The sequence below is a fragment of the Cololabis saira genome, chromosome 23 (assembly GCF_033807715.1).
Source record: "Cololabis saira isolate AMF1-May2022 chromosome 23, fColSai1.1, whole genome shotgun sequence".
NCBI classification, from domain to species: domain Eukaryota; kingdom Metazoa; phylum Chordata; class Actinopteri; order Beloniformes; family Belonidae; genus Cololabis; species Cololabis saira.
The window spans coordinates 9904967-9975885 of record NC_084609.1 but is presented as its reverse complement, the minus strand read 5'-3'; the positions used below and the strand labels follow the sequence as shown (position 1 = coordinate 9975885).

The 70919-nt window shown below is 39.4% G+C and overlaps 5 protein-coding genes across 5 annotated transcripts in view; 3 read left to right on the top strand and 2 right to left on the bottom strand.

The window, feature by feature from the left end:
- Nucleotides 1-411: 411 nt before the first annotated feature.
- LOC133424544 (LHFPL tetraspan subfamily member 3 protein-like) lies at nt 412-4346 on the bottom strand. The gene is made up of 3 exons (XM_061715218.1): nt 4044-4346; nt 2912-3412; nt 412-419 (listed from the first exon to the last, which is right to left on the bottom strand). Exons 2-3 carry the CDS (start codon nt 3351-3353, stop codon nt 412-414), a joined length of 450 nt encoding a protein of 149 aa, XP_061571202.1. The 5' UTR covers nt 3354-3412; nt 4044-4346.
- A 5074-nt stretch (nt 4347-9420) lies between these two features.
- On the top strand, nt 9421-22810 carry LOC133424088 (origin recognition complex subunit 5-like). Its single transcript, XM_061714502.1, has 14 exons — nt 9421-9746; nt 13044-13136; nt 14866-15051; nt 15368-15442; nt 17173-17284; nt 17526-17656; nt 17740-17788; nt 18515-18605; nt 18709-18764; nt 18880-18992; nt 19885-19932; nt 20042-20152; nt 22280-22392; nt 22523-22810. Exons 1-14 carry the CDS (start codon nt 9633-9635, stop codon nt 22566-22568), a joined length of 1338 nt encoding a protein of 445 aa, XP_061570486.1. The 5' UTR covers nt 9421-9632; the 3' UTR covers nt 22569-22810.
- Nucleotides 22811-23643: 833 nt separating this feature from the next.
- On the bottom strand, nt 23644-27616 carry LOC133423951 (guanylyl cyclase-activating protein 1-like). The gene is made up of 4 exons (XM_061714302.1): nt 27334-27616; nt 25396-25545; nt 25229-25322; nt 23644-24320 (listed from the first exon to the last, which is right to left on the bottom strand). The coding sequence occupies exons 1-4, from the start codon at nt 27529-27531 to the stop codon at nt 24193-24195; spliced, it is 570 nt and encodes a 189-aa protein (XP_061570286.1). The 5' UTR covers nt 27532-27616; the 3' UTR covers nt 23644-24192.
- Nucleotides 27617-31554: 3938 nt separating this feature from the next.
- LOC133424312 (golgin subfamily B member 1-like) lies at nt 31555-62923 on the top strand. Its single transcript, XM_061714824.1, has 20 exons — nt 31555-31728; nt 34392-34470; nt 35693-35884; nt 35978-36091; nt 37678-37842; nt 37959-38081; nt 40010-40123; nt 43138-43843; nt 43933-44009; nt 45518-45575; nt 47485-52399; nt 53813-54224; nt 55095-55328; nt 57168-57992; nt 58811-59004; nt 59114-59273; nt 61059-61159; nt 61241-61312; nt 61417-61504; nt 62720-62923. Exons 2-20 carry the CDS (start codon nt 34402-34404, stop codon nt 62855-62857), a joined length of 8757 nt encoding a protein of 2918 aa, XP_061570808.1. The 5' UTR covers nt 31555-31728; nt 34392-34401; the 3' UTR covers nt 62858-62923.
- Nucleotides 62924-66773: 3850 nt separating this feature from the next.
- LOC133423918 (src substrate cortactin-like) overlaps nt 66774-70919 on the top strand; it is an 8414-nt gene continuing 4268 nt past the window's right edge. Inside the window, exons 1-5 of the mRNA XM_061714246.1 lie at nt 66774-66943; nt 67021-67094; nt 69935-70058; nt 70146-70256; nt 70413-70467. Of these exons, the coding sequence (XP_061570230.1) occupies nt 66860-66943; nt 67021-67094; nt 69935-70058; nt 70146-70256; nt 70413-70467 (448 nt within the window). The 5' untranslated portion in view covers nt 66774-66859. The remainder of the gene's footprint in view (nt 66944-67020; nt 67095-69934; nt 70059-70145; nt 70257-70412; nt 70468-70919) is intronic.

Sequence of the window (70919 nt, the reverse complement as noted above, 5' to 3'; positions counted from 1 at the left end):
AACTGATGTTCTGTCGTGAATAAAGCATCGGTTCTGTTTGTTTATCATTTTTCTGTGCAGGAATAGCATCCTAACAGCCAAACAATGCAGCAAGTGATAAACTTTATCAAAGTTGGCATTGATTTGGGAGGGGGTCAATGGAGATTGACTCAAGTTTGGACCCAGCCCCAAGTGGTCAGTCGAGGAATTGCAATGAAACCCATTATAGCCCATTGGACATGAGTCATCGAGAGAGTCTTAAAAGTACAGGGAGATGCCCCTCCTTTGATAACATGTGGTATTTGGCATTTGGATTGATTTATCAATTACGTCTCTTAAGTGAATTTGCAGCTCCTCTCTAATGCGTATTATCGTCTATATAAACCCAAGCCTGTGGTGCCCGTGACCGACTGATTACAGCTCCCCTCATGACTACAACTCTGAACAACAAAGGCTTTCACAAGTTAATATTCAGAGATCTACAGCCCAGGGATGAAAAGTTTTATCAATGAACTGCAAGTTACATAACTCATTACATTTTACCATTCAGCTAATTATCACATTACAGTTCAAAAGAAACTTTCACAGAGCAACAGCTTTGCATGTGCCTGTGTGTGTTTGCTCTTTTATTTGTATTCATTTGCTGTGGAAATGTTTGAAAATGATTTATTGCTATTTCAAATATTCTTGGGAGACTTATCTTGTGTAAAATGTTTGCAAATGAAAAAGAATTGAGGAGTTAAATTGTTAAAAGCATAATGAAAAAGCATATCACTTACCTTCTGAGTGAGAGTATAGTGAGATATTAGAACTGACTCCCCTTTTTTTGGCTTATATGTAAAATCAAATAGAGGGAAGCCGAGAGGATATCAGCTTTTGGTGTTAAACTGTCTTTGTTTAAACCAATGTGAGCTGATACTGATCCGCTCTTATAGGATTTTCACATTTTATGAAATGAAAATCCCTGAGTAGCCCCTCTGATTCGAGGGATTTAGTGGCATTCTGATGGCGAGACGTCCACAATCAAAGTTAAAATGTGTACTATTTAATATTAATCCCCCCTCTCTTTCTGAAGGCTGTTGACACAGTGGGAATAAGTCTTGTAAGGATATCAGCTGCTGCAGAAATGCTTTGCAACAGCATTTCAACAGACATAACATTGAGCTCAGTGTGCCATGAATAGTTGCAGAAATGTCAAAAAACGTTTACTGCAATTAATAATCTGATTGGAGAAATTAAAATATTAGCTTTCACAATGAAAAAAAAGTAAATAAAAGCAGAGTTAAGATATTAATCCTCTAAAACTCAACTAAACTTTCACACATCTTCTGGAAGATATACTGTCAAAATGTAAATTTAGTAGTAAAAAATATTCTGGGATATGAAATCCCAAATACTTGCCCAGTGATGTATCTTGGGAATATTGGAAAGGTTGTAACGAGAGAAGATCTGTACTTGACTAAAGTGTTACTCGCAGCAAGTAAAAAAGCAGTCACAAGAAACTGGCTCAAATGTCCCGAAACAGGAACAGTGGTTGGAAATTGTCCAGGAAATTTGTGTTATGGAAAAATTGACATATCTTTTAAGGATCAAAGAGAATGTATTTGAAAAGAACTGGGAAAATGCATGAGACATGACACCAACTGAACAAATGCCGAATGGAACAGTGGACTGAATAGAGGATCATCTCCAGACAGTTTGTTAATGTTACTATTATTGTTATTCTAATCTGTAACTTGTTTGCAGTAGTGTTTTGTTTATTTATTATTTATTTTAAAAGGAGACTGAAGCAGGCTGTGGTTCAGAAGGAAGTTATGATCGGTCCTAGGTATACATTGTGAATATGTTGCAAATTGTAAGTATATTATAAATTGAATAGTAATATGGAGTGCAACTGCTGATTTGAAAGAGCTGCAACTATAAGCTATTGTTGAAAAGCTGCTGGATGTTGGGATGGTTCCTATGTAAAACCTTGTGGTTTTGTTGTTGCAACTATTTTTGTTCATAAGTGGATACAGATCTGGTGATATAGCAAATATTGTTACTTAAGATATTGATGTTTTTGGTTGGTGATTTAATCTTTTCTTTTGTTTTTCTTTTAACTTATTTTAGGAATTCTGGTGAATGTTTTCACCCTTTTTGATTTGTGATTATTGTAATCTTTTGTATGTCTTTGTGTGGACCCCAGGAAGAATAGTCTCCACTTGGTGAAGACTAATGGGGATCCTTCAGAGCGCTGGAGAGCTCCTTCAGCGACAGGCTCCTTCACCCTAGGTGTGTGAAGGAACGCTACAGAAGGTCCTTCCTCCCTGCAGCTGTGAGACTACACAACCAGCACTGCTCACAGTAGACCACATACAACCTGACAATAAATGTACATAAGGGAAATAATGTGCAATATCTTTCACTCACTGCAACGTGCAATTATGTAAATATCCATCTGTAAATATCCGTCTGTTATCTTTTTATATTTCTTATTATTTATCTTTCTTATTATTATTATTATTATTGTATACCAGTTTACTGTTTATAGTGTGTTATTATTATTACTGTGTTATTACTTTTCTATTGATGCCTCTTGTTTTTGCACTATCACCTTTGCTGCTGTAAACTGCAAATTTCCCCTCTGTGGGACTATTAAAGGTTTATCTTATCTTATCTTATCAAATAAAAAATGTACATGTGAAAACATAATAAAAATTTAAGTTATAAAAAAAAAAACTCCAATTAACTTTAGTTTTGGGAGTTTATGAGATGAAAATTTGCAGATTTTTAGAGTGCATATCCTGTTGGTTGTTTTTTTTTTTTTTTTACACCAAATGTCATATATGTCCATAATCTAATGGTTTCAGATCCAATGCATCCTACAGCACTCATTTAAAGTGAAGTTCCCCAGCCCTGCATGGATGAACTTCCACCTGTAGTCTCCTACCTGCAGCCAGCTGCATCCATCCGCAGATCTTGTACACGGTGCCGGTGCTGCAGAAGAAGAAGAGCGCGAAGCATCCGATGCAGGTGAGCACCAGCAGCATGGACATGCCGATGAAGAAGGACGCAGCCTTGAAGGCTCCGGAGGGGATGCTGCTGAACTCGGTGAAGCTGCCCTTGCAGGTCAGGTCCCGGGACAGCCCGTTGCCGATGCAGTAGTGGAAGAGCCCGAAGTAGCCCGCCTGCGGGCTGTCCACGCCGTCCCCGATCCAATAGGGCTGGATGAAGCACACCACGTTGACGATGGCGAAGAGGATGGTGAAGATCGCCCACAGGACGCCGATGGCGCGGGAGTTGCGCACGTAGTTGGTCTGGTAGATCTTGGCCGCCTCGGAGGCTGGCAGCATGGTGGTGGTGGTCGTGGTGGTGGGGGCCCCGGGGACCATATCCTCCGGTCAGGGCCGTCAAGTGGGTATGGCAAGGTATGGCAGCCGCCACACTTTGGCTTCAGGGGGAAATGTAAATGTTTGTTTTTTTAAATACATTTATGGAATTACTCTGTGTCCATTTGTATTGATTATTCTATTACATAATACTTATAGAATAACTAAAAATGCAAATCAGAACAACATGATCGATTTCTCTAGTTATTATACACTTCAAAAACTCAAAATCTTAACAAGAATATTTGTCTTAGGTTTCTAGTTAAAATGTCTAATTTTTAGTAAAAAGAAAAATCTCATTACATTTAAGACAAGACTCAAAAAACAACCATTTTCACCTGTTTCAAGTAGATTTTCACTTAAAATAAGTGGAAAAATCTGCCAGTGGAACAAGATTTTTTTGCTTGTAATGAGAAGATAAATCTTGTCCCACTGGCAGATTTTTCTACTTATTTCAAGTGAAAATGGTCAAATAACAAGTTATTTTTCTGGTGATGAATCTTGTTTTAAGTGTAATGAGATTTTTTGACTAAAAATGAGACATTTTAACTAGAAAGAAGACAAATATTCCTGGTAAGATCTTGAGTTTTTGCAGTGAGCGAGACTGCATTTGAAAAAATTCCAATTTTCTTAACCACACAGATAAACTACTGTACATAGCAGACTTCTGTGATGAATATTTGCTGGCCATACCTTAGCTTCGACTGAATTGACGCCACTGCCTCCGGTGCTGGCTCCAAAGGGATGCGTTTTCCTGCCTCTCAAGTCACAGTTGTGGACGCAGCATCACTTACACGCTCGCATCCGCCGCGGCGAGGTCGCTTTCATTCATTAGAATAAAAAAGGAGCGTCTGCAGATCCTCTTATTATGCTGGACATTTTTTTATTCCCCGTTTGCATTCACATTCAGCCATCTGAAATGTCTCAGCATCGATCTGTCCCCGGCTCTGGGGAGGAGGTGTGTGAGAGAGAGATCCTGCTGCTGAAATGCCCCGACCGTCGCCGACAGAGCCGCATCCGCAGCTCAGATCCGATTGAATTAAGCCTGGTTTATGGTTCTGCGTTAGATCGACGGCGTAGGGTACGGCGGCGACGCTCAGCGTACGGTGCGCAGGTCTGCGCTGGTGTAACGCGGGACCATAAATCAGCCTTTAGAAGTGGAGGGAGCCGCGGATATTACAGGGCCAGCCCACATCCCTTAATCCCATCCTGACGTATCATTCCAGCAGCACCGCGCCAAATCCCCAGCACACGCATGGATTTGAAATAAAGCAAATGCCCAGGGGTGCAGATCCGATGTCAGGATTGGGGGGGACACCAACGTGATTTTAATTTTTAATTTTTTGCCAATATGTACGACGGAGTATTAGGGCCAAACTAAGACAAAAAAAAATGGAAATGACGAGAATAAAGTCATGATAATATGAGAATAAAGTCGTAAAATTACGAGAATAAAGTCGTAATATTTTGAGAATAAAGTCGTAATATTTTGAGAATAAAGTCGTAATATTTTGAGAATAAAGTCGTAATATTACGAGAATAAAGTCGTAATATTACGAGAATAAAGTCGTAATATTAGATATATTATAAATATATAAATATAACTTCACAAGATGCTCAATATTCCTCATTTTTAACACAGGGAGAAGACCTTCCTGTTAGAGTTGTCATAAATTATATTCTCATAATATTACGACTTTATTCTCGTAATATTACGACTTTATTCTCGTAATATTACGACTTTATTCTCGTAATATTACGACTTTATTCTCATAATATTACGACTTTATTCTCGTAATATTATGACTTTATTCTCATAATTGTACGACTTTATTCTCATTATATTATGACTTTATTCTCGTAATTTCCTACGTTTTTTTTTTGTCTTAGGTTGGCCCTAATACTCCGTCGTAAATATGCAACTCATACCATGCCATAAATTGGTAAAGGCTCGCCAAAAAATACTGCACAGGGAATCATTTATTGTGCTTACCTTTCTTGTTTATTTGTCCTAAACAGCCAACAGTGTGTGTCACTGCTTACTTAACTGTTATATTCGTAAATCATAATTTTAAGGGTTTTGGGCATGTAGTGTCTACTCATCTCAAATTCTTCTCCCCATCTTCCTTTTATCCTATGGGACTACTTTATGCACGATCAATTGATATATGGATGAAATATGGAGCGCTAAACAAGTTGTTTAAACTAACTGATCATGTTTTAACACAGTTATGGTGGTAAACAGTTCTAAAAAAAAAAAGGACCCATTGCTTTCATTCTGTACACCTCAAAACGCACCGTGGATGTATTATTGTTTTAGAAATATATTTTTAATAAATATTCTACATATTCAACCTTTAAGTCTGAAAATACATTTTTAAAATTTTGAATAAATTAGGGTATTTTTATTGGGGGGGACAATTCATGTTTTTCAGAAATTGGGGGGGACATCTCCCCCCTGTTCCCCCTGGGATCTGCACCCATGCAAATGCCTCTTAATTTAATTGTGTGTTTGTTCGTTTGTTTGTTTATTTCGGTCATTTCCAAAATAAGAATTAAAATACAAAAGAAATCAGAATCATGTTTACTTGGCCAAGTCAGGTCAGACAAGACAGGGAATTTAACTCGGTTATTTTTTGCTCACTGTACAGTAAAGAGGCAAATGACAGCTCTTATTAACATATATAGGCTACAGTTGTTTTTTTTTTAAGTGAAAGGTGCAACAGTATGAGGTAGACATGGTTATTGAAAGGTGCATCGTTGCAGCTTATGATTGTGCTTATTGTTATTGAACAGTGATTGATTACTCTGAGACTCTATGAGTGATGAGAGTTCATCAGACCAACAGCTTGGCGGAAGATACTGTCTGAGTCTGGAGGTTTTGGTGTAATGCTTCTGTTGTCATGCAGCAGTTGCAACAATTTTTGAGTGATGCTTGTTTGAACTTTTGCTTTTTACAGTTTTTTTTTTATATTTTTCAGTGGCTCACCAGAGGAATTAGGGGAATTATGTAGAAAGGATGTTAAAATTTGCACTGTAATGGCACTGAAACGCTCCAGTTTTGTCATTTGATTGCAGTGGTATGGAATTGTTACCATGTGCGAGTAATCAGAATCAGGTTTATTGGCCAAGTCAGGTCAAACAAGACAGGGAATTTGACTTGATTATTTTCGCTCACTGTACAGTAAATTGACCAATGACAGCTCTTATATACTGTACAATTTTAAAAAGAAGTGAAAGGTGCAGCAGTATGAAGTAGACATGGTTATTGAAAGGTGCATTGTTACAGCATATGATTGTGGTTATTATTATTATTATTATTATTATAATTGCACAGTGATTGATTACTCTGAGACTATAAGTGATGAGAGTTCATCAGAGCAACAGCTTGGGGGAAGAAACGGTCTCTGTGTCTGGAGGTTTTGGCGTACAGTGCTCTGTAGCTATATATATATATATAATTTACACAAAACTACATTTTGGGAAGTATTGTCTAAAATGAGGCAGCATAAATGTGACAAAAAATATATAGTGTATGAATGTGATGCTTTTGTTACAATTAATCTGACTTATATGTGAATTTCTCTAAGTTAACTTCACCTTGACAATGTGCCACAGAGGATAAAGCAGGTATGGATGGATGGATGGATCAGAATCAGAATCAGGCTTATTGGCCAAGTGGTCAAACAAGACAGGGAATTTGACTGACAGTAAATAGACAAATGTAGGATTTTCTCACCGCCAACAAATAAACATGAAGTTAGTGCTAATATGGCATCAGACCAAAATATATAAACAAAACAAGACCGAAAGGGAAAAAAAAAAAAGCTTAGTTTATTACCCTTTTAGAATCAATTTCTGTCAGCTCCTACATATACCGATACAAAGCAGTAAATCAATTAAAAGAAAAATTTCATATACTTTTTGTATATTGAACACATTCAATATACTGCTTAGACCTTGTAGCAGTGTGAGTGCCACGGGGCCTGACCGACAGGATGGAGAGACACAGAGTTTTGTGCAGACCCCTTTTTATTAATCCAAATCACCCAGGACACAGTGCACAAGCACCTCACACCAGCAGCACCTCACGATCAGCAGCTCCAGTCTGAACACCCGTCTCAGCAGCAGCTTCTCCTCTTATAAGGCTGGCAGGGTGGAGAGGCTGACGGGCCACACCTGTGTCCCGTCAGCCTGAGTGGCTGCAGCTCCTCCACTCTGCCACAGACCTATTATCTAAGTTCTGACACTTACATAAACACTCATACAATATGATCATACTTAATGAGCATCTTGTTCTTCAATATTTTTTTGAATATTTGGTTTGTACTGCACTCTTTAATTTCCTTTTCCAAAACATTCCATAACCCCATAAACTCAAACACATCTATGTTTGACATCCGTTCTGTTCGTTGTTTTTGTGAACATACAGCTTCTTCTCAGTTCATATACCCTTTGTCTTTGCTGAAACAGCTTCTGGATACAGTGTGGCAACAGATTATTATAAGCCTTGTACATCAACAGTGATATGTTGAAATCAACTAGTTCATTAAATTAGAGCATCTGACAATTAATAAATAATGTATTTGTTGGTTCCCTATAATCAGCTCTGTTGATAATTGTCAGGAGATCTCCGATTTCTCTTTGGGCTCTGTGAGGAAATGAACCTCCTCAACTGTCACATCTGCAGGACTATAAAGTGTGTTGTTTAGAGTTGTAGGATACAACACATTGTAAAGATGCGGGATCCTTGTTTCACCAGTGAGCCCCCTCAACAACTTTCTTTTTCTGTTTTTTGTGCTCATACAGCACAACAAAGAGTCTGAGATGTTTTTGAGGTTTCTAAACTCTCCAAGTATCAATCTGATTGGAACAGATTGAAAACAATCCCAACCTCAGACTCCAACCTGCAGCTTGCAGGACCTAAAAGGATGTTCTTTGTCCAGAACCTGCTTAAGATAATGAATATGCCATCAAAAGATAATTACATTTTGTAGACTCGATTATTATGGGGAAAAATTAAGACACACTTGTATTTGATACATAGTTTAATTGGTTTTAGGGGAGTTATTTACAGACACTTCAAGCTATCTCAAAGTTTGTATGGTATATTTTTTTATCTTTACTATTTATTATTACAAGCTCAAGTTTTTTGTTCTCAGACTATCTGAGTTTATATGCTTGGTGTGTTTTTATGTGATCTCCTTTGCTGCAAAACCACCTCTGGGCACACTAATAATAAATAAAGTTGAAATTTAAGCTGAAGTAAAGTTAATAAAAGGCATCTCATAAGAAGCAGAATAGCATCATGAGCACTATGAGAAAATAACAGTGGTATAATCACACTGGTTTTGATAGTAATTAAGATACTCGTTCATGCCAGGGATTGTATTTTGCTTCTAAAATAACCCAGCAGGCACTATACAGGACTGTCTCAGAAAATTATAATATTGTGATAAAGTTCTTTATTTTCTGTAATGCAATAAAAAAAAAAAAAAATGTCATACATTCTGGATTCATTACAAATCAACTGAAATATTGCAAGCCTTTATTATTTTAATATTGCTGATTATGGTTTACAGTTTAAGATTAAGATTCCCAGAATATTAAAAATTTTTGAGATAGGATATTTGAGTTTTCTTAAACTGTAAGCCATGATCAGCAATATTAAAATAATAAAAGGCTTGCAATATTTCAGTTGATTTGTAATGAATCCAGAATGTATGTCATTTTTGCATTACAGAAAATAAAGGACTTTATCACAATATTCTAATTTTCTGAGACAGTCCTGTATTTGGACGTGTGCTAAAGTTTATATGTATGAGATTTGGAAATGCTCATAAACATAGCATTTATCAACCACAAGATACGTTTTGATTTACATCTAGTAGGAAATGGGGCACATTTATAACCCTAATCCAAAATATAAACGCGATCTAATCATATTTCACGTCTCCTGCAGTCTTTTGGTGTTCTGGCTAACTAAACTACATTACCCACAAAGCCCCGCTCAACTGTGATTGGCTGGCACAGAACGAGAGTTTATGACGTAGCCGACGGGGCGCGGGAAACTCCAGTCCAGTCTTGTTGGCTCCTCGCGTTTCTAACTTTCTCCTTTTTCGCCGCATTTGAACACTTTTACTCATATTTTCAACCATGGATTTCTCCACAACAGAACGCCGTCTTCAAATTGGATAGTTTTTTGCGATTATCGGTAGTTTAGCTCGCTTTTTTATCTCAATAGTCAGTGTTTCCAGCGTGTTTGGGATTGAGAAGATCAGCATGGCAGGGACGTTACAGCACCCGGGATACGAGCAGGAGAGTCTGCAGAGAGCCTGCGAGCAGCTGCCCTGCAGGGAGCTGCAGGCCGGGTCACTGCTGGCGCTCATGGGGCAGGTAGGAACACGTGGAGCCCTTTAACAATAATAACAGAGGTGTCAAAAGTATTCACATTCATTACTCAGGTAGAAGTATAGATACTAGAGTTTAAAAATACTCCTGTAGAAGTTGAAGTATCAACTCAAGTTTTTTACTCAAGTATAAAAGCACTGGTTTCAAAACTACTTAAAGTATAAAAGTAAAAGTAATCTAAGGGGGGAAAAAGCCATTAAGGACAAAAGCCATTGAAAATGAATGCATCTTAGTATAATGCAAATATATTAAAGAACCATATATGTGTACTATTGAGCATTAACATGTGTTTCAGAGAGCAGCAGATATGATGACTAGTTGCCTATAAGTATTGTAATGGTGCAAAAAAGTCAAACTTCAGAGGCATGTTATCATTTATCCTAACCTTTATTGGAATGTACATCCAAGTTTAGTTGCAGGAATCTGAGGGAACGGATGTAAGAACAAAACTGGACAAGAACATCTGAAACAACCACAACCAAATTCACTCTATCCGGATGGAGCAATTTAACTGGATAGTTGTTTTTAAAAGGCAGAAATGAAATAGAGTAACGAGGCTGTTTTTAAAATGTGAGGAGTAAAAAGTACAGATAATTGCGTGAAAATGTAAGGAGTAAAAGTAAAAAGTCGTTTGAAAAATAATTACTCCAGTGAAGTATAGATAACCAAAATTTCTACTTAAGTAAGGTAACGAAGTATTTGTACTTCGTTACTTGACACCTCTGATAATAATCAGTACTCGAGTTGTAAAAAAAAAAATCAGGGGGAATGGTGGATTTTATCATATGGGGACAGATAATTTGTGCTGATTACAAATAATATAATACATTACAAATAATAGCACTGACCAAAACACCTGCAGAAATACTGCAGGAATGACATAGCAGCAGTTAAATGCAGCTTTCTGTAAGCTTTAAATATCCACTGGGCTTACATCAAATACATCAAAACATAACAATAAAAAACAGTTTTCTGAACTTATCAATATGACTCTGTCCTTCACAGGATAAGTAAAATGGATCACTGCAAAAACTCAAAATCTTAACAAGAATATTTGTCTTATTTCTAGTTAAAATGTCTAATTTTAGTAAAGAAATCTCGTTACACTTAAAACAAGACTCATCACTGTAAAAAAACAACAATTTTCACCTGTTTCAAGTAGATTTTGACTTGAAATAAGTAGAAAAATCTGCCAGTGGAACAAGATTTTTATTGCTTGTAATAAGAAGCTGGCAGATTTTTCTACTTATTTCAAGTGAAAATTTACTTGAAACAGGTGAAAATTCTCAAATAAGTTATTTTTCTGGTGATGACTAAATGTTGAAATAGCAGTAAAACCACATTCATTGATGAAATGACATAAGAGATGGAAAGGGGGGATGGCAGTTTTACAGGGGGGATGATTTGGACCGTTTTTATTTCAGGGGGGATGCCATTCCCCCTCAACTCCAGTACTGATACTAATAATAATAATAATAATAATAATAATAATAATAATAATCCATTTTAATTATAGAGCGCTTTTTTCAAATCTGTTAAAGACACTTAAAGAGTTTAGTTGTTAGTTTAAGGTCTTAGTTTGGTTTCCAGAAGACTGTGAACACTTTCCAACACCCACCTCACATATATGCAACAATCTTTAAAAGGACCCAGGTTAATAGTATTAGTCCATGTTCCAGACCAGATATCAGCACCACTCAAGGTGACAAAACTTACTTATGATTTTTGAAAATATCCATGTCTGTAGATAATATTTTGGTATGATAACCCTTCCTAAGTGGCAGCTGTATCATAGTTATCAGCTCATGAAGTTCAGAAAATTACATTTTAGATGCTGGTGCATATCCTGGTTTAGACTCTTTGGTATCATTTTAAAGGGGACCTTTTAAGCATTCATTCAAGCTGAGATGTGAATCTTTCTGACCAACATAGAGGTCACTGCAGCTCTTTAAACTATAAACAACACACATTTTTACACAAATCTTTTATCCCTGTGTCATCTTTGAACAACAGAGACACAAAATACAAAAACTGGAATACTCAGAGGACCATAAGGATTCAGGAAATGTATAATAAAACCCCATAATATATCATTGTTGCAGATCATTGTGAGCCTTAAACTAGAAGAGCATCATTAGGCTCCTATGAAACTATAACAGCCACTAGGCTGATGTCACAAACTGGTCTTTATCTGCAAATACAGGACATAAAGGACACCACAATGACATAAAGAACCAGCTTAGTTTTATAAACATAACAATATTGTAAACAAAATTAACATCGTTATTAATGGGAATATGTCAAGATCTGATTATAGTTGGGCTACCAAGTTCTGTGTGTACTTAAGATAGTGTTAAGAAGGTTAACCAAGTACAGAGTCATCACATAATGTCACTCAAATTATGATACAGCTGCCACTCAGGAAGGGTTATCATACCGAAATATAATCTACAAACATAGATATTTTCAAAAATCATAAGTAAGTTTTTTTCACCTTGAGTGGTACTGACAAGTGAAATTTTGGGCTCTGGCCCCTGGACTATATGTGATTAAAGTTGCTTTCCAGTTGAATAGCCTGCCTACAAATTAATCAGATTCAAAGTAATATTAAAATTAACATTAAATTGGTAAATTATTTAAAAAAAAAAGTTTTGTTACTGGATAGACAATCCTTTCACAGATGCCTAGAAACCAGTGAAGTTCATCTGGAAGCACAAATAATTGCATTTTCATGGCTGAGAATCATGGATTTGCTCCCGAAGCAAGTTCTTATAATGTAGTGAAAATTCAATCTTACTCTCTGGTGTGAAATTGATGACATTATTTTCCTGTTTCAGTAGAAATGACTGATATTCTTTTGCATGTAACTGTTCAACTCTTCACTGTGGGGGGTCAGTCAGTACAATAACTGTGAAATATTACACAACACTTTTTCTATTCACATCATTCTTTTTATGGCACTGCACTTTTTATTTTTATATTTGTTTTTAGCTTTTATTTCTATTTTTATCTTTATTTTTACTTTTTTTTATCTTATCTTTATATGGGTGTTTGATTTGTAAATGACAGTGCTGTGTGAGTGAGATGGAGATGTCAGTTTCCCAGAGGGAACCTCCCAAAGGGATTAATAAAGTCATCTGAATATCTCAAGATGATCACTTATTGCTTAAACGTACTGATTTAAAATAAGATTTAAGCCATCAATGTTCATGTTGAGGTATATCCACCGGGAACTTCTCTGGTGGTCCTGTTGACACAAATATATTTGTTTTGTTTCTGCAGCCAGAGCAGTGCTGCTACCCGTCAATCTTCATATACGGTCACCGCGCCTCGGGGAAGAGCCATGTGATAAATGTATTAATGAAGGGGCTGGAGGTGAGACATTACGTGTGCAGTACATTGAAGTGTTTTTTAGTTGTGTTCATGTTTTCTTTGCAGGTTATAAGGTCCAGGATTTATCAACAAAAAATTTGAATTCATTTCCTTTATTTCTCAGCAGCCAGTATGACAGTAGATCGTTCACAGGACTTAAAGCTGTGTGTGTGCACAGGTGATTCATGTCATTAAACTTAACTGACTGATTGTTTTTTTTAAAGCTTATATAAACCTTATACAAAGTATAAAGAAATACTGCTATTTAATTCACACAGTTTAGTTTTTAATTTTAATTATTATTCTGAAAGTATAACTGAAAGCGACTTAGTCCTTGAAAATGTTCATTTTTATCAAACGTACAAAATCATGGTAGCACACAAAGCTTTGACTGCATTGTTTCTTAACTTATATTCAATATAATAATTCCTTTCCATATAAGTTTCAGTTTAAAAAAAAGTGTGTACTGTAAAGTGTGTACTTGTACTGTACTGAGACTTCAACTGCAGAAATGTACTGGGAAAAATGAATTATTTATGCACACTAATGAAAATATAACACTGTGTAGTATGATGTATAGAAAAAATGGTTTAGCCTTGACTTTGTAGTACCCATGATGCCCTCGTGGTAAAAAAAAAAAAAAAAGGTTTGTACTAGGGCTGGGCGATATGGACCAAAAGTCATATCTCGATATTTTCTAGCTGAATGGCGATACTCGATATATATCGATATTTTTTCTGTGCCATAATTGGGGTTTCCCCCAAAGCATTATAGCATAGCATCTCTGTTAGCTTCATTTTTTTCTGAGGCAAACCCTTAAAAAAACTGTCAGTTTTAAGTCAAAGCCTCGTGCCAAATGTCACACAGGTTCCTTTTATTAACAGAGGTCTGCACAATATCAAAATGTATAAAACAAATGAAATAAAAATAAACTGCCTGCATATATAGAATAAAAATGCTTCTTGAATAAAATAAAACAAATATCCCTTTCCTGCATAACAATTAAATTAAAATACACTGTGCAATTAATACAATGTAGACAGTAACAGGCAGACTTTTCCACTGAGGTTGACAGTTGTGCAAATAACAAAACATTTGTGCAAATCTCAAATAAAACATTCAAGTCAATTTGTCACAAAATAAGCTATATCAAAATCATAAAAAAAAAAAAAAAATTTAAATATATCGATATATATTAAAATATTATATATTAAAATCTCGATATATCGCCCAGCCCTAGTTTGTACCCAGTTGATTAATGATAGTTTTCCAGGAAATTATTATAAAAGTACACTTTAAGTGAAGTAGCATCCATCAAAACAAAGCTTTTTTTTCTAAACCCAAATTGTACCCTGTGAGGATTTTCCCACCTTTTGTTGTTGTTTCTGTACGTTTGTTGTCTTATTTGATGTGCTGAAACTCTCTTGTACAGTTTCTCACAATGTGTTCAATATAATTATCAATCATGAGCTAAAACTCCCAGAATAAACATTTAGTAAATACTCAGCTTGCTAATGTAATTAATGGAATATTGTATTAGAATATATATCTTAAACTGTTAATCAGTTTTGACAAGTTATTTAAATAGTTTTTATAATGTAAATGAACTGGTTTGTAAATCACCCGACTTCAAACTTGCACAATCGTCTTTGTTTCATTTAACACGGATACACAATATGACAAACGCAGATTTCCCATCAGCCTGACGGTCTCTTCTCCGCTCTCCCTGCAGCTGCCTCACACCACAGTCAGCTGCGTGGAGAGTGTGTCCGTTGCCCTGCTGTTTGAACAAGTCCTGCTGTCGTTCTTCGGCTGCGACGCCGTCTCGCAGCTGCCCCGCGCCCCGTCCTTGTCCGACTTCGTGCGCGTTTACCGACAGCAGGCGTCTCAGTCTCCTGCCAGCCAGACCCGATACATCGTGAGTGCACTGAACTTTACGCTCAATCAGAAAGTCAGATCCAAATCCAAATCACTTGGCGCAATCAAGGATCATTATCCATGACACATCAAGTCACTTAATCTTTGTACTTGTCAATACATTCACTACATTTGCAAATATATACTTGGCAAAGTTCCACATGTGTTAGTTTGCAGAGTAAATTTGATTTAATACTTTGGCTGAAAATGTTTGTTTGCATTAAAAAAAAAACACAAAAAAACCTGTCTCACGGCTTTGATTTTACTGAGCATGAAATATTAAAAAGTCAATAGAGTCACGCATTTATGTTTTTCAGGTAATGGAAAAGGCTGAGCTTCTGAGAGAAACCGATGCCCATCTCCTCCCCGCTCTGCTTCGTCTACAGGAACTGGTGAGGCAGTGCAGCGGGCTTTCTGTGTTATCTATCAAGCGAAGCACTTTATCGTCGTTACACCGTGCGCACGATGAAGGGGATGGATGGATGACCTTGAGCAGAGTGCGCGGAGCTCTTTCATAATGCTGTGAGGAAGAAAGGATGGCACCCACTCGCTGCATTTCAATGAAAGGCTCAAGTGATAGTTTGTCTTTTATTCTGGTGAAAAACTAGCCGCTTTGTGGCGTGAGCTTTAAGAGAAATCTGTCTCCTCACCGCTGTGTCGCTGCAGTCCTGCTACATGGACTTTTTATCAGATAATTACGATGTAGATTTATACGTCTGTTAAGGATGACAGAATATTGTAGAGTTGTCATGTCTCAAATGAATATTATTTTAGCGAAGGTTGCGCAGATAATCGGGTAATACTGATGCACCTCACAGTTCCCAGTGATACTTTACATGTTGGGGTTTAAATACGACAATTTTGATGATGGCTTCTCATTGCTGTTCTAAAAACCTCGAAATACCTTTTCAGTATTGATGTCTGGTTTCCAGATGTTCAGACTGCTGTTTCCAGAGGCACTAGTGCACGTTCCTACTGTCAGAGATGTAAACTGATGGAGTGGGGAGGAGAGTTGGTAACACTCCTGCTTTAGTCTGGAGGACGCACTGTCCATGGTCTCCGAAGAAGAGTTTCAAATGTTCCTCCTTTTGTTACTTCTGTCACTTTTGAGACATGTTGCTACCTTTCTAAATTGAAAATTTGCAATAAAAAAAAAGTTTTAATCCAATGGTAAAAAGTGTTGCTTTCAACACTTTTTATATTTTTATATGTATTTATGAGACATGAAAATTGTTGTTTTTGTGTTTTATAAATTGTCAGTTTTCAAATTTAAACCTAAAAATGTTTTTAATTACAGTGTGTTGTTGCCGTTTACTCTTCTACAAGCTGACGTTTTAAATTATTCTGCCAGATTCACTATTTTTAAGTCAAAGACAAATAATATTTGATTTGTGTTTATCCAATGTAAATTAAATAGCTGTTTTTTTGTAATATTAAAAATTCAAACAACTTTTTATTTTAAAAGTTGAAACTTAGGTTAGACATAAAAATGCTGCTTTCTTTTCCTGTCGGTTGATTTAGTCCCGGAAAATGCACAAGACTTCATGTTTTATATGAATAGGGCTGTTCGATTAATCGATTTTAAATCGTAATCGCGATTATGTAATTAGAACTATGTTAAAACGTGAAAATCGTAAAATCGATTTTTCACTTTCGATTTCACTTTGGAACATTGGAACTGTGGAACATGCCACCGGGTAGACCGGCTCGTGTTCCTTGATTTTTTTTTCAGAGATAAAACTTTATATTTTATTATATTTTTTAAAACTTTTTTTCAACTTATTTTACAGAGTTTTGCACTTTATTCATTCCTTTTTGGTTTAATAAGAGCAAAGTTTGCACTTAAAGTCCAATGGGGCAAATGTTCAATAAAAAAACAGCATATTTGAAATCATTTCTTTGCCTTTTGTCAATTAACAAAATAATCGTAATCGAAAATCGGATTTTGAGAGAAAAAAATCGAGATTTTATTTTTGGGCAAAATCGAACAGCCCTATATATGAATAAGTCAAACCTGGAGGAGGAGAGATGGCTGCAGCCAATGCAAGTAGAGTTGGGCATCTTTGTTCAAGGAGACCATTAAGATTTCACACGTTTGTCACCGCGCACATGTACTCTTCAGGTCGAGGACAACGTCACCGTCATCCTGCTGAGTGAAATCGTTTGGGACCAATTCCGACCAAACACCGGCTGTTTCGAGCCACTTCTGCTCCATTTCCCTGACTACAGTAAAGGTATTTTCATTCTGGCGCTGAATAACGATGATGCACACGAGGCGGATGTGAGAGGTGTGAAATGTGAGATTTGTACCTGTAATTTAGTTCTCACACCTCAGGCAGGAGTATTTTATTATAAACCATCGCTGCATAAATTCATCACTTCGGTGTGAGAATACTTGGCTGGTTTGTTGAGGCAACACTTTTAAAATGTCAGTTTCTCTGTTAACACGAGGTCAGATTTATTTTTTGTTTGCAGGTGAGCTGCAGCAGATTTTATGTCAGGACAGACATCCTTCATATTCAGCTGAGTTTTACTCCTCCTACATCAACATCCTGCTGGGAGTCTTTTACTCGGTCTGTCGAGATCTCAGGGAGCTGCGACATCTGGTCAGAAACGCACAACTCACATTTCAGCGCCGAGTTCACACGCTTTCATTTGTCATTAATTTCTTTCTCTTTCGCCCAACTAGGCTGCCCTCAACTTTTCAAAGTTTTGTGAGCCTTTGGCAGCAGGGAAAGGTAAAGCCTGGAGAGATGTTTACGTTCATCTTTAATACAAATAAAACATACTTTACCTAGTCTTGAACTGAACATGACTTGAGTTAAGCTTCACTTTAGAAAGCTGACGTGATTTTGATGGTTTGGAAAAGCCAGAAACTCGACTGTATCTGTAGATTTCTGGCTATAGTTTTGTTGCATTAGATTGGAAATGTGCACTCGGAGTAGGAATTGAAAGAGGCTATTCTAATTTCCTCAATTACCTCCATCTAATTAGCTTTTTTATGAGGATGTGAGGGTAGGTGTTTAAATGAGAGGCCCCTTTTAATAAGAATACATCTTTTATCTGGAGCTCTCACCGATTCTGTCTGGTTAGTCTTTGGTTTTTCAGGCTAAAAAGTTGGTCACATTTGGAGGACAAGGGGAGAAAGGGATGATGCTGGAGGTCACAGACTGATACGGTTTCATTTACAACCACTTTTGAAAAACCTTTTAGGAACTAAAGCAGTTCCCGCTGGTAGAGTGATTTTTAAAAGACAGTGTATAAAAAAAAACACTTATTCAAAAAGTTATCCAGTGCGGCGTGACATCCACTTCACATTATCGTCACATTACGTCTGACTTACATCTGATATTCAAGAAGAGCAACGTTTCCACCCTGTAAATACGTCAAAATTTGCTAAAACATGTGACTGTTGATGATATAAATTATAACTCAACAGGTGTTTTTCTTGTTTTTCTGCTCAGCGAAGGAGACGGACACCCACAAGCTGTGGAAAAACATTGAGCCTCATTTGAAGAAAGCAATGCAGACAGTTTACCTGCGCGAGGTGTCCAGGTCGGAGCTCCTCGTGTTCCTTTACTGAGTGAACTGATGTCTAGGCTGCTGACTTTATGAAGGGAATCTGAACTCGTGCGTGTTGTTTTTGTCTTCTGTTCAGTCTTCGGTGGGAGCAGATGCAGCAAACGGAGGACAACGAGACGGGGGCCTTGAGAGGTGCCAACGCACAAAACACTCAACCCACAACATTCGTGCTGAAGTTCCATTTATTCCAGAGCAGAAAACCGTAGTTGAGTTTGCTGACTTCTTGTATTTATTTCTTCCTTCAAAGGTTTATCAGCTCACACGCACGTTGAACTGCCGTTCTACTCCAAGTTCCTGCTGATCGCTGCGTATCTGGCTTCCTACAACCCTGCACGCACAGATAAACGCTTCTTTGTAAAGGTAGAACAACAAATATCATATGGTTATTAGGGCTGGGGATCGATTCAAATGTCAAGAATCGATTTGATTCGGATTCTTAAGATTCAGAATCGATTATCAAGATTTGATTAGATCCGATTCGATTTCCGATATTGATTTGGGTTAGTGTTATTAAAACTGTTTTTTGAGCTGTTGCATGAATGATATGACTGTAGTTATGCAACATATTACTACTAGTATTATATTGAGATTCAACAGCAAGTATTGGCTGCTAATGATGCTGTAAGGACCAATCAGCTCCCAGAATGCTGATAGAACTGCTTTCAGAAACATCACGTGGGTCAGAATTACCAAACAGATCCAAGGAGGAAACAGAGACGGATGAAATCGGTTTTATTTTTTCCTACATTCCGTTTTTATTTGTTCCATTTTCGGTCTATTTTGGTTTTTAATTTTTGAGCATTTGGTTTTTAGCATTTTTTGCAAATGTAACCCCAAGAAAGTATATAAAGTAATGAAATATAGACAATTTATGCAATTATAACTGAAAACTTTAATGTTTTCATACCTTTTAAACATATTTAAAGGCAAAAACATGGCACCAGTTATTCGTGTCCAACAAAACATTCCTTTTTTGGGGATAAACAAAAAAATAACCAAAAGTTGTAATGTAATGATGAAAAAAACAAAACATAAATAAATAAATAAATAAAAAAATCGATCTTTAGACATATTAATCGATTTTTAGGAATTAATATGAGAATCGATTTAGAATTGGGAAATCGATTTTTTCAACACAGGCCTAATTGTTATATCTTTGTAGGGTTGGTATTATTTTTGTTTCTCATTTCAGTGAAAGACGATGACCTGGATACATTTGTTAAATCTTGATTTTCCTCATTCTGCCCAACAGCACCACGGTAAAATTAAGAAAACAAACTTCTTGAAGAAAAATGAAAAGGTGACTTCCCCTTTCTCAACCTTGCTTTAAATCTCTGTTTTTACTCACAACTTTCACATTTAATCAAACAAATTTATCCTTTTAATCCATCTTTTTTTTTCCCATTTAGACAAGTAACCACCTGCTGGGACCAAAGCCGTTCCCTCTGGACCGCCTGCTGGCCGTTTTCTACAGCGTGGTGGACAGCAGAGTCGCTCCCACCGCCAGCATCTTCTCCCAGGTCAGACTCCCGTCGGCTCCACGCTAGGGCTGGGCGATATGGACCAAAAGTCATATCTCGATATTTTCTAGCTGAATGGCGATACTCTATATGTATCGATATTTTTTCTGTGCCATAATTGGGGTTTCCCTCAAAGCATTATAGCATAGCATCTCTGTTAGCATCTCTGTTAGCTTCATTTTTTCTGAGGCAAACCCTTAAAAAAACAGTCAGTTTTAATACAAAGCCTCGTGCCAAATGTCACACAGGTTCCTTTATTAACAGAGGTCTGCACAATATCAAAATGTATAAAACAAATCAAATAAAAATAAACTGCCTGCATATATAGAATAAAAATGCTTCTTGAATAAAATAAAACAAATATCCCTTTCCTGCATAACAATTAAATTAAAATAAACAATTACCGGTAATACAATGTAGACGGTAACAGGCAGACTTTTCCACTGAGGTTGACAGTTGTGCAAATAACAAAACATTTGTGCAAATCTCAAATAAAACATTCAAGTCAATTTGTCACAAAATAAGCTATATCAAAATCATAGAAAAAAAGAAATTCTCGATGTAAGCGATATTGTCTCGTACCGTATCGCCTTTGAAAATATATCGATATATATTAAAATCTCGATATATCGCCCAGCCCTACTCCACGCCACAGACACGTTTAACCGTTTCTAGTTATGCTTCATTTTTCTGAGCGGACAGTGCAGTTGAAGTTCCTCCTGGGACTTGGTTCAGTGCGACTCGACGCCCTCCTGACAAGATAAACGGGAAAATAGCTTCTGCTGGCAAAAATGTGCAGATGATGGTCGAATGTCCAAATATTCTCTCTGTCAGGCTGTTTCTGTAAATGATTATTATTATTTTTCAAGTTCATTGGATTTAGCTCTTCTCCCCCTAACTAGGTCTTTATCTAATGGTTTTCATGACCCTTCATATAATCCTTGATATGGTTGATGAGTCCAACTAAGAAAAGTAAAAATAAACATGTACTTAAAATGCTGAAAATGGTGAAACTTATGCACAATGGCAAATTAAAGTAGGATAAATAAATGGTTGAAAAAGAGAAGAGTAAGTTGGAAAAGCTGAGGGAGTAAAAAAATACCAGGTCTTATTTTTTTTTATTTAAATTTTGTGTGAAGAATATATGCCCAAGTTTCAGCACCCTGAATAATCCTTACTTAAGTATGTAGAACAACTTTATTAATAATAAATAACCCGTGCATTGGTAAGTTATTAATGTGTTTAACAACCAAACTGAAACGTGTTGGATATTAAAGATGTTGTAAATATTACAAGTGCTGCTCGGGGCTTTTTCTGCTGCATGCACCTTGGAAGTGGGTCAGGCCAGAAAACCTTTCCTCTGCTGTTAGTCGGTATTTATTGTTACGTCCTTCAACGAATTACCAAAACATTTGTGGTGGTGTAAGATTTTTGCTTTTTGCAAATACGCAGATTCTTGTATAAATTAATTCTGGCTCATTGTGGATTTTGAGACGCTCAACTTTTTGGAGACTGCATCATCTTTTCATTCTCAGCTTCTTCTTGTTTTTTTTAAATTGCTTTCAGGATTTTCCCACTTTGTGTGAAATGTTAGCAACGCAGAGCATCATGAACCACCCCCCCCCCTCAGCTTCACCAGCTGTTATAATCTGTTTTTAAAATTCACCAGGCTTGTGTAGATGTTTGCATGCAGAGGTCTCATGTTGCCCGTGACTGATTTCTTCTCTTACTGCAAGTTCTACTCTTGCCCAAAGCCTTTGGATGTCACAGAAAATATAAAATAATTTCACACTTTTATCCCCTAAGTGCTACTTATGCAAATAAAAGAGGTCAGTCGGTACAACGGTCAGCAGATTTCACCTGTTAGGTTTCCATATTTCTTGGTGTAAAAGGTTTATAATTTCATGTTAAATCTAATGTGATAAACAGTGTTCCGGTTGAAAGTTTTATGCCCATCTGGTCTGGAGTTTTGGGATCTGAGGCCAAACGCAGATCTATTTAGGGCTCTGAGCATGAAATGGTTTTAGGAAACTAGACTCGACCCATATCTGCCACTGGCTTTCATGGTTTGGGGTCTCTGCATCAAAGCTGGAGTACAGGAGAGTGATTTCCTCTGTCGCCTTTTAGATCTCCTCCCTGGTGACCCTGCAGCTGCTGGCTCAGGTCAGTCACAACGACCAGCTCGATGCCCCCAAGTACAAATGTGCCGTTTCTCTGGATTTCATTTGTGCAATATCCAGGTGAGTGTGTGTGTGTGTGTGTGTACTTTTATATTTATCACACATGACTGACCGTGACTGAATTATTCAAGGGAACTGACCTTTTACAGTATTTCATAGAGAACATGCTCGTCGTGCTTTATTTCTACAGAACGGTGAACTTTGATATCATGAAGTATCTGTACGACTTCCTGTGAGCCGGCAGCACGCGAGCGAGAGATGACATGCAGTGACAGTAAGATAAAGATGGATCTCTGTCTGCAAGAATGTACTAAAGGACAAGCATTTGACTGAAAAAGGAGTCAAAATTACTGCTTTGATCAAAGAAATTAATCGGTTTATGTTGCTGCCCCCTTGTGTCTGATCAATGAACTTGTTGCTGCGCTTGTTAAGTTTTAATCATGTTAAATATTAGCACTTGTACAAAATAAATACTATGTTGGCAAAATTTACTTTGTCTTGCTTCAGTTTTGCTAAAAGATGAGATCAGAGTTTCAGTATCCAAGAAGAGATTTATCATATCATATAACAAAAGAGGATGGATGGCAGTGCAGCAGAGGGCCACATGCAAAACGGAAATTATGTAAATGAAGATGAGTCGGTAGTAGCCTGGTTGCATTTCTTTGTGACGGAGTGATCCTGGCACGGTGCGGGTGAATCACTGTCCTTGCTCAGAGGCAGGATTTTGTTTCCCTGTCAGGTATTTACCGCGTCCTTACCACATACGTAAATCAACTAGATTGCTTCTATTCAGATGGTTTCTGAAGATAACTTTATCCCTTATCTTATAACCTAAATGTTTATTTTTTCTGTATTTTTCTCACTGGCTGTTCTATTTTTCTCACTGCCTGTTCTCCATCAAAGCTATAAATTATGAAACACACGCAGGAGGATGTTGGATCCAGTAAATATAAATGATGCAGTCCATTCTTCAGTGTTTTAAACATCGTTTTTATTGTTTATTTTCATGGTATAAATGGGAATTACCGGAAATTAAACACATTCTGCACTCTTCCAACAGAAGGCACCAGAGGAGCACAGTGAAAAAAACAAAACAAAAGTAGAATAGAACTAAAACTGCATTCATGCCGATTCAGGAGCAAATCGTTTGGCTGAAAAAGCTGCGTGCACAAAAAAATGCTGCAAAACAACAAGCCTGTATTTTGCTTTATGCTTCTTCTGAAATCATTTCAAGATATAAAAGAAGAGTTGAAACATTTTTTATTTTTTTTTAAAAAAGGTTAACGATTGGAAAATTGTCTTCTTTTTTTTTTTTTTTCTCCTCCACTAAATATCTCCGGAGGCTTTCACCTTTTCCTGTTTTATAGCCTGATTTTAATCAGATTAGCATGGATATTAAACACAGTGCAGTCACGGCTCACCTCACAGGCAAGAGGGAAACAAAAAAAAGAAAACAAAAGTAGTTTGAGTAATTTAATGGCGAGAGACTCCGACCCAGAAAATCAAACGGGTCAGAAAGAGCAGTTGAGTTCATGTAATCGCCGCTCTGCTCCACCGTCTCCCCGCCGTGTCCCCCGGAGCGTCTGAAGGATCATCCCTCACACCGGCGGGGCCTTGGCAGAGCTCATCATCTCTCAACAAGGACGATGACCGGCCCGCAAGGGTCGCCTGAGTCATCCCATTTAAAGTGCGTACGTGTCACTCCTTTAGAGATTAAACATAGGACAAGTCGGTATTTGCAGCACTCTGGCATCACGTTGAAGTGGATTCAATCTTAATGGAAATCTCACTTCCTAAAAGACCTTTCAACCAGAGGATGCGTACTGAAACACTGAATGAGCTGGATGGAAAGACGGATCCTTAAACGCTGTGCCGTCTGTTGTGGATCATGGCCACGATGTGGCGAAGGTCCAGACTTTTCATCATCACCTCCATGAAGTCGTCGTCGCTGCGAGCGCCGGCCACAAACTCCTCCAGGGAGAGCTCGCCTGTTCAGAGAGGAGACAAAGATTGAACAAGCATGAGTGAAAAACTATTATGAATGGATAATAGTGAATATTTCATAAAAAGAGGTGCAGATGGTTCGTGTACCAGACTGAGAGATTGGATTATCAGTCATTTATCAGACAATATTGCAGTAATTCATATATGGAGATAGGAAACTATACAGGACTGTCTCAGAAAATTAGAATATTGTGATTTTCTGTAATGCAATTACAAAAACAAAAATGTCATACATTCTGGATTCATTACAAATCAACTGAAATATTGCAAGCCTTTTATTATTTTAATATTGCTGATCATGGTTTACATCTTAAGAAAACTCAAATATCCTATTTCAAAAAAATAGCATATTCTGGGAATCTTAATCTTAAGCTTTAAGCCATAATCAGCAATATTAAAATAATAAAAGGCTTGCAATATTTCAGTTGATTTGTAATGAATCCAGAATGTATGACATTTTAGTTTTTTTTAATTGCATTACAGAAAATAAAGAACTTTATCACAATATTCTAATTTTCTGAGACGGTCTTGTAATACAGAGTCAAGTGAGCAGAGGGATGGATCAAGGGACAAACCTTTTTCAGTATGCCAAGCATTTTCATTGATCTTTTGCAAACTTGATTAATATGATTATTCCAATTTAGACCATCATCCCAGAAACAACAACAACACTCAGAAATATTTTATAAATATTATAGCTTCTTCTTTTGCACAAGGTTTATTTTTGTTGCAGAAGATCATAAAGTTAGATTTCTTTAGATTTAGAGTTAGATTATTGATCTGGAACCAATTAGAAACGGTTGATAATTCATGATTTACACATGTGATAAGAGATTCAAAGTCATTATGGACAGCTAGAAGACTGGTGTCATCAGCAAATAACCAAACTCACCATCTCCATTGACATCAATCCTGTCGAAGACGCCGTTTGTGAATTCCTCCGCCGTCGTTTCCTGGTTTTCACTGCCGTTGATGGCTCGGATAGCCTGGGGGAGGAGAGTGAGATCAGAATCCTGCTCTGGAAAACGCTGTGTTAGTGGCTGCGTGGAGGACTGTTACCTTAATGATGTTCAGCAGTTCGTGGCGGTCGATGCAGCCGTTTCCATCCACATCATAGAGTTTGAAATACCAGCGCAGCTTGTGCTCCATCTTCCCCCGCATGACCAGACTCAGAGCGGCCACGTACTCCATGAAGTCTATGTACCCGTCCTGCAGAAACCACATGATCCACATCAAACCTGTTCACATTTGTCAGCTGCCTGCATATTATTTAACTATTTTCAGCCATTACAAAGTTACGACACGCAAACAAATACTTTCACAGCGGTTCACTGATCCAGGACAAAGGATTATCTCCAGCAACTGTCTGCGTCTCAACAATCTCAGCATCAAAGCGTCGTCTCACAGATAATCTTCAAATAAATCAAATAAAGCGTAGAGATTACCGTGACCTTTTTTTTTGGCAGAGGGAGACTAAATATAACTTCTGTGAACGACATCCTACAATCTTTCCATTTCAGTAAAACGCATCAGAGGGTCAAAGTGGGAAAAGTGAGGTTGTTGAGCAGCAAAGTTTGAGGACAAAAATTTTATTTGAGCAAGTTTTCTTGCTACTCTTGTGCAGCATTGAACATTTGAAAGCCGCGGATCAGACACTTAAACGGCCATTAACGGATTAATGGAGCATCAATAGAGATTATTTCACACAACCTGGATTATCAATCATTTTCTAGGAAAAACATCCCAGATCTGACTGATCGGGGAACCCTCAGTCTTTCAAATATTACAGTAGCTTCAGCTTTAAACTTAACTGACCCCTTCTTGTGTTTTGACGGATTATATTACTGCTATTACGGTGTCCTAAATGATTTATTCAACATGGACTGTGGAAATAATCCTTGTTTGTTGCCCACGGTAACGCTAATCTTCATCTTTCAGATTCCAAGATAAATCACTCAGAAATTCTAATATAACAAATTTGGAAAAAATTAAAATGCCAATAACATGGCAATAAAAAGATGATTTAGAAAGAGCCTTTTAAAACCTATTTTTAAGGTAATGGACGGAAATGCAAAAGGTCTGTAAGAATTTTTATAGTTTTTCTGTTTCAAATATTTGCAGCTTCAGTATATTTTAACAGTACAGGACTGTCTCAGAAAATTAGAATAAAGTCCTTTATTTTCTGTAATGCAAAAATGTCCTACATTCTGGATTCATTACAAATCAACTGAAATATTGCAAGCCTTTTATTATTTTAATATTGCTGATCATGGCTTACAGCTTAAGAAAACTCAAATATCCTATCTCAAAAAATTAGAATATTCTGGGAATCTTAAACTGTAAGCCATAATCAGCAATATTAAAATAATAAAAGGCTTGCAATATTTCAGTTCATTTGTAATGAATCCAGAATGTATGACATTTTTGTTTTTTTAATTTCATTACAGAAAATAAAGAACTTTATCACAATATTCTAATTTTCTGAGACAGTCCTGTATATTGTAACTCAAAGACTTTTATATCTTATATTAAGCATTTTATCACAAGTTGAAATTTTATTTGAATTTACAAATTTCTATTTTTAAACGCTTGTAAAAACAAAAAAACTTGTCAATAATAATAATTAAAAAAAATGTTTAAATGAATTTGCCATACTTTTGTTCAATTCAATTCAAAATACTTAATCCCTGGAGGGAAATTAATTAATTAATAAAGAAATGAGAGAAAAGTAAAAGGTAAGTCTCTGAAATGTTTGTGATACTTTAGTTTTTGAGACAACTTGAAGATGTAAGTGTTCTGTCAAAACGCAGCAACAAGCGAGAATTGATTTTAAATGCAATGTTTTATTATAAATCTTTTATTACGCCCTAAACGAGCACTGAGAGCTGGATTGTTATTTGTGTTTATCCTTATTGAGCAGAATATATAATGTCCATCATACAGATGTTTTTCCGTTGCCTTTGGTTCTCCAGAGTTGAATCATCCGTCTGATCTTACCTTGTTCATGTCAAAGGTTCGAAACATCTGCTCGATGTAAGCGTTGGCCTCCGGGTCCAGACTCCTCAGCCCAAAGAACTGCTTGAACTCGTGCAGGGTGAGCTGCCCGGAGGGACACTCCGTCATGAACTTCTTGTACCAGAGGTGCATCTCCACGGCCTGCAGGTCGTCCACGGTGCTTCCTGTCGAGTTTCCCATGTCTTTTTGCTGGATGCAGCCTTCTACGCAAACTTCCCAATTGGTCTACTGTGAAGCGGATTTTATCCCTGTTCACAGTCACGCAATGCTGGGATCGTTAGGGTGAGAGTGGCAGCTCTCCTGGGCCTTTATAGTGTGCTGTTTCACCCCCCCCCCCCCCCCCCCCCCCCCCTCCACCTCCACGTTCTCCTTGGGTCTTATCACAGGCTGTAATCCAGACATGTACATTGCAGATGATCAGCTTAATCGCCCCGTTAAAAGGGCAGGTAAACATTAAAGCATTTACCCTGAGATGTGCTGACAAGCACAATGCAGCGTTCATCCTCACGTGCAGACAGGACACCAGACATAGAACATACCTGATCACGATGCCTCATGTTCTGCACAAGAGTTTGAGTGATGGAGTTTAAATAAAGGCCAAAACACAACACTTTCATTCTGCCGCCCCCACGAGCAATGCACACGCTCCTCTTATACCTCCATGAAAACCAAAGCTGCACATTTATGTCATTACATCACCCCCCAAAAAAGGCATTAAACTAAATCAACACAGTACATCTCTTAGAAAATACTCCCTAAAAACATTGAGGCATGTCATGTGCAAACTAAAGTAGTTTGGCAAAGTGAAAACGCACGTCTCTGCATCTAGTTGTTAAATTTAGACTGGTTTGATAGTGACTGTGCACTCACATTTATCTTGCATTCCGGCTTAATAACCTATTACCAACTTATTGATTTGTTTTTGTATAAGGTAGTTTTATAGTTTGTTCAATTAATGTGTTTTGGGTTAATTTACCCCCTCCCCCTCCCCACATACAGGACTGTCTCAGAAAATTTGAATATTGTGATAAAGTTCTTTATTTTCTGTAATGCAATTTTAAAAAAAAAAAAAAAAAAAAAAAAAAAAAAAAAAAAAAATATATATATATATATATATATATATATATATATATATATATATATATATACACATTCTGGATTCATTACAAATCAACTGAAATATTGCAAGCCTTTTATTATTTTAATATTGCTGATTATGGCTAAGCTGTAAGACATGATCAGCAATATTAAAATAATAAAAGGCTTGCAATATTTCAGTTGATTTGTAATGAATCCAGAATGTATGACGTGTTTGTAATTGCATTACAGAAAATCACAATATTCTAATTTTCTGAGACAGTCCTGTATATATTAATGGTTAAAACCAAGTTTGGTAAAAAAAAAAAAAACAACCTAAAGCATATATAAGCATTTTAATCTTCAAACAAAGGTTTTTAATTTAATTTCTGAAGTTAAAGTGAAACTTTAACTTTAACTTTTCCATCTTTGTTAAACTGCTGGAGGTTCAAAACTGTTCACCACCTGGTGGATTATTGTCGTCTTGAGAAATGAATTGATCTGCTAAGGCTTTTTCATATTTCTCATACTGAGTCGGTGTGATTCAGTTTAAGAAAAAAAAAGGTACCTTTTAAACTGATTATTTGACAGACAATTAAGTAAATCTGCTATTAATTCAAATACATCACACATTCAGGAAAATTAGCTTCTCGTTTCCTCTCATTTTCCACTTCAAATAACTGAAAGGAAAAAAAGAAAATGAAGATCAGTTTGATTGTTTGCAGCTTGTGTTTAATTCTGTTGGTAAACAGGATTAATAAAGATTAGTAAGGAAGTTAATTTGGATACCACAGAGTACATCAGAATTGGTGCCAGAACGGCCAAAACACCTCAAGAAGCCACTTTATCTCAGAAAATAACATGAACTATATTTTTAAATGCCTTTGAGTAACTGTATCAAAATAAATGTCATACATGAAAAAAACAAACATGTATACTCCATTCAGCAGTTATATTGATCAGTGTAACATGCTCTTACTACTTGCAAATGTCATTAAAAAAAATACAGAACCGATGCCCTGCATCATAAATGATTAATATAAACATATTAATACAGAAATTAAAACTTTCAAATATTTTTTTTTTTTAAATTAACATCACCATTCCTCTAGTGGTTCAACCTGTATATCAGTTTCCTTCTGGGATACATTCAGAAGTTTAGTTTCTTTGTTTCTGGCCATAAACTGGCATCTTTGTTTCAGACAAAACCAAGAAAACGAGGACTACATACCTTCTAGTGAAACTCCTCCTCTGCTGTAGTGCATTAATGCAGTTTGCTTTACCCTGTTACACATTTCAACTAATAACATAACAGTCATAACACCAGCTATGATCAAGAATTGGCAACAACACTGTTTTTCCCATGACAGTTTGAAGAAGCTTTGATAAACATGGATACACATAAAAAAAACCTTGTTCGATTGTTAACGAATAGCTACATTTTAAGAGCTAAAGAAAAGTTTTTTGATGTTTTTTATTTTTTTAAATCACTTCAGTAAGGCGTTGTTTTCTTAACCCAGTTCCCTTCTTTCTTAGTAGCATCTTGCCAAGACGTGATGTCATTTTGGGTCCGTGTTGGAGCTGGGGCAGATCTCGTTGGTGCCTTTGGTCATGCACTGCCATCATTGAGACACCCTCTTTTTTTTACGATTCCAGATGTAAAAGAGTCAAACAGTGTTTGTTTATGGGTCAATGGCTCATTAAAAAGGTGTATTTATGCAGATACTCTTTTCGCATGACAGTTTGAAGAGGCTTTGATAAACATGGATACACGTAAAAAAAAACATACATGTAGAAATGTAATAAGATGTTAACAAATGGCTACACTTTAAGAGCTAAAGAAAAGTTTTTTGATGTTTTCTTTTTTAAATCACTTCAGTAAGGCGTTGTTTTCTTAACCCAGTTCCCTTCTTTCTTAGTAGCATCTTGCCAATACGCCAAGACATGATGTCATTTTGAGTCCGTGTTGGAGCTGGGGCAGATCTCGTTGGTGCCGGCAGCAACAGTCCTCCTCTTGCCCCGGTGCAGATGCCTGTAGATGAAGCCAAACGCAGATGCCGTGTAGCGCGCAAAGAGACCGGTCCATCTCACAGCTTCCACTATCCACTGCACAAAGCGCCCTACAAACACCACAAACACTGTGGTGTAGTGGGCCAGCAGGAGCAGACTCCTCCCCAGCTGCTTACCGTGGTTGATGATCAGCTGGACTCTCTGGTCATGCACTGCCATCATTCAATTCCAGATGTGGATGTAGATGGATGCCTTGAAAAAGGTCTATGAACGAAACGTTGAGAAGAAGGTGTGCAGGAGTTTCCTTTTTATATTTGGCTGCACAATTCCAGATGTGGATGTAGATGGATGCCTTGAAAAAGGTCTATGACCAAAACGTTGAGAAGAAGGTGTGCAGGAGTTTTCTTTTTATATTTGGCTGCACGATTCCAGATGTGGATGTAGATGGATGCCTTGAAAAAGGTCTATGACCGAAACGTTGGCCTAATAAACGATTGTACAGTGAGAAGAAGGTGTGCGGGAGTTTTCTTTTTATATTTGGCTGCACGATTCCAGATGTAAAAGAGTCAAAGCTGCTTACTGTGGTTGATGATCAGCTGGACTCTTTGGTCATGCACTGCCATCATTGAATTCCAGATGTGGATGTAGATGGATGCCTTGAAAAAGGTCTATGACCAAAACGTTGAGAAGAAGGTGTGCAGGAGTTTCCTTTTTATATTTGGCTGCACGTTTCCAGATGTGGATGTAGATGGATGCCTTGAAAAAGGTCTATGACCAAAACGTTGAGAAGAAGGTGTGCAGGAGTTTCCTTTTTATATTTGGCTGCACGATTCCAGATGTGGATGTAGATGGATGCCTTGAAAAATAAAAATAAACGATTGTACGGTGAGAAGAAGGTGTGCGGGAGTTTTCTTTTTATATTTGGCTGCACGATTCCAGATGTAAAAGAGTCAAAGCTGCTTACTGTGGTTGATGATCAGCTGGACTCTTTGGGCATGCACTGCCATCATTGAAACACCCTCTTTTTTATACGATTCCAGATGTAAAACAGTCAAACTGTGTTTGTTTATGGGTCAATGGCTCATGAAAAAAGTGTCTTTATGCAGATACTCCCTTAAAAAGGATGCTCCTTTAAATTGGCAGACGGTCCCTTTAAGACGCTCCCGGCCAGCCAATCAGAGCGCAGGAAGTTTTGTTTCCGGGAATGTTTGGTGATGTGGCTAAGCTCTGAAATCTACCCCAGGAAACGGAGAAAAACCCCATCTGTTTACCTGAGCAGGCCTCGCACAGGTGAGTGAAAAGTCCTTTCTGTTTCCAAATACGCCACAGATTGTGGTGCATGAAGCAGGGTTTGAAGACGCCGTCCTGGTTTTAGCCCCCGGGGCTAAATTCATCCTAATCGGGGGGTTTTCCTGCAGCATCAGCCACGCCGTCCTCTCCGCTTCAGCCGCGCTGCTGGGGGGAATCAGCCCTCCAGGGCTGGCCCCGAACTTTGCAGTCCATTTCTTTGTTTTTGCATTAGCCTACTATAATCTTTTAGTGTTCACTAAAAGAGTGACGCAGCCGCAGTGGAGGGCTCGGCGGGTTCGGCAGAGCTCGGTCCCGTCCGGCTCCGCCCGGAGGACTGTGACGTCAGCAGGTTGTTCAGGAATCAAACTTCCAGGAACAAAAACAAAAAAACTATAGGTCGGATAACTTCTAGATGAGGATTTACACCAAAATCTATTTTTAGATTTTGAATCTTAGTGTTTGAATCTTTTTTTTAGATTTTTTTTGAAATTAATGAATGAATGAATGAAGTTTATTCAATCATGACAACACAAAAACAACACAACACCAAAAAACATTGTGCACAGCATTGACATTTCACACAAAACCAATAATCATGTGTTGAACAATGACTGAAAAGGCATAGGCAGAAGCAAACTGCTTATAAAAGCCTATCCTCTATACCAACTTTCTTTTTTTGGCTACCAACCTCCAGAAAAGCAAAGAAACCACAAAAGGAAAAGAAACAACCCCAAGACAGTATATAAAGTAATGAAATATAGACAATTTATGCAATTATAACTGAAAACTTTAATGTTTTCATACTGTTACACATATTTAAAGGCAAAAACATGGCACCAGTTATTCTTGGGTCCAACAAAACCTTCCTTTTTTTGGGCATAACAAAAAAATACCAAAAGTTGTAATGTAATGATGAAAAAAATGTTTTTAAAAAATCGATCTTTAGACATATGAATCGATTTTTAGGAATTAATATGAGAATCAATTTAGAATCGGAAAATCGATTCATTTTTTTTTTCCAACACAGGCTTAGTGAATTGCTATTGAAAGGTGCATTGTTACAGCATATGATTGTTGTAGATGCTCTGTGTCTGGAGGTTTTGGCTGTGTGTGTGTGTGTGTGTGTGTGTGTGTGTGTGTGTGTGTGTGTGTGTGTGTGTGTGTGTGTGTGTGTGTGTGTGTGTGTGTGTGTGTGTGTGTGTGTGTGTGTGTGTGTGTGTGTGTGTGTGTGTGTGTGTGTGTGTGTGTGTGTGTGTGTGTGTGTTGTTTATGTTCCTGAAAGTTTCATTACTCTACAAATCTGCATACATCACGTATCTGAACCACAAATGCATTAAATGTATGCATTACATGAGAATATAAGATGCTGATTAACTAAATAAAAACTACATCTCCAAAGTTTTTGTCTATTAAAATATAATCCAAAGATATCCTTGACATTAATAAAAATATTGGTATATTTACAGGTTGTGTGTATATGTCAAAAAAGGTCACTTAAAAAGTGTCTGTACCAAAAATGTTATTACAGATGACTAAGCAAATAGGAAAGACTGCAATAGGAAAAGTATCACGAAGATGAATATGTTTCTTTTTTTACAAGTTATTTCAAAAGGACATATTGGGAAGAAATAAAAACAACAAGGACAAGAAAAACTTTGTATATGCGCTATAACATTGTTTGTGTTTGATCACCGATTAGACATTAGGTAGATTCAGTCCCAAGTCCATATGATGCCAGTGATTTTGTCAAATAGGAATTTCAATAAAGTTCCCAGAAGAAGAATCAGGTTTTAATGGTACTGTGACAAAAGTAATGGAGACGTGACTAACATTACACGAAAAATCGATTGATGGCAGATGATGTTTAATGGTGATTTTGGGCAACTTGGTTGTCATTAATGTGTTGAACATTTACTCGCTGCTGTCACAATATTGAGGGAATGACTGAGGAAGAGACCAAACAAAAGTAAACCTTGACCAACTTAACTTTAACCGCTTATCTGGGCGTTCGAATCGCTTAAAATTGTAGAAGGTCCTGTTCTGTTTTAACCAACTTCTATTCTGTGTATAAACGGGTTGTACAATTGTTGTAGAATTTGGGGCGTAACTTGTTTTTGTTGATACAGAAATTACAATAAGCAAAAAAAACAAATTCTCAAAGCAGTTGTTTGGTTTCTGTAGCTGCTGCAGAGCTTTTATCAGTGTTTATACTGACAGTTTCAAACATTTCTGTTCTGTTTCGATTTAAAAAAAAAAAAATTACATTAAAAAGGTTTTGTTAACCTTGAATATCGTAAGCGTTTTTCAGCCTCCACGGACGAACTGCAGCAGGAAAACAGTCTCTTTGTGGAGATTTTGTTGTATCTGCTCCTGTTTCCAAGCCAAGAAATTAACTTCAGTTTCCAATCAATAAAATCTGCACAGTTCCTCTTTCTGTCCATGTGTGTTTTAATAAATAAATAAATAAAATAAAATATATTTAAATAAAATATATTTGCTTTGTGTTAGCTTGTTTTCAAAGCTTCACAGAACATGTGCTACTTTGAATTAATAACCAAACATGCAAAACTTGGTGGTTTAACATGTTAAAACACAGGTACAGCAGACATTTATAATGCCAGTCCACAAAAAAGCCTCACGTTTTCTTGTCTGTCCCCTCACAGTGTCGTCTATATGTTCAGCCGTCTGGCCACAGTCCTCCAGGAGATCTCTGGAGAGGAGGGCCCAGATGGAGACCAACAGGTGAGGAAATAATCCACTCTAATAAATAACATGGACCTTTTATCAAAGGAGATCCCTGCATCTTCATACCAAAAATGATATAAAAAACACAAGAAATGGCACGGTGACATGTCTTTTCTGAACAGATGAGCCACTCAAAGCAAAACAAAAGCAGCAGAAGCTGAAATATTCTGACTTTTACTCATTTGTGGGCATTATCATTGCACAAATTTAGTTCCTGACAGTGTTCTCAGTTTTTTTATAATCTCCTCCATGCCTAAGGACATTAGACTTCACTGTATTTATTTATTTACTGTATTTTCCGCATTATAAGGTGCACCACATTATAAGGCGCACCTTATATACCCAGTACTCGAGTTGAGGGGGGATGGCATCCCCCCTGAAATAAAAACGGCCAAAATCATCTTTCCTTCTCTTATGTCATTTCATCAATGAATGTGGTTTTACTGCTATTTCAACATTTAGAGTCATCACCAGAAAAATAACTTATTTGACAATTTTCACTTGAAATAAGTAGTAAAAATCTGCCAATGGGACAAGATTTATCTTCTTATTACAAGCAATAAAATCTTGTTCCACATGCAGATTTTTCTACTTATTTTAAGTGAAAATCTACTTGAAACAGGTGAAAATTGTTGTTTTTTCCAGTGATGAGTCTTGTTTTAAGTGTAATGAGATTTTCTTTACTAAAATGAGACATTTTAACTAGAAATAAGACAGATATTCTAGTTAAGATTGTGAGTTTTTGCAGTGATCCATTTTACTTATCCTGTGAAGGACAGAGTCATATTGATAAGTTCAGAAAACTGTTTTTTATTGTTGTGTTTTGATGTATTTGATGTAAGCCCAGTGGATATTTAAAGCTTACAGAAGGCTGCATTTAACTGCTGCTATGTCATTCCTGCAGTATTTCTGCAGGTGTTTTGGTCACTGCTATTATTTGTAATATATTATATTATTTGTAATCAGCACAAATTATCTGTCCCCATATGATCAAATCCACCATCCCCCCTGATTTTTTTTTTTTACAACTCGAGTACTGTATATACCAAACTATAGTGGCTGGAGTTGAGTTACGTATCTACCCGATGGAGCTGCGCTACAGGAAATGCTACAAAATCCTACAGCAAATGCAAAAAAAAAAAAAGGTGCACCTTATAGTGCGGAAAATACTGTACTTATTTTTTCTAAATATGTAATTGTACAAGTGTTTGTTGCGCAGGGCGTGCTGGTGCCACAGGCCCCTGCTGGGGAGGCTCAGCCCCCCGTGGACTCTGACGTACCGGAGGATGCCATGGAGAGGCTGGCCCACCTGGAGCAGCTGGTGGTCCAGCTGAAGGAGCTCGTCCGGGACAAGGACACGCAGCTCAAGCAGAAGGACGGCGAGCTGACCGGCAAAGATGCACAACTACGGGTAAATAACCTTACAGGTTGATGTCAACAATCCATTTCTTTCCTAACATCCGTGCACATACGATCCTGAGGGTTTTTTTTTTACTTTCCACAGAGTGAGAGGGAAGAAGCTGATGCCCGCTTCACCAAACTCAAACTCCAGGCCAAAGCCAAGATGGCCTCACTCAACAAACAGATAACTGAACTGAAAGGACAAGGAGAACCCACGGTGGGTTTAATTTTTTTTGCTCTTACTGTAATCTACTTTAAAGGGGACCTATTGTGGCATCTAATACCTATTTTAAACAGGCCTTGAATGTCTTTAAAAACAAGCTTTTGATTGTTTTTTCGCTAAATAAATTAGAAATTCAGCCTCTAAACCATGTCTTTATCATCCCAGTCTCTAACTTCATTATCTATGTGGGATTCTGAGTGGGCGGGGCAATTTGGGCCCGAATTGCAGCACATTTTGCAGCACACAGCCTCTTCAAGGCAACGGATAGATACACTAGAGGGCTCATTCTTTTTGGTTTGGAACGCTTCATCTGACATTATTACTAGAAAACTTAAAACGTATACGAATTATTTTCATAAATCCTGCCTCAATCCAGCCTCAAGCTCCTTTAAATGTAGAGTACGACGGAGTATAAGGGCCAAACAAAAAACAACAAAAAAACATAGGAAATTACGAGAATAAAGTCATAATGTTGCGAGAATAAAGTCGTAATATTACGAGGATAAAGTCGTAATATTACGAGGATAAAGTTGTAACATTACGAGAATAAAGTTGTAATTTATGAGAATAAAGTCGTAATTTATGAGAATAAAGTCGTAATATTACGAGAATAAACTCGTAACATTACGAGAATAAAGTAATATGAGAATAAAGTCGTCATATTATGAGAATAAAGTAGTCATATTATGAGAATAAAGTCGTCATATTATGAGAATAAAGTAATATTATGAGAATAAAGTCGTCATATTATGAGAATAAAGTAATATTATGAGAATAAAGTCGTCATATTATGAGAATAAAGTAATATTATGAGAATAAAGTCGTCATATTATGAGAATAAAGTAGTCATATTATGAGAATAAAGTCGTCATATTATGAGAATAAAGTAATATTATGAGAATAAAGTCGTCATATTATGAGAATAAAGTAATATTATGAGAATAAAGTCGTCATATTATGAGAATAAAGTAATATTATGAGAATAAAGTCGTCATATTATGAGAATAAAGTAGTCATATTATGAGAATAAAGTCGTCATATTATGAGAATAAAGTAATATTATGAGAATAAAGTCGTCATATTATGAGAATAAAGTAATATTATGAGAATAAAGTCGTCATATTATGAGAATAAAGTAATATTATGAGAATAAAGTCGTCATATTATGAGAATAAAGTAATATTATGAGAATAAAGTCGTCATATTACGAGAATAAAGTCGTCATATTACGAGAATAAAGTCGCAATTTATAAGAATAAAGTCGTCATATTACAAGAATAAAGTGTTAATTTATGAGAACTCTAACAGGAAGAGTGTGTCAAAATTTTGAATATTGAACATCTTGTGAAGTTATATTTATAAAATATTTAATATTACGATTTTATTCTCGTAATATTACAACTTTATTCTCATATTATTAGGACTTTGTTTTCGTAATTTCCTTCTTTTTTTTTTCTTAGTTTGGCCCTAATACTCCGTCGTAGTAGAGTGTGTGGTTTGATCATGTTTAATGACCGTTAATGGCGATGCTCTGACCGTTCACTTTCCCCTGGTCTGAACTTCTGTTTCCGCCGCAGCAGAGTCCTGACAGCTCTTTTACCGGAGCTGGTGCTGCAGTCGAGGAGGAACTCCAGGACCTGAGGAGCAAGCTGGGCGAGGAAGAGGCTCGCAGCCGGGAGCTGCAGGACCGACTCCAGGCCACCGAGCAGCTGCTTCAAGGGAAGGAGTCTGCCCAGGCTGAGCAGGTGAGGGTGCTGCGTCTGGAATTACTTCGTCTTTGTCTGCTAACATGTAAGGACTTCAGCATTTGTCCGGAACGACCCTTCAGAGTTTATTTATTTGTGTGTGTGTGTGTGTGTAGCTGCGGGTGCTGCAGGCTGTTGTGTGTGAGAAGGACGTGCGTTTCCAGGAACAGATCCAGAAGCACGAGGAGGAGCTGCTGAGGGTCACGGCACAATCCCAGAATGATGGGGAGCTTCAGCAGGTATAAAATCCAGCATTTATCATTGATGATTAACTCGTATATTCATTTGCCTTTTTATAGTTGCCTATAACCCCTGGTCCTCATCATTATTGACTGATTTATTACCTCCATTAAGCTTTCTGTGTCTAAATGTCATTTGCTTCACATCCCAGGTGTTGTGTTTTTTGTTGCTGGTTATTGAAAAGGTCCCTTTAGCTTCCTCTGACATGATTCATTATCTCCTTTTTCAAATTACATTTCATAGCTGCTGCCAGACTGAATATGCTCGAGGTACACTCCAATCTGCTGTAATTTCTTGTTTTTTAATGATTTATTGAATTAAAACATCTGAAAACTTTGTGCTGCAGCTAAAAATGCTCAACTTCCTTGTTTTAATAACTAAACTCATAAAATACCCTCTGAGCTCAGAGTGGTACAATCATGATATTGGCTCCGTCCAAACACCAACTGTATCCAAATTATCAATTGTCCAATTTACTAAAAGGCCGAATGGACATTTTTAAAAGGCTGGAACTTATGAAATGGTTTACATTTTACTGGTGTTTCAGCTCAATTTTCTCTACATCTCCACTTACATTTTCAGATAAATCAAAATGTCGTGCATCAGGTGAATTTAGCAGAGGTCAAAGCTGTATTTTGCTGTAGTTTCTTTTCAAGCATTTGGTCATTTTTCTCCCAGAAATCCTCCTTTGCTCCATGTTGCCTTCGCCTGTCCACATTGATCACACCGATCCTGCGCAACAACGTCCTACTGTTTGCTTTAACTTAAAATGCTGGTGTTGTCAAACAAGAGGAGAGACATTAGCATGGTAGAGAATACCAGTGTCTCTTAGTGACGCACATCAGTCTGTTACTTTACAAACATGGAGCTGCTGTGCAAAGACGGCAAAACAGTCCTGCTTTTAATACTAACTTTAAACTGTGAGAACATTTTTAGGTCTTAACTACTTCTTTAGCAGCCATCCACTTTTTTTCACATGGCCTGTAGTCAGTACTCGAGTTGTAAAAAAAAAAAAAATCAGGGGGGATGGTGGATTTTATCATATGGGGATAGATAATTTGTGCTGATTACAAATAATATAATATATTACAAATAATAGCACTGAGCAAAACACCTGCAGGAATGACATAGCAGCAGTTAAATGCAGCCTTCTATAAGCTTTAAATATCCACTGGGCTTACATCAAATACATCAAAACACATAAATAAAAAACAGTTTTCTGAACTTATCAATATGACTCTGTCCTTCACAGGATAAGTAAAATGGATCACTGCAAAAACTCAAAATCTTAACAAGAATATTTGTCTTATTTCTAGTTAAAATGTCTCATTTTAGTAAAAAAATCTCATTACATTTAAAACAAGACTCATCATTGGAAAAAACAACAATTTTCACCTGTTTCAAGTAGATTTTCACTTGAAATAAGTAGAAAAATCTGCCAGTGGAACAAGATTGTTTTGCTTGTAATAAGAAGATAAATCTTGTCCCACTGGCACATTTTCTACTTATTTCAAGTGAAAATGTACTTGAAACAGGTGAAAATTGTCAAATAAGTTATTTTTCTGGTGTTATTTTCCTGGTGATGACTCTAAATGTTGAAATAGCAGTAAAACCACATTCATTGATGAAATGACATAAGGGATGGAAAGGAGGGATGGCAGTTTTACAGGGGGGATGATTTGGACTGTTTTTATTTCAGGGGGGATGCCATCCCCCCTCATCCCCCCTCAACTCCAGTACTGTCTGTAGTCATGATGGGCATCTTTTCTTTAGACCTTAATATGTACAAATACAAAAGGGATCACATGACAGGCCATGAATAACGACTAACGGCTTTTATTTTGAAAATGACCTTGTCTTATGAGATTAGTAGAGGTTCAGTAAGATTTATTAAATGACAAATATCCATAACTTTCTTCTCCCGTAGGCCCTGCAGGCGGCAACGCAGCATTGTGAGCAGCTTGACGCGGCGTTGAAGTCTCGCAGCCAAGAGCTGGAGTTGCTGCAGCAGGAAGTGAGTAGCGCTGACCAGCAGAAACAGGTACGGATCCTGTTGGACCGGATACGTGTGTTGGTTTGGGATTGTTCTATGTATTGCGAGACACACCCTTTTGTTTAGATGGTACGTCACACCTAGTGTGGTTTGGAATTAATACGTTGCACCCACAGACTTGGTATTTCTCTGTGTGTGCAGTGGCGTCAATTCAGTCAAAGCTAAGGTATGGCAAGGTTACGAGTCACAGAAGTCTGCTTTATACCTTATCTGTGTTGTCAAGAAAATTTCTACTTTTTGAAATGCAGTCTCGCTCACATCCTGCTAACTATGAACACTACACTTTAACAACTTGTTGATCAATTCAGTCAATGCGCCTTTACGCAATACGCATCCATTTTCGGCACCATGGACAGCAAGTGGCAGAGTTAGAGAGCAGAAATAACGCAATTTAACTCATTCTGTCACTTCATTCACTATGTCAGTGCAACAATATCACGTGGACATCCCCGTTTTTTTTGTTTTTTTTTTAAACATTTGTTTATTGGATTTTCACAGAAGTATACAAAGCAGAGGTAGTTTTGTAGTTACATGTAAACTTCCAGTACAACCCAGTAAATATAAACCTTATAAAAGAAAAGACTGCATTTTCTTTTTCACCCCAAAAATAAAAAACTAAACAAAAAAAACAACAACATCAGAGACCAAAACAAAAACATAACATATTGGACATACTGTATGCCAAATTAAAAATAATAGTAATAACAAATACAAAAGCAAACATCAAACAAACATAAAACATCAGTCCAGAAGTATTACATATAAGATTTACTGTGACTCGTGCCGCAGCGCCCCACCCCTAGCACAAGTTTATAAAGCCACCATTCCACCGGACCTCACCTGTCCGCCACTAGAGTAGGATCCAGACTTCGTACAAAGGTGAAGAATGGACCCCAGGCCCTCCAAAATTTGTCTGCAGAGCCATTAAGGGAGAATCTGATCTTCTCCAGTTTAAGACTATATAAAATATCCCTTATCCAGTGGGTGTAGGAGGGGGGGGAGGGACTCTTCCAATTTATCACTATCAACCTCCTAGCCAATAATGTAACAAAAGCCAAAACATCCCTCTCCGATTTGGAAAGAGAGGGCAATGAGGGGAAAACCCCAAACAAGGCTCCTAAAGGAGTAGGTTCCGGACATCCCAGTTTAACTCAAAACAGTTAAAGTCCAAATGCAAAAAGGAGAGGGAGGGCGCAGAAAAGAGAAAGAGAGAGTAAAAAAAGTCAAATATTTCCCTTAAACAGATTTATATGAGGGTAGAGTGATTTGATATCTTACCTTAAGATGAACTTGAATAATTAATCAGTGACTAACAGGCTTGTTAATAGCCTGACTCCCGCTTTTGCTATTTGGTCCTTCTCCCTCCGCTGCCGGGGCAACATTGGACCATCACTTGCCTTCTTTTTTTGTAATTTAGTAACGATGCAAAGCGCGCTAAAATAGAATAGAAGACTTTATTGATCTCCCAGAGGAGAAATTCAGTCGTGCAGCAGCCAAAACACACACACGCTTTATACAAAAAATGTAAAATAGAAATAACCAATAAATAGTTAAATAATAAAAAAAGAACAATATAAAAAGTAGAAAAAGAGTATGTACAAGAGAGAAAAAAAAATAGTAAACACCAAAAAAACCGGGTAATATTTACAAAATATTTACAAATATTTTCAAAAATACGTGAGGTATTTAGTGGTTATTGCACTTACATTCAAGATATGAGGGGGGGGATACAAGTGTTGGGAAAGATAACACCTAGTGAAATCGATCATGTTGTTCTGATTTGCATTTGTAGTTATTTTATATGTATTAAATAATAGAATAATCAATACAAATAGACACAGAGTAATTCCATAAATGTATTTAAAAAACAAACATTTAAATTTTCCTCTGAAGCCGAGGTGTGGCAGCTGCCATACCTTGCCATACCCAATTGACGCCCCTGTCAATTTCAATTCAATTTCAATTCAGTTTATTTGAGAAAGGACAGTGTACATTCATATACATTTAGAATTAAAAATGCAAATGCACCCAATTTTAGCTACAGAGCTAGTTTCCATTGGGAGTCCCCCGGCTAAAAATATAAAAGACAGACAAGTTAAACAACAAGTTAAAACAAATACAAATAAAACATGCAAAAAGTTTCTGTTCTTGTTATTTTGCTTCTATTTAAGATAGAAGGAACAGGAGAACAACCTGACACATCAATCTTCATACTGTTGTGGAATTTATCAAAAACCAGTTCAGAAGTCCGCGCGTGGTATAGAGAGGTTTTAATCAGTTAAGCCGGCGTTCGACATGACCAGCACAGATCTAGTCTGTATTTGGTGTGTCGACCTCGAATGGTTTGTAACAAGCTTTTTTATACAAGAACAAACAACAGAATTAAACAAGTCAGTGTGACAGTCAGAGGCGTGGCCTTGCGGGGGGCTGGAAGTCCGATACTTTCCTGGTGCCTGTCCCAGCAGGGAAACAAGACGCAGGGACTGGAATGACAATGCCTAGGGACATTGAATGAGACAATGCGTTGCCGGCAAGGTGTCGTACCGGCAGGGGTCCTTAGCAACTGGAATTGCATGTCAATGAGCTGAGGAGGATATGAGTTCAGGAGCCGTCCGCAGGGCGGCGTCGTGTCCCCGCAGGGGGTCTGCAGGGGGCCTCATCAATACTAACACGATCTTACAGACATTTACATATATTACAACAGTGAATACATTACACACATAGTTTCACATTTAGCAGTTAAACGTTTAGGCGGTAAAGTGCCAGAGTAAGTTAAAGTGGGAAAAAAAAGGAAAAAGTAAGAAGAGGTAGATAATTACTAGTCAGCTGAGTAATCATTTGCATAAAAAAATAGCAAGAGGTGATGGCATGAAGCATCACCTCTTGTTTACAATCAGATTATCAGTGTTTAAATAAAGTGACAAAGTGCATTATTAACACTATAATGTTATGATATTTATACTTTTAGCTGCTGATGTTGTAATGTCTGTGTGTGTGCTCAGATCTTGACGGCTCAGTTCCGGCAGATGGACCAGGAGCTGGCCGAGGCCGTCAGGCTGAGGGAGGCCGACAGGCAGCAGTGGGCCGAGCAGGCCGGCCGCGCAGACGCGCAGCTCTCAGCCCTGAGAGCCAGTCTGGAAGCCCTGGAAAGTGAGAGGACGGGTCTGGCGAGCCAGGAAAACGAGCTGGTCTCCCTGAGAGAGGCGAAGCACGTCACAGAGGAGGCTTTGGAGAACGAGAAGAGGGAGGTCACCAGACTGGAGGCAGAACTGGCTCTGATGAAAGAGGCCGAACTCGCAGCCGTCCAACAGCGCGACGATGCTGCAGAGAGAGACAAGGAGGAGATCGCACGGCTTGAAAGCGAGCTCGCGTTGATGAGAGGAGCGGCGTCTGCGGCGGACTGTGCCAGGGAGGATGCCCTGGAGAAAGAGAAGTCTGACGTTGATCAACTCCAGAGGGAGCTGGAAGCCCTGAGGGAGGAGCGAGAAGGCATGCAGAGGAAGACTGAAATGCTAGTTGAAATCTGGAGGCATCTCTGCCCTCTTGCTGGGGAAACCGTGTCGGAGGAGATCCCCGTCCCAGCCGACCTGTCCCAGCTCCTGGACACCGTGCGGTCTGTGGAGGCCCAGCTAACCAAGCTGAGAGACGAATGCAGTGAAAGAAATGAACAATGTGCCCATCTAACTCAGACCACGGAAACCCTTCAGGGTAGGAGCTCTCATCTGGGATGCTGAGTGTTACATTTAAACTCCTGGTTTTGTGTGGAAGTACTGAGCGGTGTGAACTTCTGATTTCAGAACAACTTTACAGAAAAACTGAAGAGCAGGAAGAGGCCGCTGCCAAGATCCAGCAGCTGGAGCATCAAGTTGAAACGGTCAGTATCGAGCCTGTGTTTCTATATACAGGACTGTCTCAGAAAATTTGAATATTGTGATAAAGTTCTTTATTTTCTGTAATGCAATTAAAAAAAAAACTAAAATTCTTCTTTTTCATTCTGGATTCATTACAAATCAACTGAAATATTGCAAGCCTTTTATTATTTTAATATTGCTGATTATGGTTTACAGTTTAAGATTAAGATTAGAATATTCAAATTTTTTGAGATAGGATATTTGAGTTTTCTTAAGCTGTAAGCCATAATCTGCAATATTAAAATAATAAAAGGCTTGCAATATTTCAGTTGATTTGTAATGAATCCAGAATGTATGACATTTTTGTTTTTGTAATTGCATTACAGAAAATCACAATATTCAAATTTTCTGAGACAGTCCTGTAAGCACCTATTTTTATTAAAATAGCCTGCAGGATTATGTCTGCAATGTTAAAACTTCAAAGTTTCTCAGTATCTACTACTTGTTTTTTTTCTGTTTATATGACCAAAAAGGCGTTAAAGCGTGCAGAAGCAGTGCAGTTATACAGGACTGTCTCAGAAAATTAGAATATTGTGATGAAGTCTTTTATTTTCTGTAATGCAAAAATGTCATACATTCATACATTCTGGATTCATTACAAATCAACTGAAATATTGCAAGCCTTTTATTATTTTAATATTGCTGATCATGGCTTACAGCTTAAGAAAACTCAAATATCCTATCTCAAAAAATTAGAATATTCTGGGAATCTTAATCTTAAACTGTAAACCATAATCAGCAATATTAAAATAATAAAAGGCTTGCAATATTTCAGTTGATTTGTAATGAATCCAGAATGTATGACATTTTTGTTTTTTTAATTGCATTACAGAAAATAAAGAGCTTTATCACAATATTCAAATTTTCTGAGACAGTCCTGTATGAAGTTAAAGCACTTCTGCATTTTTTTAATTGTCAGGTAACCTGGACATTTTTAATTTATCCAACTTCCAAGACCGAGTTTGCAAAGACATTTGTTTGAGGACAAAGTACAGACAGGTTTTATCCTCTGCAAATGTTACGGGGTCATAACTTCAGTCTGGACAGGAGATCTGTCTGCCTCGGAGAGGACGTCTGTCTGTCTGTCTGCTCCGTGTGCTTGAACTCGGCGCGTGAAATGTCTAATCCCTCGTACGCTGAGCCGACCTTCACCTGGCTCTGCAGACGTAAACAATGCTGTAATCTGGCGGCGCAGTTCAGACATTCACCAACAATAACACAGATTTTATCTTTGTTTTTTACTCTTTTACTTTGGTCTGTTTGTTTTCTGAGTTCATTTAATTAGAAGAATCATTTGCATTATCTAAATTTATATTTGTGGAACACAATTGCTGTTTTAATTAAAATGGTGTATTATAATATTTTAATCCATATCTAGAAGTATTTTTTCATTATATGTCAAAACACTGTATCTCAGGCTTTCAATTATGCTCATTGTTGCACCTTTACCTTTTATTTTTTTGTTTACTAGATGTCAGACAGAAATGAGGTGCCAGAACCTGCACTGGATTCATCTGAAACTGAAAAAGGTACGAATAAAGAATACTTTGAATACTTTTTACCTTCAAACAAATCTACCTTGGGGTATCAATAAAGTTACTTTACCTTAAATCTGTTCACCATGTGGATAAGTTAGTCCAATTAGTTAAAAAAGCTTAAACTCTCTTGATAAAATGAAATGATTGGTACAATTCTAAACACAAATCAATATATTCACGTAACAATATAATAACTCGAGTTATAATAAGACTTGGTATTGAACATTCAAGCTCACGCAGTACTTTTCGGTCTGAAATTTGACCTAAATCTTCTCAGTCATTCTGGGTTTTATTTGTTTTAGGGTTTTGTTTTTGTTTGGATGAATTTAACGAAATCATAGATCAACCATATAAACATACATTTTATTCCTGCTCCATGATAGTTATCAAAGATCACGCGACTTCTAGTGCACAGTTATCGTAGATGAGGTGTTAGGATCATTAAAATAGCCCATTCTGTCTTCAGGATTGACTGACTTAAGTTAAATATTGATTTTACTTTTTTAAATGAGTGTGAACTTTGAACTCTCCGGTGTTTTAGCAGCACGCAGCTTCTGCTCATGTTTGTTCTTAGTCGATATTTGTACTTGATTCAGACCTGAAAAAAAGAATCAATCAAATGGAATTTCCTCTGAACCCATGAGTAATTTTTTTTTTTTTTCATGTTTCTTTATTGGGTAGTCCATGTAATGCATATTACACAATAAACATTTTTTTAAAGGGTTCGAAAGAATACCCCGTTTTATATTTTACCACACACACAAAAAAACAAGTAAAATAAATAAGGACACAAAACTTAACATAACAAACACCCCAATACGTAATTGAAAAACAGGTCCCAAAGTAAGTACCAATTACCAATCTAACTCTGACTGAAGACAATAATAATAGGAAAAATAAAGTAATAAAATAAAATACAGGACACACAAAACAAAAAAAACAAAAAAAAACAAAAAGATAAATAAAAATTTAAAATAAACAGACATAAGAGGTACCCTAAAAAAATAGACATGGTTATCAATATCATAATTCCCTATAATTAAATTAAATCAGATTAAATTAATCTTCCAAGTAGGGCTGTTCGATTAATCGATTTTAAATCGTAATCGCGATTATGTAATTAGAACAATGTTAAAACGTGAAAATCGTAAAATCGATTTTTCCCCCTTTTTTTTTTTTTTTTTTTTAACCTTGTCTGCACACATATTAATGATTGATACCATATTATTGATTGATGGAAATACCTCTCAATACCTGCGACAAGTGCCCCATGGGAGAGGCTCTTTAGTGTAGGAGGGGGCGTTGTAACCATGGTGATATACTAACATGCCACCGGGTAGACCGGCTCGTGTTCCTTGCAAAAAACTTGCAAATGTGAATAGCAAATGTAATGACTGACATTACACACCTCTACCTCCTTCATGGGTTGCATTATTATTTAGCATGCAAAGACCCAGTTTAGTTTAATTAGAAAATGTCTTGTTTTATTTAATTGGAAATATAACTTACTGTATGTTTGCAAGTGCTGATTTGCTGATTTTTTTTTTTTTCCAGAGATAAAACTTTATATTTTATTATATTTTTTAAAACTTATTTTACAGAGTTTTGCACTTTATTCATTAATTTTTGGTTTAATAAGAGCAAAGTTTGCACTTAAAGTCCAATGGGGCAAATGTTCAATAAAAAAACAGCATATTTGAAATCATTTCTTTGCCTTTTGTCAATTCACAAAATAATCGTAATCGGATTGTGAGAGAAAAAAATCGAGATTTTATTTTTGGGCAAAATCGAACAGCCCTACTTCCAAGGATGCCAGAAGAATTAACAAAAGAATTAACAAAAAGAATACCCATGAGTATTATTGATCACTGTTCAACTTTGTCTTTGTCGACACCCACAGCGCACATACTGGCACTGGAGCAGCAGCTCTGCGACAAAGACAGCGAGCTGGTCGCCTTACGAGAATCCCTCGTACGGTTCTCACAACTCGGCTCCGGCGAGGCCCCATCGGGTCAAAACCAGGATCCGGATGACGGAGCAGACCCCGGTGACGGTTCTGCAGCCCTCCCTGACTTCACGGACAGTCCACAGGAGGAAGAGACCACGCTGGTCGCCGAGGACACCTCGGTCCTCTCCCTCTCCGCCGGTAACGACAGCAGCCCAGAGCTGATCGGACACCAGTCTGAATCCCCAGAGGAATCCAAAGGGACGTCCTCGGATGAAATGGTGGCCAGCAGCGATTCAGAAGTCGCCCACAGCAGCTGGACCCTGCTGGAAGCTGTGAATCAAGACGGAGGTCAGGAGTGGCCCTCCGTGTCGCAGGAGTTTGCCCAGTCGTGGGTGGCGACGAGCATGGAGCAAGACGTTTCCACGGTGCAGACTGAATCCTCATCGGAGATCGTCACAGAGACGGTTCAGCAGAGTTCCTCCTCCACGGATGCAGACGCGTCCTCGAGGATCTTCGCTCAGGCCTTAGCCGAGGAGCTCCAGAAAAGGTACGGCGAACTCCTAGCTGAGCTGGAGAAGCTCAGAGAGGCGGCTGCAGAGTCGCAACGGAGAGTAACGAGTCTGGAGGAGGAAACGCAGTCCCTAACCGCCGCCAGAGAGGAGGCACAAGCTCAAGCAAGCGACTTCTCAAAGGAGCTGGAGTCGGTCAGGGAGGAGCTGGACCAGCGCTCCCAGCAAAACAGCACCGAGGTGCAAAAGCACGGCGTGGAAATGCAGCTCTTAGAAGAACAGATCAGCGTTTTGGACGGTCAGAATCAAGGGAAGGAGGAGAAGCTCCAGGCTTTGCAGGCGGATCTGGAAACGGCCCGGCGGGCTCTGTCGGAGCAGCAGGATCAGACCAGGATGCTGAGCGTTCAGCTGGAGGACAGGGAGCTCCTCTCCTCTGAGCTGGAGCGGAGGCTTCAAGATATGGAAAACAGCATGTTGGAACACTCCCAGACGTCAGACCTGAACAACGAATCTCTGTTAAAGAAAGACTCCGAGATCAACGAGTTGCAGCTTCAAATCAGCCAAAAGGAGAAGGAAGTGACGGATCTTAACGACAGCATGTCCGCCAGACTCCTCCGAGCAGAGGAGGAGAGGATGCAGACGGACGAGGAAGTGGTTAGACTGAAGGAGCAGGTGGTGGAGCTGCAGAGAGGCAGGGAGGAGAAACCCCGAGCATCGTTTGAAGAGTCAGCCGAGTCAGAAAAAGAGGACGAGGTCGCCGGTTTACGGAAGGAGAAAGGAGCTCTGGAAGGCCAGCTGACCAACATGAAGAAGAAGCTGCAGGCGGCGCTCGTGCAGCGCAAAGAGCTCCTGAAGAAGGTGAACGAGTTGGAGAAAGAAGCCAAGAGATTAAAGGAGAAAGATGAAACCGTCACGGGAGGAACTCCTGAAAATATCCCCAATGTGGAAAAAGTCCAAGAAAATGAGATTCGAGAAATGGAGAGCAAAGTTTTGGAGCTTGAAGAAGCTTTAAGGTCCAAACAGGAGGCGGTTGAGACTCTGGAGCAGAAGGTTAGTCAACAGGACCGAGCTCTGGCTGAGACGCTCGCTCTGAACGCTCAGCTCAGTGAAGAGGCCGGAAACTCTCCTGAAACCACCGGGCTACAATCCCAAGTGGCTTCTCTGGAAGCGGAGCGCGACGCTCTGCAGAAGAAGGTTCAGGAGGCCCAGGAGTCTCGCAAGGAAACCATACGGAAAGCCAAAGAAAAAGACCGGCATCATCGGGAGCAAGTGAAGCAGCAGAAAGAGGAGTACAACGAGCTGGCGGGAGAACGGGAAGTTCTCCTCACCAAACTGAGGGAACTAGAAGATAAATGCAACACTGGAGGAGATGATCCGCCCGCTAAAGCATCTAGAAATCTAGACAAACCTGCCCAAAAGGACTGGGTCCAGGAGGAGTGGGTGGATTTCGCTGGATCTGAGTCTGCAGATCAGCCCGGCACCGATCCACCTGAGGTCCAACCTGCACAAGCCGATGAGTCTCTGACGGCTCTGAGAGACGAGATCCAGACCGTGCAAGCGGCAAACACCGAGCTGGAGCAGCAACTGCAGGAAACGCACGCCAATCTGTCGCTAAAGGAGTCTGAAATACTGGAACTGGGCAAAGAGCTGCAAGCACTGAGGGAAAAGGACAAACAGATCGATGAACTGTCCGAAGAAATGGACGATCTGAGGGAAAAGTATCAACAAGCCCAGTCTTATGCAGAAACCCTGAAAGCAGAGGTGGAAGCTGCAGCCAAAGCATCGGACGAGTCTTCGGTTGCGTCTCTTCAGGCGGAGGTGGAGGACTTTAAGCAGTTTCTTGACAACAAGAACCAGGAGATAACGGAGCTCAGTAATCAGCTCGGCGAGCAGAGCACGCTCATACACGCCATGCAGGTCGCCGTGTCTCAGAAGGATCAGCTCGTCGCTTCCCTGCAGGAGGAACTCAAGGCCGAGCAGGAAAAAACGCAGAAGTTAGAGGCCGAGCCGCCGCAGAAGCAGGAAGAAGACAGCGAGACGAAGATCCAGCAGCTTCAGCGGAAGCTCCACGCCGCCCTGGTCTCCCGCAAGGAAGCCCTCAAAGAAAACAAAGCTCAGAAGGAGCAGCTCGCGTCGGCCGAGAAGGTCGTAACCGAGCTGCGGCAGAGAATCGACTCTGCAGAAAACGAGCTGGAGAAACTCCGAACGGAAAGAGCGCGACTCATCGACGAGGTGGATCGGACGCTGCTGGAGAACCAGAGTCTGGGATCGTCGTGCGAGAGCCTCAAGCTGGCCATGGAGGGCCTGCTCACGGAGAAGGACGCCGGCAAGAGAGAGGCGGATCTGGCGAAGGAGGAGGCCGCCCGGATGTGCAGAGAGTGGGAGGACAAGGTGCAAGGGATGAAGGAGGAGTACGAGACTCTGCTGAAGTCGTACGAGAACGTGAGCGACGAGGCGGAGCGGGTGAGGAAAGTCCTGGAGGCCGCCAGGCAGGAGCGGCAGGAGCTGGCGGCCAGGGTGAGGACTCACGAGGCCGGGAAGCAAGAAGCCGAGCGGCAGGCGGAGGAAGCGCAGAAGGAGGTGGACGTGGTGAAGGATAAGATGAGAAAGTTTGCCAAAACAAAGCAGGTGAAGATATTGGAGTTGGAGGAGGAGAACGAGAGACTGAGGGAGCTGCAGGAGAGACCTGCGAGAAGAAGAGAGGACAAGGCGGCGACGGCTGAACTGGAGGAGATTCAGGACGAGCTGGCGGCTTTGAAAGGTGAGCTGGATGCTACGGCGGAAGAGAGAGACTCTCTCGGACTTCAGGTCGAAGACTTGAAGAACCAGCTGGTGCAAATAAAAGAAAAGGAGAGTGAAATGTCTGTAAATGCATCAAACTCTGCAGCAGTTGTTGAGGAGTTGGATGCAACCGTGACCTCAGCAGAGCCTGTTGAGAGGGAAGATGAAGGAGACACTCTGGACAACCAAATAGTTGCAGTGTCTGCAGCAGAAACACATGCACAGCCTGATGAAGAAAAAGAAAAACCAGAAATGACTGTCATGGCTCAAGCTTTACTAGAAGAAAAGGTGAGAGAGATGGAGGACGCCGTCTCTAGAGAGAGGCAGCTGTGGCAGGAACGGGAGGCCCAACTCAAAGCTCAGCTGGCCTCTCTGCAAGGTGATCTCCAGGGGAGTAAGGAGGAGGACGACAGCGTTTCAGCCTCTTTAGAGAAGAGCATCCAAGAGGGAAAGGAGAGAGAGAAGAGTCTGATTGAAGAGGCGTCCAATAGAGAAGCTCAGTTTAAAGAACTGCTGAGAAACCTCGAATCTGAGAAGGACAACCTGGAGGAGCGTCTGATGAACCAGCTGGCCCAGCTCAACGGCAGCATCGCCGGCTACCAGCAGGAGCTGGCCGACGGCCGGGAGCGGCTGGCGGGCCTGCAGCGGGAGCTGGAGCGGCTGGAGAGGGAGCGGGCCGAGCTGGAGGCCGGGGCTCGCAGCGAGAGCGACCGGGCCGCCCGGCTGGAGGAGGACATGAGGCAGGCCCAGCGGGAGCGGGCCGAGGCCGAGGCGGAGTCGGGGAAGCAGCGGGAGCTGGAGCAGCAGCTGAGGTCGGCCCAGCGGGTCCGGGAGGGAAGCCAGAGCCGGGCCCGGCAGCTGGAGGAGCTGCTGAGGGAGAAGCAGCTGGAGGTGCGGCAGCTGCAGAAGGACTGCATCCAATACCAGGAGAGGATCAGCGAGCTGGGCCGGGACGCCAAGGCTCTGCAGCTGGGCCGCTCCGAGCTCAGCGGCAAACTGGAGCAGGCTGAGCTCAAGAGCTCTTCAACCCTGGAGGATCTGAGGAGGCTGGAAGCCGAGATGGCCACGTGTAAGTCCCAACTAGCCGAGGCGCAGAAACAGGCGAGCGAGGCCTCGGCCGCCAAACTGGCGGTTGAACGGAGCATCCAAGAGAGGGAGACGGTGTTGAAAACGGAGGCGGAGAAGACGCTGGACTCGGTGAGGTTCCGGCTGGGAGCCGAGCTCAAGGAGGCGGAGCTGAGACTGGAGGACGCCTACGCGGAGAAGGAGAAGGAGGAGGAAGCGACTCAGATGGCCAGAGAGGCCGCTGAAGGAGCGGAGAGGCGAGCGCAGGAGATGCAAGCTCGTCTGGACGAGTCTCTGGCCCGGCTGGCCGCCTTCTCGCGCTGCATGTCCTCCCTGCAGGACGACAGGGACAGAGTCCTGGACGAGGCCCGGCAGTGGGAGACCCGCTTCAACGCCGCCCTGCAGAGCAAGGAGGCCGAAGTTCGTGAGGCTGAAACACGGGTGAAAGAACTGGCGGATCAGCTCCAGAAAGAGACGGCACTACGAGAGGAACTCGAGCTGTCTGTGAACAGGTAAAAATATTTTCTCTGTTTCATTGACTAGCATATTGGCCTGAATATAAGACGGTGTTTTTTGCATTGAAATAAGACTGAAAAAGTGGGGGTCGTCTTACATTCGGGGTCTAGACCAGGGGTGTCAAATGTGCGGCCCGAGAGAAGTTTCCAACGCAAAAAAACGAAATGTTGATTTACTAAAAAGGAAGGCATAAATAATTGCCATGAATCGCAGCATATCCGATAATATATTTCTTCTACAAATCCATCGTTATTCCACAAAGAGAGCAGTTTTCAACATTTCAACATTTTTTTAGTTTTCTAGAATGCATTTGCCGATTTTATTTCTTTGTAGACGGTCGTTTATTTTTATTAACTGACTACTATTATATATTTTCGCAGGAAAAATATCACTGCTAAAAAGGATGATAGAAGATATTTATTCTGAGAATTTCAGTTTTGAATACGAGGATAGTGACAAAGTAAAACAGTTAAAAAAGAAGTGCTGACTTTTTCGGCACACTGGCGTAAATATCCGCGCCAATTTTTAAAAATAAATACACTTAATTGTACTGGAAAAATCTCTAAATCACAAAAACACTCAGATGTAATAAGAAAGATTTTGCTTTTAATTAAATTTCTTATAAAAAAGCGAGAAAAAAAACATACTTGTTTCTGTTTATCTTTGTAAAATGATATTAAAAGTATCTTACATAATTTGAAAAAAAAAAACGAGAAATTTCAAGAAAAGATCCTGAAGAAATATATTTTACATAATTAGATCATTAAAATTAACTAAACTGATATTGGATTACATAACAATAGTAAATAAAAATAAAAAACATTTTTTTGCACCGTTTTTGTTATTTTGAGCGTGCGGCCCGCGAGAAAAAAATTGGTCAAATCCGGCCCGCCAAGCAAAATGAGTTTGACACCCCTGGTCTAGACGTTATACCCATTCACAACGCTAGATGGCGCCAGATATCTTTAAAGCGAATGCTGAACTTAACTCCCCAGGCCAAAGCCAAACCCTGTCACGAAGAAGAAAAATAAAAAATAGTATAAGAAAATAAAAGAGAAGAAAATAAGAGAAGTGATAACAGAAAGTGGAGAAACGTAGCGACAATCTGGAGAAAAGTGGGTGAAGTTCGGCAGGTGAACCGGCAGCTGAGGAGAAGTTATGATGCAAACTTCAAGATAATGATTTCAATGAGGCAAAATAACATGCTTTTTCTCTTGAATATATTGTTATAATCATTTGTTTCAGATGTACTGTAATTATTTTCTGTATAAAAATTGAATTTGGTGTTCAAAAAGTCTTTCTTCAAACTTGACTTGGTCGTCTTATAATCGGGGTCGTCTTATATTCGGGACAATACGATAATTCAAAACTTTTTATTTTGTCAGAGACTAATAACTTGTTGCTTTCAGATTAGAAAAAGGAGACAAAGATTGGCAGCTGAGTTTGGAAGAAGAGGAAAAGAAGGTTGCAGAGCTCCAAGCGGCGCTAGCGGAAGAGAGGGTGAAGCTTGAACAAACTACAGCTGAATTACAATCCGGACAAACGGAAGCTCGGGACCTGAAGAACGAGGCGGAGGCTCTGAATCAGAGGACTCGGGCTCTGGAGGAGGCCGTGGCTCGACTTCAGGGGGAGGTGGACCAGGCGAGGACCGAGCTGAGAGACAGGGAGGCAGAAGAGAGGCGGCTGTGTCTGAATGTGGAGCATCTGGAGACAGACCTGCGCTCGTCCAAGGCCCTGACGGAGAGCTTGCAGAATGAGGTGCACGAGAAGGAAAGCAGGGAAGTGGAAATGCTGGGGGAGAAGGAACAAGCTGTTGCTCAGGTATACAGACCATGTTACTTATCCAGAAATCATCTGACCAAAATTGAAAAAAAAATCGTGTCTGACATCCTTTTTTTTTTTTTTTTTTTTTTTTTTTAAATATCTTTTTATTTCACAATAATTTTCACAATTCACATTTTCACATTCACGATTCTACCCACATTCCTACCCTCTCCATAATTGCCCTAGGGAGAAAAAAAAACAACAAAAAAAAAATCATACATTAAGGGAGAACAAAATTATTTATATATATATATATATATATATATATATATATATAATAAAAATAAAAAATAATGGCAAAAATAATAATAATGGTAAATAACTGAAATTTGATCCAAAAGAAACTTGAAAGTTGGAGGGGAATCATCTTTCCAAAGTAAAAGTATGCATTTCTTAGCGAAGTATGTGATCATAATTAATATCCTGCTTTTTTTCCGGTCTAACTAAAGATCCAGTGTATCATTTAATAAATACAAATTGGAGCTTAACTCAAAATTAATTTCTAAAACTGATTGTGTGAAGGATTGAATTGATTTCCAGAAACTTATTAAAAGATCACATTCCCAAAACATATGCACAAATGTTCCATCGGTTCTTTTGCATCTTGGACATTTTGAAGAGATATCCTTTGAAATTTTGTGCATTTTAATTGGAGTTAAATACAGTTTGTGAATAAATTTAATATTAGCCTCTTTAATTGTATTGCTAGTAAATGGAAAATGTATTTTTTCACATATATTTAACCAAGTATTTTCTTCAAAGACCATCCCCGACTCCTTCTCCCATATCTTCACTAAAGTTTGGGAAGATGACAAACCTCCTTGTGATAAAATATTAGTCTGACATCTTTTTAAAATGTTTTTCCAGGCTGCAGAGGAGGCCAGGAAGGAGGCCGACATGAGGGCGCAGGGAGCAGAGGAGGAGCTGGAGCAGAAAAGAGGGGAAGTGCGCGACCTGGAGGAAAAGCTGCGCAAGGCAGAAGAAGAGAGCAACGGCAGGAAAACCAGGCTGGACTCTTTCATGAAGGCCATGGGCTCCTTGCAAGACGACAGAGATCGAGTCCTCAACACGTACAAGCAGCTGGAGGAGAAACACCTGCAGGTGAGGCAGAACCTGAACTACTGTGAACTTGATAAACAAACACATCTCGTGAAGACAGTTGCATTCAGTTTCTGTGGTTGTGAGCATTGGATAATTTTAAGAGCGTGTTTTAGTTTCCAGCAGTAAAGTTGCTTTCTTCAACGAAAATTATGACTAAATATCGTCGTCAACAAACTTTTATCACCTGAGGAAAACGAGACGCAACGAAAATGCTGGTCATGTGACGATAACGATAATTAAATATGTAATGCAATATCGTAGAGCAGGGGTCGGCAACCCGCGGCTCTAGAGCCGCATGCGGCTCTTTAGCGCCGCCCTAGTGGCTCCTGGAGCTTTTTCAAAAACTTTTGACCTTTTTTTTCCTTTTTTTCGTCTTTTTTCTTTTTTTCCTTTTTTTCGTCTTTTTTCTTTTTTTCCTCTTTTTTTCTTCTTTTTTTTCTTTTCTTCTTTTTCTTTTTTCTTCTTTTTTTCGTTTTGTTCTTTTTTCTTCCTTTTTCCTTTTTTAATCTCAACATTTTGACTTTTTTCTCTATATTTCGACTTTTTTCTCTACATTTCGACTTTTTTCTCAACATTTCGACTTTTTTCACGAAATTTTGACTATTTCCTTGACATTTCGACGTTTTTTTCAACATTTCGACTTTTTTCTCAAAATTTTGACTTTTTTCTTGATATTTCGACTTTTTTCTCGACATTTCGAATTTTTGACTTTTTTCTTGACATTTTGACTTTTTTTTCGACATTTCGACTTTTTTCTCAAAATTTTGACTTTTTTCTTGACATTTCGATTTTTTCTCAAAATTTTGACTTTTTTCTTGAAAAAAAGAATCTTCCCCCAGTTATAACTAATATAACTGGGGGACTCTTACATGCAGCATGTGTTGCCTTCATTCTAAGGCTTATACAAGACTTTTCATTTTTTGCGGCTCCAGACATATTTGTTTTTTGTGTTTTTGGTCCAATATGGCTCTTTCGACATTTTGGGTTGCCGACCCCCGTCGTAGAGAAATAAAAACAAGACTAAACAAAATAAAAACTCAGATCCAGAAGATGCAGCTGCAGAGTTAGAGGCTGATGCCGTTAACGCAGAGCTCTAGGTTCATGTCAATTAAATACAAAGTTACAGAGAGAAACACTGGGATCTTCTCTGGGGCTGGGAGAAGAAGAAGATCCATCTTTGGATACACTTTCCTACATAGACGTGGAAAAGAAAACCCAATGTATCATCGAAAAAGAAGGGGAGAAAAAATAAACATGTTGTAAAGTCAAATTAGAGTCTTCTGTATCTGGAATGAATGTATTCTTTTTTTTTTCTTTTTTTTTTATATATATCCTTTTATTGGTATTTTTGGGCAATAACAAAATGGTAAAAACCCAGATACCAACCCTACCAAGTATGCCATTTTTTAAACCCGAACCCACCCACAATTGCATGGCTGTACAAAATAATATATAGATGTGCAGAGAGGAAAGAAAAACAAAAAAAACACCTACAGTACAATAATACGAAAAAAAAAAATATTTGGTAGTAATAGATAATAAATTAGAATGAATGTATTCTTGAGTCTATAAGGTAACAATAAGATAACCTTGTTTGAATTGTAAAATGGGTTTGGCTAAATACAATCTTTGACTAAAACTAGACTAAAATGGTCCTGGACAATTCACCCTAAAATCAGACTAAAATACTCAGACTTTTAGTCGACTGAAACTTGACACGACTAAAAGGAGAATGAACGTGACTAAAACTAATAAAAACTAAAATGATAGCTTGACCCAAAGACTAAACTAAAACTGAAATGGAAACCACACTAGCAGCATGACGTATGTGTTCTCCAGGTGATGATGGAGAAGGACGGTCTGATCCAGGAGGCGGCGGGAGAGAACAACGGCCTGAAGGAGGAGCTGCGCTCTCTGCTGGTCCAGAGAGACGACCTGTTTGCTGAACGGGCCCAGCTGTCCGCTCAGCTCCACGGCTATCGGGATGAGCTCAACCAAGTGTTGAGCATGAAGGACTCGCAACACAAACAGCTGCTGGCAGAACAGAGGGCGCGCATCGCTTCTTTAGAAAAGGAGCGCGATGAGCTGGAGAGTCGGCTGAAGGGCCTCGGCAGGGCCGCGGAGACGGAGGGAGAAGCTGCCGTGCAGAAAGTGGAGAGCGAGACTCTCAGTCAGGCGTCGAAGGTGATCGATGCTCCCGGTGCGGAGGTGGAGAAGCTGAGGGAGCAGCTGCAGGCAGCCAAGGCACAAGCGGAGAGCCTGGAGGCGACTCTGCTCAGGGAGCAGCAGGAACGCCAGAGCAAGAGCAAAGAGCTGGCCGAGCTCCAGTGGGAGGGGGGCGTGATGCGTACGGAGTCTGAGAACGCTCAGGAGAGGGTGGCGGAGCTGGCCCGAGACCTGCTGGCCGTGGAGCAGAGGCTGCTGGAGGAGACCGAGACCACCAAGCAGCTGAGGGCCGAGAACCAGTCGTTCGCTAAAGCCATGGCCTCCCTGCAGGACAGCAGGGACCAGGCAGCAAACGAAGCCCGAGAGATGAGTCTGAAACTGGAGGAGATGGGCAGGGCCGGCGGCCAGACGGCTCCCAGCAGCCCGGCAGGCTCCACCGGGGAGGTGTGGGGCCTGAAGAACGCTCTGCAAGCCCTGCAGAACGACAGGGAGAGACTGGTGAGGGAACTCTTCAACACACACCATCATCATTCCTACTGACATCAGCAATGTGTCTTGATCAGAGGTGTCAAAAGTATTCACATTCATTACTCAGGTAGAAGTATAGATACTAGAGTTTAAAAATACTCCTGTAGAAGTTGAAGTATCAACTCAAGTTTTTTACTCAAGTAAAAGTATAAAAGTACTGGTTTCAAAACTACTTAAAGTATAAAAGTAAAAGTAATGTAAGGGGGAAAAAAGCCATTAAGGACAAAAGCCATTGAAAATGAATGTATCTTAGTATAATGCAAATATATTAAAGAACCATATATGTGTACTATTGAGCATTAACATGTGTTTCAGAGAGCAGGAGATATGATGACTAGTTGCCTATAAGTATTGTAATGGTGCAAAAAGTCAAACTTCAGAGGCATGTTATCATTTATCCTAACCTTTATTGGAATGTACATCCAAGTTTAGTTGCAGGAATCTGAGGGAACGGATGTAAGAACAAAACTGGACAAGAACATCTGAAACAACCACAACCAAATTCACTCTATCCGGATGGAGCAATTTAACTGGATAGTTTTTTTTTTTAAGGCCGAAATGAAATAGAGTAACGAGGCTGTTTTTAAAATGTAAGGAGTAAAAAGTACAGATAATTGCGTGAAAATGTAAGGAGTAAAAGTAAAAAGTTGTCTGGAAAAATAATTACTCCAGTGAAGTTAAGTATAGATAACCAAAATTTCTACTTAAGTAAGGTAATGAAGTATTTGTACTTTGTTACTTGACACCTCTGGTCTTGATTTGATTCCTCTCATCGTCTCCCTGTGCAGCTGGACCAACTTAAGACGCAGGCGGAGGAGGTGAAGAAGCAGAAGTCGGAGCTGGCTCGACTGGGAGCAGGGGAGCTGATAAAAGTCAGTCAGGAGCTGTTTGAGGAGAAGAATAAGATCGAAGAAATGCTGGCCATCATGACGCAGCTAGAGAACGTGGTGGAAATGGGCAAGCAGGAAATAGAGACTCTCAGGTGGCTCCGCACTGCACCTTAATTCACTTTGTTAAAGTTGGTTTTGAAATCCGGCACGACTGACCTTTTTAATCTTTTGTATGCGACTTTGTTTTTTTTTTCTGGGCAGGCTGGAGCGCATGGATTGGATGGCTCAAGCAGAGCAGCTCAAGCAACAGACGCTCGCCACGCTGTCGGAGAGGGACCAGCAGCTGCGGCAGCTCGGCGCCATGCTGGAGGAAGCTCACGCGCGGAAACCCAAACTCCAGCAGGAACACTACCAGAGAGAGGTGGGAAACAAAACAAACAAAACACTGTAAATACTTCCCAGCTCTCAGTGAAGGACACAGACGTTGGCTTTAGTGCAGGTTTACTGTCCTGGACAAATGAGTGTGTGATTTTAAAATCATAAACCGCACAGATGATGCTGTTCAGTTGCTGAGGTGACATCCTGTAACCGTAGAAAAACAGCATAAATGGGTAGTTTAAGGTTAATAAAAGCAATCTGAGTGAGGAAAGCCCCACAAATGTGCATGGAGTCAGACAGGAGTCTCTAATTTACCAAACACGTAGGTTTAGCTCATTTCACTTGTAGCAACAAATGAGCTCCGTTAGCCCTAACCTGGTTACCTCATCAGGTGAAATTCATAAGATTTGATCTTTTGCTCAGATCAAAACAGGCTGATTCTTGTTTGCCCGCTGCATTTATCCAAACGGTGTGATTACGGTGACCACAACATCGTTGGTAGGATGATTGTTTTTCTGCTGCACCAGTTAGACCTGACGTGGCATCAGTGTGTGATTACAGGATAATCCAGACTGGGTTTTAAAAATACGTGGCGTGAAGGTAATAATGATAATAATAATAATAATACCTTTATTTATAAAGCGCTTTTCAAAAACAAGTCACAAAGTGCTTTACATGCAATTTAAAACAGGAAACAAACAATTAGTACAATATTAAGACACAATTGAGAGATAATAAAAACAGACAAATAATACAATCAGTTAAACGCAAGTCTAAAATAGTGAGTTTTTAAAAGTGACTTAAAAGAAGACAGTGTGTTAGCTACCCTGATCTCCTCCGGCAGGTCATTCCATAAGCGAGGGGCTAAAACAGAAAAGGCCCGGTCACCCTTGGTCTTTAAGTTAGACCAAGGAATGGCCAGGAATGACCCACCAGAGGATCTCAGGGTGCGTTCAGGCTCGTATGAGGTCAGGAGGTCAGCTATGTAATCAGGAGCTAGCCCCATACGAGCCTTAAATGTAATAATTAAAATTTTAAAATCCACTCTAAAGCGGACTGGGAGCCAGTGAAGGGACTTTAAAACTGGTGTGATATGTTCTCTCCTGTTGGACCGGGTAATGAGTCCGGCTGCTGTATTTTGAATTAACTGTAGTTTATTTAGATTTTGCTGAGTGAGGCATGAAAAAAGTGAATTGCAGCAATCTAACCGGGATGAAATAAATGCAAACTGTCTCTAAGTTTTTAGATGAAAGAAATGACCTGATTTTTGATATTTTTCTAAGTTGGAAGAAGCATGATTGGACAACAGAATGTATATCCTGGTCGAAATTGAGGTGTTTGTCAAAAATAATACCGAGGTTTCTACAAGAAGTGGTGATGTTGGATGAAAGGGGACCAAGATGGGAAGAAATATGATTTTGCGATGAGTCTGGGCCTATGATGATGATTTCTGTCTTCTCTGAGTTAAGTTGTAAAACGTTTGATGCCATCCAGTTATTGATATCTGCAATGTACATGTGTACATGTAGCTTTGAGTTGACTGTACAAATCATCGTGTGAATTTTAACACAATATCAAGAGCTTTTTTGAGATTCCCACTTCCAAGTCAGAACAAGTGAAGTTGTGGGCAGAGATGGAAATGGAGACGTTGGATAATGTTACTCTAAACTGGGTCTGTGATGAAAAAAGGTCTGCAGGTGTTTGATGATTGACATGTTTTCAGACTTGGGTTACCCCAAACAAACTATCAGTGTTCAGGTTTTTGAATGAGTCATTTCAGGTGCTCAAATAAAAGTTTAATATCCATCCTCCCACGATTCCCCCACAGGGCACTGAGGAGAGGGACAGCGCTCCTGGAGCCCCTCAGGAGCGAAGCAGCATCCAAGACCGGCACGCCCACGTCGCTGAGCTCAAGGACCTTCAGCAGAGGTGCCGTATGGACTAAAGCTAACTGTAAAAAAGGTAAACTGACAAGACTTGACCTCCAATAACAGACTTTCTGTAAATCAGGCTGGAGGAGGAGACGCAGCAGCGGATCGCCGTCGAGGAGCAGCTGGTGGCGACACAAGATCGACTTCAACGGTAAGAAGCGTGACAGGAAATGCTGTACGAGATCTCCGAGTGTAATAAAACCCCTTTCAGCACCAATAAACTCGTCCAAATCTGTTTTTATTCTTCGTTTTCAGTCACAGTCAAGCTACATGGCATCCACAAGAAGGGGATCAGTCAGAGACGGCTGTTTTTATCGAGCCGTCGGACGCATCCTTAACTCGAGTAAGTCTGTAAAGATGTCGCTCCGCACCGCCTCACGAGCACCGGCCTCTGTGGTGGAGGTCAGAGTGAAGACTTAAAGCAGCACCATGTAACTTTTCCACCTTAATATAATATTTCCAGAGTCATTGTGATGGTACATCAACTTCCAACAGGTTTAATGAACCTCTGTCATGGTCTGAGGGGTCTGTATCGCCTTCACTGGCACTATGTAACTTTGAGGTGCATGGTAGGAACCCTGCCACACTAAAAAACTACACATTTTTACAGCTTTGACTGCTTTACGGCATACGTCACTTCCCCCTCCTTCCCGATTCGTAGTCGAGACGAAAGCTGGGCGGGACGTGGAGCGCAGAGCTCAGCAGAAGCTGGTATCATGGCCGAAGCAGCGAAAAAAACAAAGTTTTATCGGAGGAGGCGAAAAAAAGAAAGCGGGAGAGTAACAAGCTAAATGCCCGGACAAAAAAAAAAATGCCCGGACAAGAATAAAGATTGGCCCGGCGTTCACTCGCTGGCGTGAGATGAAAGACGACGAGGGATGTCCGACAAGAGAGACAGAATTGTTATGATACAAATGTAAATGTAGAGTTCTATGTTCAATAAGAATCAAAATTAGAATGTTTTCACATACATTCGTCTTGGGTTCTAGTATTTTTCCTGACAACTGTAAAATTGTGCAGGGCTGATCTGCAAAATATAAGGAACTGGCATTCAGTTATTCACGGGTTATAAAGTATTTTTTTATTTTGTCAGTGTCTATGTTTGACTACTAATTTATGACGAAGTCCCTCTAAAAAACGTTTGTAGTTTGGGGCGCATTATCTCGCTGGACAGGACAGGGGGGCGGGGGTGACTTCACTAATAAAACCAAATTGAAGTTAGTGATTTTCAACATCGTCATATCCTATTGTTTAGCCAAAAATAGATACATTACTTCTTCGCTATCCATCCTGCAAACGGCCGCTGAAAATAGAAAAGTAGTTTTGAAAGTCCGTCCCGTTTTATTTCATTCACTACCAAAACAAATGCACGCAACGGGGACAGAATCTTTCCGGCAGTACGCGCTGGTGGGAAACGTAGTGTTCTTTCTGGTAAAGCACTACCGCTTTTGTCCAAAGGAGCCGCCAAACTCAACAAAAACTGAAAGTTACATTGTGCTGCTTTAAGAGCTGAGTTTTTTTTTTTTTTTTCCTAACCTCCTGTTTGTTCCGTTCACAGACTCGTAGAGGGGGTCCGGGTGTGATGCGGATGCTGCGAGTGGCTTTCTGCTCTCGCCAGCGGACTCCTCTGCTGCTCAGCCTCTATCTCCTCACCGTGCACGTCCTGCTGCTCCTGTGCCTGGGAGGATTCCTCTGAAACCAGCTCCTTTTCACTAATCGGAGAGAGGCAGGCTACAAAAACAGAAAGAAAAAAAAAACAAAACACATGCCTAACTTCAGTAATATTTATATTGTTACATGTAATAAATTAAGGAAGGGTACAAACGATATTCCGCTTGCAAATGTTGCACTTTACCGGACCTGATCTTTCAGCCAAAGGATATAGATTTATAGGGAGGTGTTGTTTAAAATCTTTGGCCTTGGGAGACTTTGGAGATGACGTGGTTTCAAAACACAATAAGAAAGGATGTAAAGGGACAATGTTTTAATATTAATTTTATTTTAACAAATGCCATAGGTTGAGGGTACAATTTTCTTTCATAATCAGGTGTGTGCCTTTAGGTTTGGACACATTTTGGAAAATACTTTCCGTTAGACTATCTTGTCACGTATGCATTAATTTCATTTCTTAAACGTCCAAAAAAAAGTGTTTTTTTGTTTAGTTTTTTTTAAACACCCAAAATAGCCACTGATATGTCACTTGATATTGTCGTGTTTTAAAACTCAAAGGGTGAAATAGTTTCCTATTTTTTATTTTATTTTTTGGGGGGATTTTTTCCCCTTTTTTGTGACATAAAATTCGATATAACATGTGGATTAATGGTTATTTAGCCCCCTCTGAGATGAATAGAAATGGACAGTGTGTTGAGGTGAAGCCACGACATTAACGGTTAATCAGGGTAAGCCTTTATCCTGAAATAATCTCTCTATCTTTCTTTTTTTTTCTCTTGAGTAAACCTTGATGTCCAGGTTTTGTTGTCATAGTTTGCTCCTCGTATTCTCTTATGCACAAACCGGAGCACAGTGCAATTTCTCGTCTCACATTCCTGTACATTTTTGAAAAATTCCTGTTTTCTCTTGAAAAAAAACTCCCCATCATATTAATATTTATACATGTGAACGTGATAAGTATGTGAGTTGGATTATGGGTTTTCCCTCAAACATATCCAGTGAATTCAGTGTCCGTTCTTCCTTTAGCACACATCTAGTTTAAAGTTTGCATTGAGGTCTTTCTGGTCAGAAGAAGTTGCCTTCAGGTGTCATGTTTCAGCGTGGGTGCATTCCAGTAAGTCAACACTGCTGTTTTCTTTCTTTCCTCAGCCGTCCCATGAAATTAGATGTAGCATCATTTAAAGAAACAAATGGCCTTCCATCCTTGTGTGTTAACATGTGACCTTTGTTTCATCACTGTTTGTTTGTAAAACGGCTTTTCTGAATTCACGTTTTTTCACCCCTTGTTCATCCCTACATCGTCAGTTACTGCTTTAAAGGGCTGAACAGAAATTTATCATGTAATTTAAGTTTTGGTTTGGACCAGAAACCAGACGTGGCAACGATTATATAAATCTTTAATAGTACAAGAGAAAGAAGAGGAAAATGTAACATCTTTGATTTAAATTAAAAGTTTGGTTGTGGGTTTTAGTTCAGACAATAAAGGCTATCCCTATATTGTAAAATAATAATCAAATATAATTGTCTTCTCGTTAGAGTGTCTGTTGACTTAAACCCTCTGTCAACTTTCCTGAAAGCTAAAAAAAATTAAAATGGAGCTCCGATGGAAACCAGCCAAGACAAGTGATACAATACTGTGATATTTTGAACTGCACATGTTTAAATACTGGTTAATGGGACACTAAAATCCTTTTTCTTTATGGTAAAGTCAAGTATATAAACACGTGCTTACTGCTGACACAACTGAATCAAACTGTATTCAAAGCTTTTATTAAAGGATGTTTTTAAGTGGATGTGAAACGTGGGTGAATCTGTCCAAAGGCTTGTGGGTTCTTTGATTAAAACTGTTTTATTTTTATTAATGTCACACTGATAAGTTATTAAACAATAAAGGTTAAACATATCATTTGCATTTGTAAATGTAGTTTGTAGACATTTAGCATATTTGGTTTGATAAATAGATTATTGCTAGTAGTTTAATATAAGATTAACTAAAATTAAAACTTGAGATAAAAATCTTAAGTGATTTTACAGTAGTCAAAATTTGAAGTAGGAGTTTTAAACTCTGTTCTTGTTTTAGGACAACTTTGATTAAATGTTTTATCCACTTCAAATGTTGACCACTATATCCAGTACTGGAGTTGAGGGGGATGGCATCCCCCTGAAATAAAAACGGTCCAAATCATCCCCCCTTTCCATCCCTTATGTCGTTCCATCAATGAATGTGGTTTTACTGCTATTTCAACATTTAGAGTCATCACCAGAAGAATAACTTATTTGACAATTTTCCCCTGTTTCAAGTACATTTTCACTTGAAATAAGTAGGAAAATCTGCCAGTGGAACAAGATTTATCTTCTCATTACAAGCCAAAAAATCATGTTCCACTGGCAGATTTTTCTACTTATTTCAAGTGAAAATCTACTTGAAACAGGTGAAAATTGTTGTTTTTTCCAGTGATGAGTCTTGTTTTAAGTATAATGAGATTTTTTTTACTAAAATGAGACATTTTAACTAGAAATAAGACAAATATTCTTGTTAAGATTTTGAGTTTTTGCAGTGATTCATTTTACTTATCCTGTGAAGGACAGAGTCATATTGATAAGTTCAGAAAACAGTTTTTTATTGTTGTGTTGCGATGTATTTGATGTAAGCCCAGTGGATATTTAAAGCTTACAGAAGGCTGCATTTAACTGCTGCTATGTCATTCCTGCAGTATTTCTGCAGGTGTTTTGGTCAGTGCTATTATTTGTAATATATTATATTATTTGTAATCAGCACAAATGATCTGTCCCCATATGATAAAATCCACCATCCCCCCTGATTTTTTTTTTTTTACGACTTGAGTAGGCCTACTGACTATATCCACACACACACACACACACACTATATTATTATTTTGTGTTGTAATCCATTTGCAACTGATTAAATCAACTATCTACTTTAAGTTCTCTTCGTTGACGCTATAAAATGATACGAGCATGTAAATACAATGCGCCGCTCATAAGTTAAATCATCTTTAAGTGGTGTGAAACAAGTGCAAACATCACGTGCCTCAAACTCAGCAACTTCTGAATTTCCGAGGGCACGTAAACGCACCTTGGGTTTAATTTGAAATGTTTTGGTTTTCTTTTTTAATAAAATGTATGTACACTTTTTATTTCTTATACACTTTTTGTTTATATTCCATAGTAGTGCGTCATAACTATCTGGAATTGATCATTGAATTATTTTTAAAAAGCGCGTTCACGAGGATCCGCGTTCACTCTTCTCATCACCCGCGACCTGAGAGAAGCGTCAAAACGACTTTATTAGAATAATATCCACCTGCACACGGAGAAACCACGCAGTAATTATAAAGGTACTGTGTTGGACTTTTCTTCTAACTAGCCGTTCTGCATTTGTTTGTGCTGTATTGTTATTATAATAATAATTATTATATCTGCTGTTTAAGGAAGTTGATCCAGTCTGAGCAGAACTGTAAAGTTGACGACCTAAATGCTACTAAATCTCTATTTCTGTTGGCAAAAGATTGATAAGTGACAAAACAGTGCAGTAAGGCAAGAAGTTTTATGGTATATCTAAACGTGTATTTTGTGTCCAAACTTCAAATTGTGTCTTGCACTATAATCATAAACACACCTCTACTTCTGAAAAGAGCAGTGTCATCAAATATTTTTAGGTAAAATGAGAATACTTTGTTACAATCAAAAACGAAATAACCTCATCTGAAGTTCATTATCTGTTGTTAGACTGTTGTTTTAAGTTTTATGAGGTTAGGCCCTCAACTGTGTTGAGTTTTAGGGAAATAGAGTTTCAAGTTGATGTTAACTTCCTTTTTGGGACTTCAGCAAACAGTGTTCTGTGTATTTTGTTTCATTTTAATCATCAAACCAGTGACCACAACAAGTAACATTTACGCCCTGACCTAGCAGGTTTGATCGTGTCCGGTTACAATAACATAAAGATGTGAAGTGCTCAGCACATCTGGGCTGTTTGCTCTGGTTTTATTGTGCTTCATCTCCCCAGATGTGGAAGTCAGTCGTGGGCCACAATGTGAACATGAAGGTGGCGGCGGAGGGGGACGACTGGGAGACCGACCCTGACTTTGAGGTGATTTGTTCTTCTTCCTGGGTCGTGCATCGCTGGGGGTCTTGGTTCAGACCTGACTGGGCTTTTGTGTGTTTCAGAATGACGTCTCGGAGCAGGAGCAGAGGTGGGGGGCCAAGACCATCGAGGGCTCCGGTCGCAAAGAGCACATCAGGTGACGAAGGGGGAACAGGAGTTTGTTTCGGGGTGGAAAAAGTGCACAAAACATGAGGACAAATGCAGGTTATGTTGTGCTGCGTTGCAACAGGAAGAGGAAGTAAGATCAGAGCAGTCTGCCAGGCACCAAGTCTGTCCTAATATGGGTAATATATGATGATGACATGGACGGTGAGATTTAAAACCCTGCTGACGGGCTGAAGAAACGGAGATTCTAAGAATCTAGTTTACTTATTGGACCCAGTCCTCATCATCAAACCACCCGGTGCCAGTTCACAACAAAAGTCCTCTCAAGGCAGTTTACAGAGAAGATAAATTAATTAAAATCAACGCCTACTGGATACAGGCCTGTTAAAATCAAACTATATTCAATTTTAAAGCCAATATGAGGGGGAAAAATGACATTTATTCCCAAAGACACTTCCAGCAGAACCAGGCTGAGTAAGAGCAGTCATCCAGCTCGACCAGCGAGAGGGTTACAGCTCAGCAGTCACATCAGCAAACACAAACACATCCCTCCACTGAAGATTGCTGTAAGACGAAGAACAAAAAAGGTCAAATGTAAATGTATATGAAGAATGAAGAAAGCAGAGGCCGTCTCGGACTAGAGCAACATAAATAACGGCTGGTTTAAAGTCACCTGAGTCAGCCTCTTACTATAATCTTAATTAAAAAGGAGAGTTTGAGGCCTAATCTTGAAGGTAGATAAATCACAAACCGGTTCCACACAAGAGGAGCCTGAAAACAAAACAAAAAAACTAAGCCTCTGCTTCCTGCTCTACTTTTAAGAAACTCTAGAAACCACAAGTTAGCCTGCAGTCTGAGGGAAAAACGCTCTCGTGTATCAGTTTTGCCCTTTTAGGGTCTTTATGTGAAGAATTAAAAATGATGTCCTCAACTTCTCAGACAGCCAGTGAAACTTGTTTTATTTGTCAACTAAAGACCTTCTATGCAAAGGTTGGGATTTAAAAAGATAAAAACTAACCGAAAAATGTGTGTATCTCTACGTCAACCCTGACCCTCGTGCACAAACATTTTGAAGATATGGGGAACTGGTGACGCAGACGGTGAGGTGGTGAAATGAAGCCAGATTCATGTCATACTTTTAATGTCATCAAATATCAGACTTATAGATCCATGTACACCCAAGCCGGTGTTCTGCCGAGTTGTCCTACCTCGGTAGAAAATACTACCGTACAATCCCCGTTTCTTTTATCTCAGTTTCTTTTTTTTCAAAGGCTTTTTCATGCAAATAGACTATTTAACAGCAGGAAGTCAGAAAGTGCTTCACATAGATCTATGTGTACGACGCTTTGGCGGAAGAAAAAAAAAGTCGGGGTATTTTCATCTGTCAAATCATCCTACCGGCACGGCGTGTCCGCGGTGCAGGACACGTCGTGCCGGTGTCGTGCCAAAAACTTATTGCCCGCCAGAATCTGATTTCTCCCCTGAAAATGTCTTTTTACCTGCCAAAAATTGATTGAAGGCTTAATACAGTTAATGAAAGGTTGTTTCTACCTAAATATGATTTGATCTAATTCTTGAGCTTCATAATCTGAAAATCTGACGTTTCAGCGCTATCACTCAACGGGCTGCTGTGCGCGCTCCCGCGGCCAGAAATCAGATTCTGGCAGGCAACTCACTCGCTTTATTTTTGTTAGTGATGCCATTACTGTGACCACCACGTTTTCCTGGCCTCCACCTCATCCACAACATCTCGATCTCATTCTCCGTGAAATTTAGTGGCACCGGCACGGTTGCCTGGCTCGACACGTCTCATTCATCCTGACGCACAGCAGAAACAGACTGCAGGAAGCCGCTGCGCATGCTCAGCAGGCTCTTTTATATGCAAATACAGTCATCATGTAGTTTGCATTGCCATTTATGGTATGAAGTGGGCGTGTAGAGGGCGGGATATGAGGCGAATTCACCTGCGCAACCTTCCAGCTGGACTGTGATTTATAAAGCGAACATTGCGTGCAGATGTGCGTGCACACGGTTTTATAAATCCGGATTTTTTTTTTTGCGCCCGCCATTTTCGGCTTTTGGGTGTACATGCCCTTTAAGTATGGATCCCACACACTCTTTTATAAATGAGGCCCCAAGTCAATAACTGAGGTTCCTCACAGTACGATGCTTGAGCCTGGACATTTAGTTTCCTGCTCCAGTAGGATGCCAGGGCCCACTACCCCCAGCCTTAAGACCTGGCCGTGGCTCTGGGGGTCTCTGCTTTAGACCAGCAGTCAGGATAGTAGAACTTGGATGGCCTGCAGGTTGATACTTGGATGCTCCTGACCCATAGTCAGTGGTGGTTCTGGGGTGCTGGATGATGCTGCAGAAAGCTTAGTGTGTTCCACAGCATCTCCAGACTATTTCAGTGCTGCCACATGTGCTCAGACTGAACCTGTGCTCATCTTTGAGGCAGACAGTCACTGGTGATCTCTAGTGAATCAGCCTTCATGGTACTGGAGGACTTTGTGCCTTCAAATTCTGCTCATGAAGTCTGCGTCTGACATTTCTGACACGAATGAGCAGATATCGGTTCAGCTCTTGTTGCTTCATCCTCAAAACTCTTTTGGGTCGTGCAGGGAGAGACTTCCACTAACACAGTTTCAGGGGAACTGAACATTCACCAAAAATATAAACTGTTTTGACCTTTGTCATTGATCTTTCTCAGCAGCAGGTTTCATGTTTTCTGTATTTTTCTGTATTTTGACTGAGAAACAGATAAATGACCAACAATGACCAACCCTTCTTCCTCAGGTGACGAGGACCAAACTGAGACCATCTTCGTTTGCATCAAACTGATCTCAGCGTCTGTGTGTTGTTTCTCTGCAGTGTTGCAGAGCTAAGAAACAAGGTCGCTGCAGAGCACGAGCAGGTGAAGCAGAAGGATCAGACCCCCAAAGCCTCATACGGCTACGGAGGCAAGTTCGGGGTGGAGAAGGACCGGATGGACAAGGTTTGCTGATTCCTCCATCTAGATCGGTTCTGCGTTTCATTCTCTGCTCCACGTTTGGCACTGATGTAAATCTTGTAAATCATCCAGGCGGCTCTGGGTCACGACTACGTGGCACAGGTGGAGCAGCACTCGTCCCAGAAAGACATGGCAAAGGGATTCGGCGGAAAATTCGGTGTTCAAAAAGATCGTGTTGACAAGGTGAGAAATACAAGCGGACTCTTTACCTCTAGAGATTTGACGGCTGAAATAAGATCATTAATTAAATAATTTAGACATGACTGTAGAGCAACCATAAATATGTCTCGTTTATCTTTATCTTGAAGATTAAATGCCATGTCTGTGTTATCTGTACAGTCTGCCATGGGCTTTGAATACAAGGGAGACGTCCAGCAGCACAGCTCCCAGAAAGGTTGGTCCGCCGTTCATCTACTCAACACTGTAACCTGAAGTTTACAGTTTGGAAAAAGACTAACTTTGTTTTTCCCCCATTTTTGACTGTGAGGTTATCTGGTTGTGGATGGATTTTAATAGTGGTGGGGGAAAAAATCGGTATTGCAATATATTGTTGCGCTCTCTGTCGCAATAAATAATCGATAAACTGATGGCAAATATCGATATTTTATTACAACACACATAATGGATTTACGCGGTTGTCACCGCACTAATGTTCATGCACTTTAATTTGTCCAGCTGTGTTTACATTTACAAGACTAGTAGGCAGTGAGGCTTATACAAATGCACTTTCTTTGTACATTGTATGAAGTTTTGGCATTGAATAAATGCATAACTACAGATGTTTTCCTTTTTATGGGTATTTTTTCTTTTTCAGTCACATATATCATTGATGAAATGTCTTACAAT

What these genes read in the sequence shown, in the direction of transcription:
- LOC133424544 (XM_061715218.1), bottom strand. Translation starts at nt 3,353, where the DNA reads ATGGTCCCCGGGGCCCCCACCACCACGACCACCACCACCATGCTGCCA.
- LOC133424088 (XM_061714502.1), top strand. Translation starts at nt 9,633, where the DNA reads ATGGCAGGGACGTTACAGCACCCGGGATACGAGCAGGAGAGTCTGCAG. An exon ending in CCAGCCAGACCCGATACATC is followed by an intron (nt 15,052 to 15,367) that starts GTGAGTGCACTG and finishes TATGTTTTTCAG; the next exon opens with GTAATGGAAAAGGCTGAGCT. An exon ending in CGAGACGGGGGCCTTGAGAG is followed by an intron (nt 18,765 to 18,879) that starts GTGCCAACGCAC and finishes CTTCCTTCAAAG; the next exon opens with GTTTATCAGCTCACACGCAC.
- LOC133423951 (XM_061714302.1), bottom strand. Translation starts at nt 27,531, where the DNA reads ATGGGAAACTCGACAGGAAGCACCGTGGACGACCTGCAGGCCGTGGAG. An exon ending in GAACCTTTGACATGAACAAG is followed by an intron (nt 25,546 to 27,333) that starts GTAAGATCAGAC and finishes TGGTTTCTGCAG; the next exon opens with GACGGGTACATAGACTTCAT. An exon ending in AACTGCTGAACATCATTAAG is followed by an intron (nt 25,323 to 25,395) that starts GTAACAGTCCTC and finishes CTCCTCCCCCAG; the next exon opens with GCTATCCGAGCCATCAACGG.
- LOC133424312 (XM_061714824.1), top strand. Translation starts at nt 34,402, where the DNA reads ATGTTCAGCCGTCTGGCCACAGTCCTCCAGGAGATCTCTGGAGAGGAG. An exon ending in AGTCTGCCCAGGCTGAGCAG is followed by an intron (nt 37,843 to 37,958) that starts GTGAGGGTGCTG and finishes GTGTGTGTGTAG; the next exon opens with CTGCGGGTGCTGCAGGCTGT. An exon ending in AGGAACACTACCAGAGAGAG is followed by an intron (nt 59,274 to 61,058) that starts GTGGGAAACAAA and finishes ATTCCCCCACAG; the next exon opens with GGCACTGAGGAGAGGGACAG.